This window comes from Protopterus annectens, chromosome 16.part0 (assembly GCF_019279795.1).
Source record: "Protopterus annectens isolate FY-2018-M chromosome 16.part0, PAN1.0, whole genome shotgun sequence".
NCBI lineage: Eukaryota > Metazoa > Chordata > Ceratodontiformes > Protopteridae > Protopterus > Protopterus annectens.
The window spans coordinates 598,136,702-598,208,790 of record NC_056750.1 but is presented as its reverse complement, the minus strand read 5'-3'; positions in this window follow the sequence as shown (position 1 = coordinate 598,208,790).

The window sequence follows — 72,089 nt, the reverse complement described above, 5'->3', positions numbered from 1 at the left end:
TGGGTACAGCTCCAGGGGCATCAGATACAAATCTTATAGCCCTGTCTCAGACCACAGACTGGTAATATTAGAAACTGTGGGGTTAGGAACCAGTAGACACCCATCTCCATGGAATTTGGATTCATTATTCCCTGTGAATCAGGAAAAGCTGGATGCATTCACCAGCATGTCTCAGCATTATCTGAGGCAGGAAGGAAAGAAGAAAGTCCATATGGTGACCAGTTGGGAGACTTTTAGAATGTAAGTTAGACACTCTGACACACAGCCCAAGCTATCAGGAGAAGCAAGGCTGGGGATTAGAATAGCCACGAGTGAGATTTGTGAGTGCAGATAGTGATAATGAATAAGAAATGTAAAACAGGACTTTGTAAAAACCTTGTGCTACTATGTAAATTCAAACAAACTAAGGGGAGAAAAGCTAAACAATATCATTTTCTGTAATATGTACTGCAGATGGGGAAAGGGTGCTGCAAAGGGAATATCATCACCCAAATTATTAGCAAAGCATCCACAAGAAAAGATGGCAGTCTTTGCAATCCTATTTATAAAAAATCAGACAGGAAATCTACATTTTTAGCAGAAAATATTAAAACATTACTGTAAATACTATCATAATCTATATGGATGCAATAATCCCCCAGACGTCTATGAAATTAAGACTTCTTCAGGGATTTGGACCTTAAAGTCATAGAAGGAACCAGATCCTGCTAGGCTAGAACCAGTACCAATACTCCTGAAGCTCTTTCAGGGAGCAAATACTGTGGGAAAACTCTTACACTGTGTTCATCCTATACTGGGTTCAATTTGCCACAATAGTATTCTTACTGAAGAAAAGTAAAGACTTGTCCAACCCAGTAAATTACTTGTCTATACCCCTATTATTTCCAGAAACAAAGATGTTTACAGAAATACTAGCTATAAGAACAGAGAATTAACTCCACAGATTACTCCAGCCACAATGGGGGTTTCATCAAGGACATGGGGAGACTCACTCCAGCTATGGTTAAAATGGATGCAGCTGCCTACAAAGAGTACATCCACACAAGTTACCCTCTTTGCTGATTTTCAAAAGACTTTTGACTTGAACTGGGAGATTTTGTAGGTGACAACAAATGTATTCATATTTCAGGACTCTTTCATAAGCAAGTACAAGCTATTATATGCCCATCCCTAGGTATGCATACATGCAAACAGCCTAATATTACTCTGTTTACATAATGCAAAGTAGAAAGCATAGAGTCCCTTTCTCCAAGTCCCTCTTCTTGGATGCAATCAAAACCATAAATGCTCATTTACACCACCATTATGAGCTCTATATTAAGACAAAGTGCCAGTCACTCACATCCAGTTTGTTTGATTGTACAATATGGGTCATTGACCCTGCTTGCAACATATTCACTGTTGTATATGTCGTGGACTTAGTTCCAAATTATCAGGCCTCATGATAAATTTAGACAGGTCAAAACTGATGCCACTCAAAACATCTGTTAGTATGCAGCACCAATGTTTTTGCCAGAGCACAGTACCCCTAACAAGTATAGCTGCATCTCTGATCTAGCAAAAAGTTAATATATATTTTTTTAATTTGGGTTAGGGAAATTTAAGAATCAGGGATTTTTCAGGAAATCTCTTGTTTCTAGAAAACATTACTACTCTTAAAATGATTTTACCTGGAGATCTGCTTAATCTTGAACACCCTCCAATTCTGACAGACTGGTCCAAAAAATCCAAAATATTGTATTTGACGTCCTATGGGACTCGCATCTTTCTAGGCTCTCAATATAGAAATTGTACAATCTAACTAGTAAAGGTAGCTTGGGACGCCAAGACTCCAGGTATATGACCTTGCACATTATTTAGCATAGGCTATAAGATGCAAAACATGACAATATCCAGTTTGCTGTTACCAGAGTTAGCCCTGATCCACTAAATGACAACAGAAAGCAGCAGTAGAAAGGGACAAACTTTGAAGGGAAGTACTGTAAATATTTCTCAAGTGTTAAAGAGACTGCAGGGCAGTACTGGAATATCCAGGTAGGGAAGTGAGAAAGAGCACCTTTTTGCCATCTCACCCACTCCAGGAGGGAGCCAGGTGTTTCTGCCAATGATCTGAAACATGCTTGGTGCCATAATCATGTAGTAAATTGCTCTTAGCATTTTGGCATGGGAGGGTGCTCAAGTTAACTAACATTACACCTGGTGATGTTCATGACATCAGTAGCTCTGCCTGGTTAGGGCATTCAAAAAAAATCACCTAGAGTACAGGATAACATATATGATGTACCACCTGCCCCACTCTGAACCACTTTCCCTTCCCCACTGACCATGGGTGAGGTCCATGCAACAACAGGGTTGTACCAGAACACTAAAGGTTAAAACGGAGTAACAGTAATCTGCTCAAGTAGTTGATATTCAGCTGGAGGGTGCACAAAGGGAGCAAAAAATTAATAAAAAAAGAAATTACAGGCTGGTGCTTGCTAAGCAAAATTTATTTATTTATTTATTTCCAGTTTGGTGAGTGGGGAGGTCCACTGGGCTCAGGTAGCCATTTTCAGTGGATGCCGGGGAGAAAAGCTCCGCATTACATAGTTTAGTCACATATACAATCATAGAAAAGAAGACACAATTACAATTTCATTTCATGCTAAAGAACAGGAATAAAGTCTTTGGTTACATAGTATTTAAATATTTAGGATGGCAGTGGTAACTTAACTTGAGAGGGAGAATAAAGACTTAGAAGGAAAAGAGAGAAAAAAAAGCTGGGATGGGTTATTTAAAATACGTACGATTATGTTATTTACAATATGTACATTTATGTTAGTTTAGCTTGTACTCACAGTTAGTAAGGAGTTTAAGGGGTGGATTGATTATTAAGCTAGGTGGGGAGCGTGCAGTTGCATTTCCTGTTAGTGGAAATGTATGAATGTAGCTGGGATAAGTCTACAGTTTACTAGCAGCCTTGAGTAAACAATGGTCCAACCTTTTTTTCTGGAGTATGAAGAACCGGGGAGATGTGAAACTGACATCTCTTTATATATATATATATATATATATATATATATATATATATATATATATATCTATGACAATTCCTGCACCTATGAACAGTTATTTTGGAAGTTATGCTATGGCTGAAGATTCTCCCCAGAGTAACATAGTGGCAACATTCACATTGTAATGTGTGGATCTATTAATTTTTTGCTAAGAAATGTAAACCTCTAAAGTGTACAAAGATCTTGCTTGAATAGCCACATCCTTTTTCCCTCTCACAAAGCAGGCCTGGGAACTAAGTCTACAAATCTTGAGGAAATGATGGAATTATCTGTTAATGGCTTGATTCAAATTTTTGATCACTCCCTCTGTGACATTTGGCTACTTTCATAAGTGGCAGTTCCCTCTGTGGCATTGACCTGATTTTTATAAGTGGCAGTTCCCTCTGTGGCATTTACCTACTTTCATAAGTGACAGTTCCCTCTGTGGCACTGACCTGCTTTCATAAGTGACAGTTCCCTCTGTGGCACTGACCTGCTTTCATAAGTGACAGTTCCCTCTGTGGCATTTACCTACTTTCATAAATGGAAGTTCCTCACATTCTTCCCTCCCTGTCCCACCTACATTAGACTTCAGGAACAATGATAAATAAACTTGGATAAATGCAGGAGAGATCAAGCATCTCTTACTATACATTTTCATATAGTTTGAAAGTGTGAAAAAAGTGTAGCTATTCTGGATCAATGTATGGTAATGAGTACCTCCAGTCGGCAAAGTTGGATTTTGGCTTTCATATCTGCACCAGAAATTCTTGCACAGATTGTCATGGTGATGTCATTCTTTATGGATATTGTACTCAGATACAGGGAAAACATACCTGTAAGTAATGAAAAGGATACAGTTACACAAACATCTGAATTCAAAGTACAGCTGCCTTGCTGGAATGTATTTTGTACTCTGTTTCTGCATTTTGAAAAAGGCAATTAAAATCTATGATTAATAGTGTTGCAATTTAAAAATGTGGCTGTAGAGATGTTTATGTAATGCAGGTTAATCCCCAGAAATGCTTAAATCAAATAAAATGTATTACTCATATCCTTGTAAATATGAGATGAAATAAACTGTGTATATCTTTGAAAATGGGGAATATGAGAAGGAATACTAATGGGTACATGAGGAAGAGGAAGAAATAGGAAGGAAGAGACTGCTAAAATAAATGAAAAGTGATGTGCTAAGTGTTATCAGATCTAAGAAGAAAGACAAAAGGTAAGCGGGATGGGAGAAAGTAGCAGAAAATCCACAAAGAAACTAGGTAGAATGCAACTAGAGCAGCAAGGAAGGCCAAAGAGGAAACGGAAAGGAAACTTGGTAAAAGCGCTAATGAGGCACAGCATACATTTTTTCAAATATTGAAGTGAGATATAGGAGGAAAGATGTGCAAGTTTTGCCAATGCTGCAAGAAGGTGGGGGGAGAGTTGTGGAAACAAGTGAGCAGGCTGAAGTACTGAACAGCTTTTTAGTCTCAGTATTCACAAAGAGAAGCAAGGGACAGTTCAAAGCAGGAAATGATTTTGTAGGGATAGATGGAGACAAATGGCCAGGGAGGGGCAGAAAAAAAGAGATGACAGAATTAAGAAAAGCTAAGGACCATGGAAAAGATAAGCTATTACCTACAGGAAGGACCCATTAGGGATTATATGACAATGTGAACAATTTACTAACTATGCAAATTTTCCCAACACACACATACTACTAATAATAAAATTAGTTTTACTGCAAGAATTTTGGTAATTGTTTTAATTTTTGAAAGTGATGCCATTTGGTTTTCCTAAATATCGTGTGGGGAACACTACAGGTGATTGTGTAGTGTTTTGTCACATCACTAAATATCGCAAGAGGAAGACTGTTGGCACTTCATTAGAACTGGCTCAGGTGTCAGTACTGCTCTTTTAGCTTTCATTTTGCAAGACTTGAAAACAAGAGAAAATGAGAGTTTTATGTTCTCTTTCTTACCTTTCCCTTCTCCAGAGTTTCTGCTACTTCTGAACTGGTATACTTAGTAATGGGGTGGGGGTGCTTGCTCCCACATCAGGATGTAAAAAAAAAAAAAAAAACTGTTAAGGCATGCTCTGTTATGTTCTGAGTGTTACCACATGACTGTACCATTTTTTTGTAGATTTAGATGTTTTCACAAGATTAACTGAATGTCATTTAATCATATTAAATCTCAGCACATGTTCATTAAATTTAAGGAAAAGATTCACCCTTTTCCTAAGTGCTTTTGCTAGTTCCTTTCTGCCACATCCCAATTGGTACAGCACCAGATGCGCATTTAATATTTTGCCCACTATATTAACTTCCTTAAATACTAAACATGCTCTTTTAGAAAGAAATACATCTGTGGTTTAGGAAATAAACAGGAATACTACCACGTTTTTGCACTGGGTCAAGCACCTTTCCATGGTGTTGTTATTACAAACACACTCTGTAGCTAACAGAATAACAAACTCAAACTTGCACAGTCCTGAAGTAGGAGGAAATCTTAGTCTTGCTGGAAAATCAATGATTCCATGTTTTTCCAAAGCTGTGAGATATCTGAGTTCAAATATTTAACTAAAGAGATTCTGGAGGGATTTACTTTCTGCAAAAATGAAAACTGAATTTTCTCTTCAAATTTAGTTTTTGAAATAATTAGTTATGACTCTTTCATACATTCATAGGCTGTGAAGAATAGTTTTGATAATAAAGGAAATGGAGTGAGAAAGGAAAGTTTGTTTAGTATGAATCTATTTCTAAGTAAAGTTTGTTTAGTATAAATCCATTTCTAAGTATGTCATATAGTTGTTGTGTCTTTCGGCTTATCCCGGTTAGGGGTCGCCACAGCGAAACTCTGGTCCGCTAATGTTTGGTAGTGAATTTTTACGTGCCGGGTTACCAGCCCTGACGCACAACCTTCAAGGAAGGCATGCCCATTCACGCATTCCTCCACACAGATGACGCTCTAGCTGAGAATCGAACGCGACAACGCTACTGCAGCACCACTACCACGGAGTAAGTATATCATATAGTCTGTTCATATATTCATCTAAGAAATATAGAAAGAGAATATGACTACTTAATTTAAAACATGAGTAGAAATATTTTGAAACTTTTTTTTTTGTGGGGGTATTGTTTTTGTTTTATTTTCTATATTTCGATGTTCTTTAAAAGGGATATGAAGCAAGTGTTCTATTACAGCTTCAAGAGTGCTGTAAGCCAGGTATATAACCAGCTGGTGATCCAGTGGTGGGACTGAATGGTGCTTTTATATGAAGGATTGTTAAAAAAGATCCAAAGAACTATAGGCCTGTAAGCTTCACATCAGTCCTGCAATCCTGGGCAAGGTTATGGAAAAAAATCTCAAAAACAAGCTAGTAAAATTTCTGTTAGAAAACGGGCTGAATGAACACAGCATGAACAACAATCAGGTCAGTTTTTTAAGTAAGTAACAACAGAAATAGATATACAGAGGTTAATAGATGTGATTTTCTTAGACTTTTATTTGACACAGTTCCACCCATAAGGTTAATGGAGATGATATGCAAAAACAGAAAGCAGCTTGAATTCCAAAAGCTGAATGAAAAACTTGTTAGCAAAGGGAAACATTATTTATTTATTTATTCTACATTTGTTTACCGGGAAAGTCCATCTGGACACATGTCCTTTTTCAGTGGCAGTCTGAGGAGAAAAGCTCCATATAAAACATTGCAGTAAAACATTTACTAGTACAAGTTACAACAAGATACTTATGCATCTAACTTAGTATATGATGGGGATTCAGTGAGTGAAGTTACATGAGAAAGAGCTGACCAATGAGTACCTCAAGGGCCAGTGCTTTCCAAAATATTCATGGTAAATGTCAAGAAAGGGATCAAAATATGCAAGTTAGGAAGCACAGAGATTTGGGGCCTAATTATGGACTAGCTTACTTGATTTCAAAGAATATGGGGATGGACTGGAATGAGTGGCTGCCCAACCATGAAGGGGCAGTGAGCAGAGAGTCCCTTCACAGAAGCACCATTTGGGGGAAATCCTGGAAAGGTGGACCCCGCACAGGAAAATCAGCAAGGACAAGGTCTCCAACATGTGCATCATGGGGTCCCCTACAGATGATCAAACTTCCAAAAGGCCGACTTTCATATGGCCAAGACCATATGATCGACTTTTAGAAGTTCGAACGTTCTGAATGGACAGCTCCCTATAGCGCAGAACAGGAAAATTTCCATTTTCTACACTGTAGAGGGATCTCAGAGTTGGTATATTTAAATAGCAGGGGGTGCAGGGGGGGCTTGCCTCCTTGCTAGCAACGTGTAGGTAGGTTTTGGGGGGATTGTTTTTTTTTTTTTACATGTTCGAAATTTCAAAAGTCAAACATATGGTCTCGGCCATATGGGTTTTGGCTTTTTGAAATTTCGATCATGTATAGTAGACCCACATCATGATATCTGAGCATTGTTGTGTGGATCCATGTACCTGCACATGCACTGGCTCAGCAATTCTGGCTGCTGTTTTGCTCTTTCAAATCAACAAAGAAAGAGTGTTAGGGTGATTCAAAATACTTCCAAACTCTCACTGGATGATGGCCATAGCCTTTGGCTGTTGTTTCTCTATCTTACTGTCCTTCAACACTGGGGTATGGAGGAATGAATGAACTAATAGCAGATAGCAGTCTGATAGCTATAAGATACAAGAGACAAATGATTATTTAAAAAGTGTTCAAGAATATGATTCATTTATCAATGAATGACAACAGGACTGGAGCAGATGTGGAGCATAAGGAAAGAGTGGAAAAGAATCTAGTGAAGCGGATAGAGTGAACACACAGATGATTGCTGGGTTACACTGTGTAAATACAAACCTATGCACTTTGGTTACAGTACTAAAGTACAGTACACAACAGATGGAAAGGTGTTTTCATGTACTGAGAAAGAAAAGGACATGGAATTGTTAACACGCCAGAATGACCCAACAAAAGCAAAATGAAACAGCAGTGCCATGGACCAGCAGAAATCTGGGATTCAGTAATATTCTGCACTTAAAAATTCTGAAGAGGTGTAAAATCTGCTGTCACTATAGGAGGTCTAGGAATACTTCCTCCAATAAATGTTACAAAAACATAAAATGGCGTGCATGAAGTAAAAAATCTTTAGTTTTGACCTGTCATGGAAATGTGATTCATGTATTCTAACTAATGTTTATTCTATCCATACACTCAAGGTAGCAAAAAATAAACTTTAGAAGCATCTCTCTGAAACTCAGACAAATAACATGCATGCTTGTGGAAATGTACACAAATGGGCACACAAAGACACGCACACATTCACTTTAAGCAAAACATGTATAATATACTGATAATTATAAAATGTAGTAAAGCATCAGAATATTTGTAAGAGCTGTTTTTTTATGTTATATGTTGTTTTACCTGTTTACATTCTTTCTACTGGCAATTAGGTATCACACATCTCTGTCAAGACGCTGGTGTGCTGTATGGTCTAGCTAACCTTATTCTGCAAGAGAAAACAAAACTGTTTAAACTATATGATATTTTCTTAATGATCTGTCACACAAATAAAATTATCTGAAGAGCCCTGTCTTTGGCCTTTGAAGTATCAACACTATTAGCTAATTTTAGAAAACACACACATACATTTATGCAGCTTCATTCAGGCACCTACAAACACATCCATACAAATATACACACTAACACGTTCCTACTTCCACATCTTCATTGAACTTGCCTTCACCAGGACTACTCCAATAGGAGTGCATGGGTGACTGACGTGTTTTCACTGCAGTCACTTTTTCTTCCAGGAGTAAAATTTTACTTGGCCAGATGATTCTCTGAATTGCACAGCTGAGCAAATCAGGAGCCTCTGACATTTCCAGGGGACATCATATGGCTAATTATCATTAGCCACTCCCCCAGACTGTCACAGTTTCAATCAGCTCTGCCCATGAAACCTCCCTCCACACAGATGCCCTAGAAAGGGAAAAACTTTGGCTATCGGGTCATGTCTGAATTAAAAAGGCTTAAAGCAATGGGGAAAACTGCCAAGCTAAGTCTCCATCATGTTAAGCATTTCTGAATCAGTCTTACAATTACACAAAAGTATATTGTCACAACTCAGACTGCAACATCACTGACACACAAATCATCATCAAAATCTATTGACTATACAGTCAAATTTGCAGGAAAGTACCCAATTTTTTAAAATCCTGTGAGCTTGTAGCCACCCCACCCCTTGATACTTATACATACTAGCTCTAAAGTCACATAACAGAGGGAAAATGTAAAGCTTCCAAAATCCCACTGTCACACATTCTTGCACCAAGTCCACTCCTGTAAAATGAACAAACTGTGAATAAGTTAAAAAACCAACCAATTCACAGTTCAACAAAATAAACATTCAGTCACACAAACAGTTACAGCACGCATGCATATATATACACACACACACACATATACATGCATATATATATATATATTTATATATATATGTGTGTCTGTGCATAAAGAGTTGCATAGAAGAATAAAGCTGTAACTAATGCCCAGGCATAACTTTCCTCCCGGACAGGCACAGGTATATATCCTTCCTTCCCAGCACCTCAGATGCCTGAGCCACTAATCAAACTCGGATCACCTAGACCATAAGCAATGTTTTATCATTCTATATACCAGTGCTGGCTTGTGTGTGTGTGTGTGTGTGTGTGTGTGTAGTGATTAGGGGACAAGAGTTTGGTATAACTTTTATTCATGTTCCAGGGTTATTGTGCAATGTACCTTATGAATGGCAAAGCCATTAGTAATATCTATGAGTGCAAACCCTGGTAGTAAAAGTAAAAGTCATATCCAGTCCATGGACTGTCCTTATTTCATTTATCCATCTTGTTTCCATTTTGGCTGCTTTATTTTATGATAATGCACAATAGCAGACCGTGGGTAATTAATTTTTTATTCAAAATGAGGGCCACTGTCTTGTCATAAAGGTACAGCCCGAGTGACCAAAGCAGTCTTTGACCATAAGTAAAATATGAATTACACACTTTGCCACAGTTTTATGATATTATACAATAATGTTTGTGGGTGTTTTTTTTATTTATTTTTCTGTATCTCTTTTAAAGTCTTAATGTGAAGATGATAATCTTTTGCTCTTCAGGAATAAATTAGTTAATTTATGATTTTAATAAATGTGTCAGTGTTACTAAATTTTATATAGTAATATAAAATGTTATAGAGAAAGGATATCTTTGTCTCCCTGTATATCTATGTCTATCTATCTATAGACAGAGAGCATACATTAATATTTATGCCTGTGCTTGTTAATTATTTAAGAGAAAATGTTGCCTTTGATATAGCAAAATTATATATGACCACACATTAGAGATAATTTGTTAATCTCAATGTGTTATTAGTAATTAAAATGCAGATTAGTTTTCTCTTTTACAACAGTGTTATTTGTAAAAGAGAGTTCTTACCTTTGTAAATAATCACATTGTATTTACCCTTGTAAATAATTACGTATTTTTAAGGAATACACATTTACTTTTGTTGGATGACTTTTGTTAGAATAAATTGTATTGTGAATGCACACATCACTGAACATGGTAACATATTGGCAGGACACTACCATAATGGTGTTTCTGACACTGTGTGCCATCGTTTATATGTACACTGAGTTGGATGCACCGGAATGTAATTTTTAGATTTACCATATAAAACCATAAAATACAATTTTGATTTTAAATTACAACATTCACTTTTTTATTCTGTTTTTACTTCATTTATGATACTTAATGGAGAAAATAATTAACATTTCATTTTTAAAAGCCACCCTGTGCTGTGATTAACTTTAGCAGCTAATTTCATTGAATAAATATAGCAGACTTTACCTCTGGGTAAATTAAATGTGCTTTAATGGGATGTAAAACCTTGCTATTGTATATTGTGTATATTTAATTTTGAAATAATGAGTTGAATTTGTGATAAAAAGCATTCGTGCAAAGTATATGATTCTTTTTCCTGTTTTCTTTCATAACCGAGGAAAAAAGAAAAAAATACATAAAATGGCACTGTAAATGAGAGACCCTTAACTTCTTCACTATCTAGAAGATGAACATTTGTTGTAAGTGTTCCTGCTATCTTCTTCTGTTTTAATTCACAATTTATTTGTTTAAAATATGGGAAATAAACTATGCCATAGTTTTTCAACTTACAGAAAAATATAGCATATCCAAATGCAATGCCATTCATTTTGTAGACAACTACATGTTTTACCTTCTGCATTTGCATATCTTGCAGTATAGTTGTACATACAAGTTTGCAAAAAATAACAGAGACAGTTTGGCACCTTTTCCTCTTAAAACATATAATATTTATATACACAAAACTATTTATTTTATAGTGATTTAAATACTGTACGATATTTATACTCCTATGACCCCATTATTTTGTTTCATTTTAACATTATTCATAATTGTTTCTTAAAACTAAAAAACTTTCCATTTCAAATTACTTATACATAAAAATATCTACAAAAATGTTTTATATCAATTATTTTGTCCTAAATAATGTGGGATTTGCAACTGTATCTTTTAGTTTATAAAAAGGTAGTTTATAAAAAAATGTATTGTCTTACATGTTCTTCCATGAACAAGCAAGACTCCTACAGCAGACTGACAAATCTGGCTGCTAAGAAAGATTATGAAGGAAGGTCAGTTAACTGTTGAAAGACTACAGTTTGATAACCTTCTAATTTAGTTAGTTTGTTTTGATGAGGTTTTAAAATTAACTGTGAAAATATTAGCAAAAGCTCAGTTACCAACGGAAAGCAATGTAAGTCAGGAAACATAAAAAAAACCAAGCAAGCTTGCAGAGGCGATACAAGATGCCTGCGATTATATAAGTGGAGAAAAAAAAAATCTACCTTGCTTCCTTATGTTTAGTGTGAGTCATATAAAGGGAACTTGAAACTGATTCTAGGAGAGAGAGAAACACACTATAAACAAAGATCATACCAGTATGGCAGGCTCCTTAATGGCCATTTTGTCACATAACATATAAAAATACAATAAAAAGCACTTAAAGTAAGTCTGCTGCACTGATATAACATAAAATATCAAGATATGAAAAACTTTTTAGAGTTTGAAAGAGGAGTTTTACTTTAAGTTTCTGACTGAATATATCTAGGACTGCTGCAGTCACTGTGAATATGTTGAGTACTGATTCCATAACCCTGAATACTTCAACAAGTTCTTGCATTTGGATGACACTGGTAAAATATTTACACTTAGTGGTGATGTTATTGGAATATAGATGATTTTATGATGATGTGGTACTTTAACAGGGATATCTGCTTACATTCTATCCTTTTAGGTCTACACATTGAATAAACATATATTATGTTTATGTGCATTCTCTTTGTGTGTGTGTGTGTGTGTGTGTGTGTGTGTGTGTGTTCGTCTGCACACGTGTATATTAAATACACAGAAATAACTCACAGAAACAATAACAGCAAACATGCAAGCCCAAGCTAGTAGCCAAACCAAAACTACACAACATGGATCAGCTTGAAGAACTCAGGAGACAGCAAATACAAACCCAAGGATTTTAATAATCCACACACTAAAAAAACAAACAAACAGCTTAGCACTTTCAGTAACATATAAGACTTCATCAGAACTGGTATCTAAGAAGTTGACAATCCTTATATAACAACACCTCATACACAATGGAGGTTTTAAGCTATAGCATCTATTTAAAACATTCCATAAAAACTCTACTAAAAAATTACCAAAAAAATATCCAAATCATCATACATTCACCTACATTTATAAAAAAATCGATTAAAAAATTGAACGTGATTTTTTCACATGAAAGTCTTAATAAATAGTCACCTTAAAAACATCTAAGTCAACTGTATAATGTTTATAAATATTAATATTGAAAAATACATAAAATTATTGCAATTTAGTACCATGCATATGAAGGAATAAAGTTAATGAAATATGTTAATTTCACCCAGGTGGTGTTGGGTTCCTATTACATGAGCGAATGCTAGAAATAGGGAACACTCATTTGTCGAACCCAAATGCATGAAACCACAGAATATCGAAGAAATGGATCAGCAAATTTTTTCCCAGGGAAAAAATTCACTGGGCTGTTCTCTGGACTTTGTTGTTTTCTTCACTGTGGTGCAATCTTGTAGTTGGTATACTTAAGGTGGGGGGCAAAGCCTCCCAGTTTATGCTGCCTGTACATTTTTTTTTTTTATCAGCAAATTTTTTTCCCTGGGAAAAAAATTCCCTGATCCGTTCCTTCGAAATTTTGTGGTTTTGTGCATTTGGGTTCAATAATAGATCATTCACTATTTCTAGCATTCGATCATATAATATGAACATGGTGGTGTGCAGGCATTTATCCTAAATTGCATTAATAATTCTTTATACTCCAGTTTGTTCTCCCATACATCACCCCTGTCATTAGGAACCACTATTTCTAAAATGGCAAACAGAAACTTTTTAAATCCTTTACACACACTGAAATGTTTAAAAAGTGCATCATTTACATTCTCCTTTTCAATGTCATAAAGGTGTTCGTAAATTATTTATAGGAACATCTTTTCAGTTTTTCCCACGTGATAACTTAAGCAGATGTTACAAATGGCCAGATAGACCAAGCCCTTACTACAACAGTTACCTTTTGATGGAAGAATGACCCTTCCATCTATGTTCTTCAAATGCTCTGCGTAAATAAATGGATACTGTTTGCAACGCCCAGATTTTTGTGTACCTTTCATCTGATTACACACACTCTCCACATGTATTTGCTTTCTTTCCAATAAATTCTTAATATTGTCTGCAGTATTCAATACAAAATGCGTTTTTTCAACCAATTTCTATAGCCATACCATTTTTCCTTAAAATGTTCAAATTCTTAATAACTGTGTTCTTAACTAGTTGACTCCCTGAGTTGTACTGCAAAACAAGTGTCCAAACAAAATTTCTTACACTTTCTGTCATGTACCTAGGTATATTATTCGCAAGCTGTTTCTATAAACCAATACCCAAAATTGGTGGGAAATCAACTTTCTCCTTTCTTTAATTTCATCACTAATGTCAAAAAACAACTTTTTAGAATATTCTGTGTCTAAAAACATTTGTGCTAACTTATCATTCTCCATATTAAAACCCCTCTTGTCAGAAACTATACGTGTCAAAGAAATGAACTGTCCTTTGCATATACCCTTCTTTAACTTATAGGGGTGGAAACTCCCAAAGTGCAAAAAATCTGTTACTAAAGGTGGGCTTACAATGAATGTTGGATGAGACAACAGATAATATTAAGTATTTATTGGAAAAAAAGCAAATGCATGTAGAGAATGGGTGTGATCAAATGAAGGTACACAAAAATGCAGACTTTGCAAATAATGTCCATTTATTTACACAGAACATGAACCGTATTTGAAGAACATAGACGGAAGGGTCATTCTTCCACAGAAGGGTAATTGTTTAATAAGGGTATGGTCTATCTGTCCACTTGTAATACCTGCTGAAGTTATTATGTGGGAAAAACTGTTGCATAAAAGAATTTATGAAAACCTTTATGACACTGAAAAGGAGAATGTAAGCAATACACTTTTTAAACATTCCACTGTATGTAGGATTTGAAAAGTTTCTATTTGCCATTTTAGAAATAGTAGTTTCTAATGCCAGGGATGGTGCATAGGAGAAGAAATTGGAATATAAAGAATTATTATGGCAATTTAAGTTAGATGTCTGCACACCACCCGGGTTAAATGAACATATTTCAGTAACTTCAGTCCTTCATATGCATGCTGCTAAATTGTAAGAATATTATATATATATATATATATATATATATAAATATATATATATATATAATAGTGAAGGTAGTACCTCTTTGCTTTTAACTCAACAAACCACTGGACATGTGGACAAGTTGGCTGATAAGGTTCATCTTATCAAAGGTGAGCTTACACAATTGGTTGACATGGTAAGACTGATTCAAGTGGGGATATTGATGATTGTAGTAAAGTGGAGGTAATACAGACCAGTGAAATAATCATGCTGTTTAGACTTGACAACGAATCTACAAGGGACAACTTGACTATTGTTTTACAGTAGGCAACAGAATCAGAGCAGGTACAGTTACTTCTCATTCATCACATCACAATAACGAGAGACTCATCCAGAATGCTGGAAATGTGATTGGAGGTCCCTATTAAAAGACATTCGATTTTTTTCAGGTTGACTGAGAAAAATGTTTGATTTTGAGCAGACTGCTGAGAACATTGAGGGTTCCTGCAGTTCTGATTTTATTTTACTGGACAATGTTGTATAGTCTTTTAAAAAGAGACTTATAAAGTTATATGATTTACAAATTGAGAATGCTTATTTATCTGAATGCCTTAAATTAAAACTTGTTCCACAACGGCTGCAATATTACAAATTCCCTAGCTGTGTTGAATCTCACATAGTATTTTACAGGGAACTTTTTAGACTTATTTGACAAGCATGGGTTTGAGTTGATGCATGTGATTATTAGGTGCAATCAAAGTAAAATTATGGACTTAATTTCAGAAGTCAGTGATTTAAATAGGAGAATAACGTCTGATTTGTTATTTTGCACACGCAAATCTAAGTATCACCAGTGAATCAACGAAGTAGATAGACATTGTGAGATTGTGAGAAATAAGAAGAAAACAAAATTAGTCTGTGACAGACAGCAATACAGCTTATCGTATCTTGAAGGTAGGACACAATTATTTAATTACTAGGATCAACATTAACAGTTACAATGTTCTTTCTGATAATGGTGGGGGGAAGTATTGGAACAAGAAACAGAACATCCTGATTCCAATACATATTCCAGATGCCAGAAAGATATTGAAGAAATTGCCCCTTTAGACAGTCTTCCTTCCCACAGATCCAAGACATTAACAAACCAGAAGGTTTTAAAGAGAAAGAACAACTATTCATCCTTCACTGTTCACTCACCTATGGGGGAGCAACAGTAACCCTGCAATAGTTCCAACAGGGAAGGGGAGGAAGAAGAGGAAGGAGAAGGGACTGTACACATCAAATGGAGTTAATGAAAATACTAGTGGTTTGGTGACAGAGCATGAGGGTATTGCAGTTTCGCACAAAGGTGTTAACATCTTCAGTTTCAACAACGTTGAAATTACACTTGAATACTTTTCTTTGTTTCAAAAAGGGTTTACCTTTGCATCCAGTAAAATTATTATATTGTTGAGTCTATTATTGAATTTAAGGTATTTACTAGGAAGATAAGTTTAGCTGTCTACTTTAAGGAACAGGCAGGGCAAGAACATGTTACCACAGGTCTATGTAAAAAGAAAACACTTTTAACTTGCCCATGCATGCAATAGTTCAGTCTTTTGAAGCAGCATGTATTTCTGAAATTTACAAAATTAAAGGCCCAAATAAAGTACATGCAGGCATCAACTTGGAACATGAGGAATTTATGTTAATGAAAATTTGATAGGTGAGAAACCAGTTATAATAGTGAAACTAGACAAAGGTGGAGGTGTGGTGATTTTTGACTCTATTTATTTCAAAGGTTGACATATGCAGGGGTGGTAGTGGGGATAAGCTACTATCTATAAAATGTTCCCATGGCATGTGTCTCTAATAGCCTCTGACAACTCAAGTCCAGCTTCTGGCCTTCATGTGTGGCTTAGTTTATAAGTCTGGTGAAACCATTTGTACTGACAGGAGAAGGAGTGAAGGCAGGTGACTGGTGCCTTAAAACCAGTTGCTTCGGGCAATCCTGCTAGGAGAAGGTAAACTCCGATTTAAAACTCCAGCTGCCTTGTGACAATACCTAGTAATGGTGAGGGCTTTGGGTGTAAACCCTGAGGAAAATTCTGGAGATGGAGCCCCTAAGGCAGTCTGAGGATGCACTAGACCTCTCTCTCTCTCTGGCAGCTCCTGCAATGACACTGATGACACGTTGTACTTATCTTGCCTTTCCCCTTGGATTACATCAGTGTCATGGAGAGGGGTATCCTGCTGCTAGGTATCAGCTGTTTTCTTAAATTCACTTGCCAGGCTTGCACCCTGGAGAGGACACTCCAGCTTCCCTCTGTGAGTGGTGACACAACACGGGAAGTAGCAGTTATAGGCAATTAGCCAATGCACTCAAGTATTGTAGAGTGAGGCACCAGGGGCTGCTTCTGAGGGTGGAATAGATCTTTTGATCTCATTGGGCAGCTACCACCCACCTTAAGCTGGCAGCTCCCAGCCAAATAGGTGCTGCCTCACCATGGTTCAATTGGGTGTGTGAGGCTTATGGAACCCCTAACAGGTGGATCATTAACCATACACCTGGAAAAACAATAACAGCAACAAAATAAATAAGCCTTTAGGTTAGGCACATGGAACATAAGGATGATGACTCCAGGCTTTACAAAAGATCTACAGAATATCAGTGATGCCCAGAAAACAGCAGTCATTAACAATGAGCTGAGCAGATCGCAGATGGACATTGTGGCTCTCCAGGAAATGAGGCTGCCATCCATTGGATGTCTCGGGGAGAAAGACTCTACTTTTTTCTTGCATGGGAAGCTTCCAGAACAGACCAGGGAACATGGTATTGCTTTCACAATCAGAAACATTCTTGTTGGCTCAGTCATACCACCAAATATGGGAAATGAAAGATTGCTGAAAATTTAGCTACAAACACCAGCGGCCATGGTCAACATCTTCAGCATCTATGCTCCTACTTTAACTTCTACCCAGGAAGTCAAGGAGAAATTCTATGATGAGCTTAGTGCTGCCAGTGAGATCCCTTCCCATGAGCCATTATTCATTCTTGGCGATTTTAATACCAGAGTTGGCAATGACCATCACAGCTGGCCATCTTGTCTGGGACAGTTTGGAACAGGAAAGCTGAATGAAAAAGGACAGTGTCTCCTTGAACTTTGTTTCCAATATGACCTCTGCATAACCAGCACCTTCTTCAATGTCAAGCCCCAGCACAAAGTTTCATGGCGGCACCCAAGATCGAAACACTGACACAACTTGACCTTGTCCTCACCAAACGCAGCAGTTTAGATAGTATCAGGGTAACATGCAGTTACCACAGAGCAGACTGTGATACCTACCACTTGCTCATGTGTCGTAAGGTGAACATCCAGTCATTGAGGTTCTTTCACTCTACAAAGGAAGGGAGGCCACACATTGACATAGGCAAGACTTGTGACCCTTCAAAACTACACACATTTGTTCAAGCACTTGAAGAGGCTTTGCCCTGCCTGGATGACACTGACACCAACAAGATACTGGAAAAACTATGGGATGCTATCTGTAACACTGCAACATCTATATCTGGGAAGAAGTCAGTCAAGTATGCTTATTGGTGTGAAGTCCACACTGAAGTGCTGACACCCCTGATTGAGAAGAAGAGACAGGTGCTGGCTGCATACAGGTTCTCGCCCAATGAGGAGAACTTGCAGGCAGTGCAGTGTACTCACAGTCAAGTGCAGCAGGTAGCCCAGTGTTCTGCAAATGATTACTGGCTCCAGCTTTGCTTCAAGATTCAGCAGGCCATGGATATTGGTAACATGCAGAGAATATATGATGGGATCAAGCAAGCCATTGGCCCATCACAAAGGAAGATAGCCTCACTTAAGTCGGCTACAAGTGAGGTCTTGAAGGACAGAATCAAGCAGATGGAAAGTTGGGTGGAACTCTACTCTCAGCTGTATGCCAGAGAGACCATAGTTAGGGAGAGAGCACTAAATGCCATCAAGCCTCTGATAACTATGACTGAACTCGCTGCTGAGCCCACCTTGGAGGAACTCAATGATATACTAAAAGCACTCACTTTCAGAAAAGCCCTCAGGAAAGATGATATTCCCTCAGAAATCCATAAATGTACCAGCAGTACCCTAATCTCAGAGCTGCAAGGAATATTTTGCCAATGCTGGAATAAGGTATTGTAGTGCAAAATATGAGGGATGCTAACATAGTTATTATCTGTAAGAATAAGGATGACAAATGTGATTGTGACAACTATTTTGGCATCTTCCTCTTCTGTACTATGGGAAAAGTGTTTGCACTTGTTGTCCTGAAGAGACTCCACATTCTTGCAGGCAGAGTTTATCTTAAATCTCATTGTGGGTTCAGAGCTGGATGGTCTACTATAGACATGGTTTTCTCTCTTAGGCAACTACAAGAAAAGTGCAGGAAGCAGAACAAACCTCTGTATACTGCCTTCATTGATCTGACCAAGGCATTCACCTTCATCAGAAGGAAAGGTCTGTTTGTAATTCAACAAAGATCGTCTGTCCTCCAATACTGCTTAGCATTATCAGGGCCTTCCATGAAGGTATGAAGGGGACCATCGTGTACAACAGATCCACATCTGAACATTTTTAGATTATCATTGGAGTAAAGCAGGGGTGTGAACTGCCTCCAACATTGCTTGGTATCTTCTTTTCAGTTCTGTTGAAATTTGCTTTTGCAACTGCTACAGAGTATCTTTCTCTGAACCAGAATGGACGTCAGCCTCTTCAAATTGTTGAGGCTTAGACCAAAGACCGGGGTGCTTAGGAAGTGTCTACGGGAGTTCCTGCCCACTGATGACACAGCTATTGTGGCTCACACTCAGCAAGAACTTCCGTCACTCATGACTTGCTCTGTGGATGCATGAATGGAATTTGGCCTCATGATCATTTTAAAGAAAAATATGAACAATGAGTCATCAATCATGGTGAGCGAATATGAGCTGGAGGTTGTTCATAAGTTCATGTTCATAGGTTCATAGGTAAGTACTAGGCTATCTGCCCGAGGGCATCTATAAGCCTAGCCAGAATGTGTTGGCTTTTGCCGCCCCCTTAGATTAGTTCCCTGTGCCTCTGTCCAGCAGAGCCATTAGTTCCCTGTGCTTATGTCCAGCAGAGCCACTGCAGTGATCCCGGGGTAATCTACCTAGGCTGTACAATCTCTGACAACTTGTCACATGATAGCGAGATCAAAAAGCATACTGGAATAAGCGACACAACATTATCCAGGCTGGCAAAGTGTATGGGTTAATAATAAGTGTATGGGCTAATAATAAGTGTATGGGCTAATAATAAGTGTATGGGTTAATAATAAGAGTATGGGTTAATAATAAGAGTATGGGTTAATAATAAGTGTATGGGTTAATAATAAGAGTTTGGGTTAATAATAAGTGTATGGGTTAATAATAAGTGTATGGGTTAATAATAAGAGTATGGGTTAATAATAAGTGTATGGGTTAATAATAAGAGTATGGGTTAATAATAAGTGTTTGGGTTAATAATAAGAGTATGGGTTAATAATAAGTGTATGGGTTAATAATAAGAGTATGGGTTAATAATAAGCTCACTGTGCACACCAAGGTGCAGGTTTACACAGCCTGTGTTTTGAGCACATTACTGGATGCCAGTGAAACATGGATTCTGCACTCAAAACAGGAGCAGCGGTTCAATGTATTCATATGCGCTACCTTAGGAGTATACTTGGTAACTCATGGCAGGACAAGATTTCCAACAGTACAATGTGTGAGAGGATGGGCACCACCTCCATGTTTACCCTCCTGAAACAGAGACGTATGCATTGGTTGGGTCATGTCTCACACAGGACGGATGGCAGAATACTGAAAGATCACATTTTTGGAGAGCTGGAATCTGGGAAGAGGCTGAAAGGGTGACCCAAATTGTGCTACAAGGGCATATGCAAGCATGACCTCAGCACTCTTCATCAGTGTGAAAACTTGGCATTCTCTCACTTCAGACAAGATTGCCTGCAAACAGGAAGTGAAGGAAGCTCTCTCTATGTATGAAACCACCTTAGCAAGGACAATAGAAGATAAGAAAGCCCTCAGGAAGATCTGTGTCCATGATACCAGACTGACATCTGTCTACTGCTGCTCAGAGTGTGGAAAGGACTGCCACTCCCAGATTGAATTGCACAGCCACAGAGGACGCTGCTAAGATCAGTCCAGTAGAGGCAGAAACTCATGATCTTTTGGGATTGAAGGATGTCTACTTCTGATTACATTAGTGCTATTTTTAATATTTTACATGACAGAACTTATCTTGTGGTTTCAAGGAACAAAATAAATATAAGGTAGAAGAAGATTAATTTGTTGCTTGATGATTGGTTAGGTCAGAGATTTGTAGATGGACCCATTTACAGTTTTTTGAGGAACCCACATCCAGTGATCCCAACTATATTTGGAATACTTAAGATAAATATTAAATATAAGTATTTAATAAAAATTTAAAAAATATAAGTATTTAATAAATATAAGTATTTACAATCCTCAGTTTCGACCTATCATAGCAGCACCTAGCTCCAAAACATAACCCTTTGCAGTGTATATTGATAGACTGTTTAAACCAATTTTTAACAAGCTAAATCACATTCTTAAGGACTCCTGTGATTTATTAGGCAGACTGACTAATGATTTATACAGCAAAGATGTTGAATTTCTTACTCTTGATGTGATTAATCTTTTCACTTGTATCTGTCAAGATGAGTTTATTTCTAGAAACAATCTTTAGTTGTGATTTTCTGGCTGGAAATGACATTAAAGTTATTATGAAATGTGTTGAAGTGGTTGTAGGGAACAATTTTATATATTTTGAGGGGGAGACATTTAAGCAAATTAAGGGTGCTGCAATAGGTGTTGCTTGCAGCCATATGTTCGCAAATAATTTAGTGATGTCCTGGGAGAGGAAATACATTTTTCCACCTGATTACTACAAACACTATATATTGTATTTAAGATATTTTGAGGACATCTTTATACTTTGGAATGGTCTGCATGAGAGTATTGAGGGTTTTATGAATTTCATCAATAAGACAACATTTTTAAAAATCACCTGCCATTACACTAAACATTTATTTATTTATTTATTGCATTTGTTAACTGGGAAAGTCCACTGGGCCTGTAAAGAGCCTGTTTTCAGTGGAGGCCTGGGGAGAAAAGCTCCACAATAGTAACATACAAAAAACACATTTATAAACATGATAAAGAATTATGAGCATTGAGCAGTACTATTACACTGAGAGAGAAAAATAAAAACAGTAGTGGAGAAATAATTTAAATCAAGGAAAAATAGAAATAATGAAGAGGCATATATTCTAATTTCACATGAATGTAATCTATCTACTAGGATAAATGTGGTAGGGAAGTTAAGTACAGTGTAAGAATAGGAGGAGTTAGAAAGGCTAAGGAGGGAAAAGTCAGGCTAGAGTGACAGGGAAGGCAGTAAGTAGGCAGAGTGAAGGGAAAGAGGTGATAGTTATAGCAGCGTTGTAGTACCAGGGAGAGAGGTCAGGAGTTGGGATTGTGTGTTGGGTAACAGGAGCATACAGTTAATTAGTTGGATACAAGTATTTATCTGGTTGATGGGAATATATTGTCCAACATTTATCACAAGCCCACCTTTAGTAACAGTTATTTACACTTTGCGAGTTTGAAGAAGGGTATACTCAAAGGACAATTCATTCATTCATTTAGCACATATGGTGTCTGATGATAGTGTTTTTAACATCAGGAATGATAAGTTAGCATAGATGTTTTCAGACAGAGGATACCCTAAAAAGTTTTTTGATATTAGTGATGACATTAAAGAAAGACGGAAATTTAATTTTCTACCAATTTTGGGTGTTGGTTGACAGAAACAGCTTGTCAATGATGCACCTAGGGACATGAGAGAAAGTGTAACAAATGTTGTTAGGGCCCTCATTTTGCAGACAACTCAGGGAGCCAACTAGTTAAGAACATAGTTACTAAGAATTTGAACATTTTTAAGGCAAACAGTATGGTGTTAGAAATTGTGGGCGAAAAATCAAATTTTGTATTTAAGACTACAGACAATATTAAGAATAAGCAAATACATATGGAGAATGGGTGCAATTAGATGCACATTGCACAAAAATCTGAGTGTTACAAACAATATCCATTTATTTACACAGAACATGAACTGCATTTGTACAACATAGATGGAAGGATCATTCTTCCACAAAAGAGTAACTGTTTTAGTAAGCGTTTGGTCTATCTGGCCATTTCCAACACCTGCTCAAGTTATTAAGTGGGAAAACTGAAAATATATTCCATAAAGAATTTATGAACACCTTTATGGCAGTGAAAAGAAGAATGAAAACAATGCACTTTTTAAACATCCCATTGAGTGTGAAACATTTAAAATGTTTCTGCTTGCTATTTTAGAAATAGTGGCTCCTAATACCGGGGGTGGTGCATGGGAGAACAAATTGGAGGATAAAGAATTATTATGGCAATTTAGGTTAAACTCCTACACAGCACCTGGGTTAAATTAACATATTTCAATAACTTCAGTCATTTGTATGCATGCTGCTAAATTGTATATACTTTTCAATATTAATATTTATAAACATGATACAGTTGATGTAGATGTTTTTAAGGTGACTTTATTAAGACTTTCAAGTGAGAAATCAAGTTCAATTTTTTAATCATTTTTATTGTAAATGGTGGTGGCTGGATGATAATTTTTGGTGATTTTTACTATGAGTTTTCACAGAGTATTTTAAACAGAAGCTGCAGTTTTAAAACCATCATTTTGTTATAAGATGAGATTATATAAGGATTGTCAAATTGTTACTTACCACTTCTGATGAAGTGCTGTATGTTAGAAAGGGTTTGTATTTGCCGTCGTCTGAGTTCTTCAAGCTGGTCCAGTTTTATGTCATTTGATTATATTATATACATATACAATCATGTGTATGTATAATTAATTAAGTAATTTAATTAATTAATTAATTTATGTTTACCAGGACAGTCCGACTGGGTTCTGAGAACAAATTTTCAGTGTAGGCCCAGGGAGAAAAGCTCTGAGTACATGAAATTTATAGTAATGTGCAATGATACAATGTTCTACGATATATAATGAAAATAAAAAAAAAAGAATAGTAATACGGATGAAAGACTGATCAGTCATAGTTATACATATAAAATATTGAGAATGAGTTGAAAACTGTATATAGACAGATAGACCTGTGAACATATGATTCAAGAGAGAGAGAGAGAGAGATGGATGAAAGTTGAAAAAAGAGCAAGACAGAGAGAGAGGGGGGGGGTAGAGTTGTTTAGATAACAGTGTGGAGGTTGGGAGTAGAGAAGAGAGAAGCAGAGTTATTTAGATGGTGAGTAGATTAGCAAAGTTGGTATAGCTGAGCTATAAAACAAGTATCAACATAGTAAATGTATAGGGGCGATATTTGTGAGTTAAAGGAGCTAGCGAATAGGAAACCAAAGGTCTAGTAATTTTTTTAACCTGGGTAGACACAAGGGCAGATCCAAGCTATACTTTAACAAATTCTTTTAATGCCTGTTTGAAGGACAGGAGGTTGGTGTATTTGTAGGTAGGTTGTTCCATGCTTTGGCAACAGAATAAGAGTAAAGACTTTTTCCAGCACAAATGTTTTGTTTGTGCAATGACATGAGGAGTTGTATGTTTTTCTCTTCTTAGGGATCTTGTGGGAATAGAGCTATGTAGGACATAACCGAAGACAGGGCAGGCAGTAGGTTTATAAATAATGGTATGGGCTGTTAAGAGCTGCAGATAGGTATGGTATTGTGGTAGTGCAAACCATTTGAGGGATTGCAGGGAAGTGCAGTTATAAATATATTATGTGGAATGTGGTACATTTAGCTATTTTATTATAACAACATTACAGTTTTGATTTGAGTGAGATCTGGAGATTGGTAAGAATAGACACTCCATATAGGAGAGAAGGTAATAAGAAGGTGTTAGCTAGAGTGATTCTATTGGATGTATTTAGCTATAGTTTATGCCTATAGAGCACTCCTAGTTTCTGATTTTTCTTATGTCATTCTGGATATGAAGATCAAATTTGAGATTTTCATCAATGGTCACACCTAGGAGCTTAGTATGTGGGACTACATCAATTTTAGTATTATTTAGGGAGAGGATGTTAAAATCTGATTTGTCAATAGAATGAGTTTTGGGGGTAAAGAGGACAAGCTTATTTTTTTAAGGGTTGAATAACAATAAGGGATTATTAAGCTAGGTTTCAAGGGAGGAAACAGGTTCTTGAGTTATATGTTTATACAATTTATATTATAATACATATAATATATATAATACATATAACATATATGTGTGTAATGTGTTAATGTATGTGTGTGGGGGTACAGTTTTTTGACTGCAGGTTGTTGACAGCTATTTCTGGTATCGGAAGTTGTCATATGTATGCTTGGTTGAGAGTGTGTGGGAACGCCCATCACGCATGTTCGTCACACAGTAGACGCTTTGCAGCACAGGAAGAAATAAAATGTGCAACATCAAATGTTGCTTTCTGTGTGGATGATCACTTAAGATTCTGGTTGGGAGTGGGGAATGTACAAAGCGTTAAGTGGGAGGGGGTAGTAATGTTAAAACTTCTTGATATACTGAATGTTTCAGCACTAGGAGTGAGTGTGCATGTGGGAGAGTTCACAGGTTAGACTACGATTATGACTAGGGAAGGGAATGGGTTTGTTACATTTGAGTACTGGGAGTGCATGTATGTGTGAAGTCTGTCTGAATTGTTTATAGTACTGTTAGGGGAAGATGTTTTGTAACCTAATATGTAAGCCTGGTTTTGGAGCAGAGTTAGTATTTGCAGATATGAGTAAAGTGATACAGGGGGCATATAAAAAAAGTTTTACAGCCAGGACAAAATCTGTATTGCTTTTCATAAATTAGAGCATTAGTTACCAGATGGATTCTCTTTTACTACAGACTTGGATAGGCTTTCCCATGGAAGCTAAGGAATTGTGGCGTATGATGCGTGTAAAAATGGAACTCATTTTCCTTTCCCCTTTTGAAAATGGGGATGCTACTCCAGTTTGCCAAACCAGATGTGCTGTCGCCATATTCTACAGGACTGCAACAGTAGCCAGTACCGGCAGCATGCCTGGCCCGATCACAACCACTAAAATCAAAACTTCAATTACAATTATTTAAAGTAATAAAATAATTACAAAGGAAGCACCACAGTCATATATATTTCATATATTCTCCAGGTTCCTCTGAATCTTACCTTCAGGAGGTGGTCAAAAGATACATTTATTTTAAACATGTTAAATAATGAAAGCTGAATCTTAAGTGATACAACAGTTAACAAGATAAAATCTTAAAGGCAACAGAGTGACACTGAAATATATACACAGATACATAATTCCTTATTATAATAAAGATGACAAAATCATTTCTGTATTCAGACCTTCTGGAGTAAGTGTTTTATACTTCAATATTAATTGAGCTTTCAAAAGTCAAATTTCTAAATTTTTCTCTCTGTGTAAGATTGGACATGCTAATACATTAGCTCTGATAGCTTTTATCTTTTTTCATGTATTTTCTTACAATGCAATGCTACACTTAGTCTAACTTTACTGATAATGTTCAATAATTTGAACTTTGCATTTTCAAAGTGTCTGTGTTGTGTATCTCTTTCTTGTATCACATTCACAATAGACGACAAACTACAAACTGGGAATCACACATAAACCTATCATTACAAAAAATTCTAATGTGTCTAAGTCCCATATAGATTTTTAATGCAAGGGCATACAGCATATTTTCATGGAAGAAGTTCCCCCTACCAGAATCAGTTGCCCTATGCTTAAAACTAAAAGACTGAACTTTAACATATATCCAGTATTCTGCCCACTTCTGTATAAAAAATTGTTTGGTGACAAATTCCAGCTATCAGTGAGCAGTGTCACTTGTAAGTGGACAGTGTATTAAAATGAACTTAAGCAATACTGGTGAAAAGCCACTATATGTTCTGACAAACTACAGACTATCCTTCTCCTAAGATGTTTGTATCCTTTGAGGGAATTATACATAGCCAACCTTGTAAACCTTTTAATGTTACCCTTTTATAATTACCTAACACAGGACACAAATTGCTGATGAGTATGCAGCCTGTTTAGAAATCTTCCCTTCAAATCCACCTTAACGTTCTCAAAATCTACCCCAGTGTATTGTTCGTACATGCCCTATGGAATTCCTTATAACCAATGAGTTAGTTAAATTGAGGTGGATGGTTCCTAGATACATATAACAAACTGTTCTGAGAAGTATATGAAAGAGATTACACCCACTCTCATACCCTTACTACCTCAGAACTGTTTAATTACTGCAGCAACCACATCCACAGAAATGGACCCCCCTCTCATCAGGTCTTTACTTTCAAACTGCTGTAGCTGCTACTTTATTGGCCTGTTGGTACCTATCAGTTAAATTTAGCAGCCCTCTGCCTGCACTGCCTTAAAGAGGAGCCTTTTTTTCATTTATTAAAATGTGTTGTAGATTATTATCAAACTCAAAATACCGAGTCTCATTTCTTTGCATATAGAGTATGTATGTCAGAGTGTTTTATTTTTGGGGGTGGAGAAGTATTCTCTTACATCCAAGGTTGAATGACTTTAGAGGTAGTACATATCATTATACAGAAAAACATTGGTGATAGGAGCACAGAGAGGAGGCTTGCCTTATTTAAAATCACTTTTTTTGTGATTTTTGTTTAACTCAACTATTTTATTTTACTCTGCTAGTGTAAAGTTTCCCTGGAAAAGCAAATAAAACCCATAACAATAAAATTAAATGCTGTGACTAATTTCAAATAGTGAGAGTTCAAAGACCTTGTCTTTGTATCCATAAATATCCTACCTCATTCACTATTTTTGGTGGAAAATCATCTATGGTAGAAGTAACTGCAGTCCACTGAAGTACCTGATTGGCCTTCCCCTCATCTCAGCTGTTCTCCAGCTACTTAGTCTTTGTGGCTCAAATTCAAAATCACTTTTCTGCCCCATGACCCAATTGAACTTGACCCCATCCAGCTGTTTCACTCAGCAGTAAGGTACGCTGTATTTTTTTGAATTTCTTAACAGAACCTGTCTATTATTTCATTCTAATTCAACCTTGTACTAAAGCAATTACAAATAAGCTTCTACTGTGTTACAAACTGGCTAAGTGTTGTTGTCTTTCTGCTATTAATGTCTAGCAAATATATTAGCAAGTTTCTATGTGGCATTTTGCTCTAGGATTCAGTGAAAGCAAAAAGCACCTAACGTTTTGCTTTATGAACTACACAGCTACAGAAAGTAAGTTTCTAGTGTGTTGCCATCTGGTTAAGTGTTATTTTTTCTCTGCTGCTAGTCTCTAGCATATATATATATATATATATATATATATATATATATATATATATATATATATATATATTCATTTTTTTTTCTGCTGAAAGGGTTCACTTTTAGTACCCAATTTTATGATTCATGAACAGCACAATTACTGGCTAGTCTAGTCAATTGTTAATAATATGAGATTGTTCTGTTTGTGAAAAGAGTTGGGTCATTGCCTAGTTTTTTCATACCTGTTAAAATTCAAGCTGCTTTCTAAAGTAGCAAAGTGCATGAATTAACTAAGACAGGCATTCTACCTGTCCTTCCAAAATCTGTAAACCTCCAGTTCAGTAATCCCAGACTTGCAAACCAACACATATATCTTGTTAGCTGCTATATTTTACATCTGTCCTTCTAAAATCTGTTAGCCTCCATTTCAGTAATACCAAACTTGCATACCTAGCCATATCTCCTGTTAGCTGCCTTATTTTCCTGTTTAAAGGCTATAAAGCAGAAACACACAACTGTGAAATATAGTGCACTACTTATGCTGTCAAAACAGCAGAGTAAAAACAAATAGTGTGGTACCTACCCAGCTCAACCACTAATTGATCCTAATTATTGTAATCTGTCTATCTCTTTCTCTCTCCCAGAGTACTGAACATATAGTATCTCTGACAATTCCTGCTGCAAAGGTTAACACAATCTTACTTCCAGGGGAACTTCTACAGCGGAATTTCGCTCCATTTGCAAAAGCATAAAAGGAGAAATACCTTCAGTTAAAACCTGTGTAAGGCAGTTTGTAAGAATCAAATTAAACTTGAAATATCTTGTTTTCCCTCACTTCTGCATCAATGTGTTCTGTACTACAGTGTTCTATCTGCTGGATGGGCACCCCCACCCACACCCACATCCACAGGCCTTATACTACTGAAGGTGAAGCCAAATTAACACTTAAGTGTATTTAAATATTAAATATTAGTATATTTAGTAGATTTAAAATGAGCACTTTCTGGACCAGTTGGACTTTTCTGGTAAACAAATGTAAAAAAAAAATAATAACTAAATTTGGGTAGTTGTCTCTGTTGTTTACCACTACAGATCTCAGTTAAGTAATGCTCAATGAATTACAATGTGTCTATAAGGAAGATCTCTTTCTTTAACTTGACAGCTTCCTTCACTGCTACACTCCAGTATGGTGCTCGGGTTACTGCCATGGAAAGTGCCTGCTAACACTCACACACAGCTCCTTCTTGGCACATCAACTACTGAGGTCTTGATCAGTGCCTTTTCAGGCTGCATATTCACAACCTCCAACAATATATGAGGAAAGTTCTTTCAGTGGTGGGAGATGAACTCATGTCACACAGGAACATATACTAGGACTTCTAAGAACACCTTTACTGCATGTTCCAGATCTGTTCGGGTGTTGCACCAGCCGGCTAACAGCTCAGTGTCTCCCTGGACCAGAGTGCCTAGTACATATAGCCTCAGGTCTGATGGGGTCTATATTAGTTCACCGAAAGTTATTTTCAGTGAACACCTTTCCTGTCGACCCCCATTCAGTGAAAATCACTTCTGTGATTCTCTGAATTTACCAAGGGCAAGAAAGTAGTTGGCCAACTACACAACTTTGCCCTTTTCCCCACTGTAGAGCAAACTTGGAGATGGTACATTGGATATATATATATATATATATATATATATATATATATATATATATACGGGTCTACTTCTTTTAGTCGAATTACACTTGGTCGAAAATGATTTCAGGCTGCCCACTTAATCGAAAATACATTTCACTGAAAACACCATTTGATCAAATCCCATTTGGTTGAAAATGGAATATAGCCCCTGCTCCACTGCAGTGCAACCCTGAAGTGCGAATATAAAGTAAGGGTGGGTGTGAGGGGGTGTAGCCCCCCACATAATTGCAGTAGATTCACTATTATATACATGTTAATACATTAAATATACATTGATACATATAATATCAGTAAAAATTACTTGCAAAATGTGGGGGGCATACCCCCCAATGTGGGGGGCTGTGCTCCTCACACCCACCCCTTACTTTATATTCTCACTCCAGGGTCGCACTGCAGTGGGGCAGGGGCTATATTCAATTTTCGACCAAATGGGATTCGACCAAATGAGGTTTCAGTCAAATTAGCTTTCAGTGAAGTGGGCAGCCTGAAATAATTTTCGACCAAGTGTAATTCGACTAAAAGCAGTAGACCCATATATATATATATATATATATATATATATATATATAGAGAGAGAGAGAGAGAGAGAGTTACGGGGTGTGGGGAGGTGAAGCTCCCTACTTGGGTGGGTTTGGTTTAGTTAGTTGTGGGTTCCATTGTGCTGTGGGGCAATTGTTTACTTGCCCTTGGAAAATTTAGCAAATAGTGGAAAAGATTTTCGCTGAATGGGGGTCGACAAAATGGTGTTCACTGAAAATAATTTCTGCGAACTAATGTAGACCTGGTCTGATGACACAAATTCAAAGTCAGACATTGGGAATACAGTTTGCTAATGATAATCCATGACTTATGCAGATGTCCAGTCGTCCAGTAAAAGTTTAGCATTAAGGTTCAGATTTGGCAAGCTGTTCCACTGAATCTTATCTCTCAGAGTATCTCCACCATTTCCTAAATGAATACTGGAGTTCCCTAGGAAGTTTATGGCACTAGTGGATGGTTAAGTTTCAAACAATGCACCCATAATCTTCAAGAATGATGACTATAATGAATAGCTCTTAGTTGTGTATATAAAGGCAACACACACACACACACACACACACACACACACATATATATATATATATATATATATATATATATATATGTGTGTGTGTGTGAGTGAGTATTTGTGTGTGTGTGTGTGTGTTCCTTGGCATATATCAATTTTAAGTTAAATCAACCTCTGCCTTGCCAACACAGTTTAGTTGACAATACAGATGGTCAACAGATATGACATCAACAGTCCATGGTGTACTGGAATATGCCCTTTCCCCCAGTGACTGGATGATCTTGGATTAGTAAATATAATTAGCAGGGGGTATCGGGGGTGCACCCCCCCTGCAAAAACATTCTGTTCTTCTTTGCATTTTCCTATTATTAGCCTCAGAACATGTGCAGTAGCATGTTGATGATTGTTTGTCAATGGAAGTGTGTCAATGTTAGCCAGCATGATATTTGTACCGATTGAATAGTAGTAGCTGTAGTTCTAGATATATACGCACACATACACACACACATATATATATATATATATATATATATATATATATATATATGCAACTATCTATCTATACACATATATATATATATATATATATATATATACACACACACGAGCACACACACACACACACACACATATATATATATATATATATATATATATATATATATAATAGATATATATGTAACTATATATGCATGAGCACACACACACACACACACACACACACACACACACACACACACACACACACACACACACACACACACACACCATATATTTGTATAACAACATACACTTTTGTATACCCACACATATCTCTCTCTCACACATACACAGTCACACACATTTTGCAACCACACAAGCATCACATACATTTAAAAACTATTAAAAATTTCACTCACTTGACAAACAAGAGCATATACAATGTTTTGTTCTTTCTCTAATTCTTAAGATACATAATGTCATTTTACTTAAACTTTAATTATTTCAAAATGCTAAAAAAATAATCTAGTAAAATCCTAGCTCTAGAAGTTGCCCACTGTCTTAAAACTACCTTCATTACTTATCCACAAGGCAATGCAATCACAGAAACTAGTTTCTACAAAGATGAGACAGAACAATGGGCGCGTGGTGGGCACTGATTGACAGAATATTAAGCTGAAGGCTAGCATTTTACATTTATTAGTTGACTGAGCACAAACACCTGTTTTCATGGGTGACCTTGGAGCAAGTTCAGGTTAATTAAGGAGGAGCCAAAGCTGTAGGCAAAGAACACTATTGGCTACATCTGTGCTGAACCGGCAGATTCATGCAGGCCATGACTAAATAAATGCAGACATTTTCTTTGAGACAGATATGCTAAGAGTCAAATGATTTTCAATAAAGATTTAAGGCAACACATTGCAAATGTTCATATGATGTTGACTCTATCTGGCTGTCAAACTAATATGAACCATAGCTAAACCTCTAACCCATTCTTAATTTTAAGGAAATCCATGACTTGTAAAATGTTTGGCTGTCACATTGGGGAGTAAATCACAGAATAATAGAAAGCTTACTATGTAACAGTTCATTTTCTGCAGGAAAAGCATTTTAATATAAATTCAATTATTCCGTCTCCTTACGCATTTCATTCATTTTTGAGTCTGTGTAGTTCCTTATAGAAAGTTAAATTTCTTCTCACAAGACAAACACAGGGGCATGTAACTATTCAGGGAGCATACTAAAATTTGACAGTTACATAATTAATGTAGCATGTAGGGAAAAGAGGAAAAATGCATATATGTTGAAATACACAGACTAACATTACATAGTGCAGTCCTAAACAGTTTAGACTATAATCAGGTCTTTGGTCTTAACTAACTTGTACTGCAAAGAGTGCTGCAGTTATGGTCTAAAATCAGGAAAAAGATAAACTTGTTAAGCACTTCCCTAGAGTGAGACCTAGTTCTAACGGCACTTGAGGGTGCTTAAAAAGCCTGTCAAGGACACCTAAGTGCTGTTAAAGTTTTCTCACACTATGGACTCAAAGTGGACAATGTTGGCTGGCAAAGGTAGAGCAGATTTTGATAGCTGTTAGAACTTCACTCTGCCACATTTACAAAAAAAAAACTGTAGCAGAATGAAACATCAAACAACTTTTAAATTCATTACTTTATTTATTTATTTATTTATTTGCAGTTGGTTTACCAGGATAGTCCATTGGGCCAAAGTGAACCCGTTTTCAATGGAGTCCTGGGGAGAAAAGCTCCATAAAAAATTACTTCTAGAGGGGAGCACTTTGTTTCTGCCTAATGTGCTTTCTGTTTTATATTTCTAATTGCTTTACTATCTTTCAAAGCTGGCAAAACACGATGTACTCCCACAGTTTCTCTTTTTTTCTTTCATTGGACAAAAATATGAATACAGATACCGAGAGGTGTAAAAAAAAAAGAACACAAAAAAGGTTACAGGGAGAGAGAGAAAAAGAGAGAAAGAAATGAAGTGCCTACCACACCTCAAAATGCAATGTAATCACAGGCCCTGTCACCCTTTTTGCATCTTCATGTGAACCCCAGTCATGCTGAATGGCACATGCTTCCATCTCCTCACCCTGAGAACAGCAAATAGTTTTTGCCTTATTCCTTTTTTTTCCCTGTCAGCTCCAACAGGTGCCAGGGACACTAATCAAACTGAGGTCAGCTAGGTTGCAGTAAGGACTTTATCCCTCTGTGCCAACAGAACTAGTTGTTGTTGTTGTTTATCTTTCGGCTTTTCCTGGTTAGGGGTCGCCACAGCGGAACTCTGGTCCGCTAATGATTGGCAGTTGGTTTTTATGGTGTCGAGTTGCCAGCCCAACGTCCAGCCTTCAACGAAGGCACGCCCATTCAACACATGCCAACAGAACTAGTGTATACTTCAAAGTTTCAACTGCTAAGTAGCACAGAAATACACAACTTCCTGATATAAACTGTCTGAGATATGCTGCACATCTCAAACACCTACATAACAAAGAACTGCATTAAGGTCTTAAAAGGGGGGGGGGGGTCCACCGCCACTCCCAACTTAAACATAGAAACCTCACAATTTCACACTATTGGCAATACTTAAAAAACATACTTCTGATGCCACAGATGATAACAGAGCAGTTGACTACAGTAATATCAACAAAAGCAGACAGTGATGAAAACTATGTACAGAACCACTTCCTGATAAACTCCATGTCTCAAAGAGTAAAGGTGAGCTGTAGATATATATGTAAAATCATACTTTTCAAGCTTATAACTTAAAATTTCTTATGGGAAAGTAAACTCTGGAGAAAATAGTGACAGTTGGAACTTAAACTGTGTGACCCACTAAACAACAAAATAATGATCTCACAGCACAAAGGGGCAGTTCAAAATGAAAAGTAAAAAAAAAGTTTTCCTTTCTAGTCTGGTAGGGCTCAGTAATGCAAATTAGTCAATGGTCACTTTAGTGGTAAGATTTTATGACTACTAACAATTCTCTCACCAGATCTAATTAAGGAACAGTTCTCTGTTGCAGTATGGATAACAGACCTAACAGCATAAAATACACGGTCTTTCTTCTCTGCAGTGGTTTGAACAGGTAACATTTCAAAACTGTTTGCTCTATGTTTCTTTCCACTGCCAAGGCTTTGGCAGGGAAAAGTTTTCCCTCCTTTTGACTCTCTCACAGGTAAGCATCAGCAGTTCAATGGACAATAGTAGAGTCACTCTGGTTTCCCCCGACAGGAGAAGGAGACAAGTAAGAGTTTCTTTTACAAAGTCTTCCCACAGATGAACAGGAAGCTTTGGCAAAGTAAACGTTCTTACTTTAAACATCAGGTGCAACAACAGTGCTAAGTTTTAAGTCATCTGGACTTTTTTTAGGTATAAAAATTCAAAAGAATGAAACAGTCTTATTACTGATATAGGCAGGCAGCACTGTAAAACAACTGAAGCAAACAAAGGTTTCTTGCCACTGACTTGAATACATACAAGAGAAAGTATTTCCCCAAAACAACTCCAGTGCAAACCAATCATCCTGGTAGGTTACGTTGAGGCCAACAACTTATTTTCTTCACCGTTCTACTTTGATATGAGGTTTTATTCATTTCATTCTGTCAAGGTAACACCTCCGGAATGACATATACCTTTCTCTTCTTCCAGGTTCTCCAGACTCTTAAAGAGCTCAGTCAGTGAGTTTCTTTAACTCTACAACATACTGTCTTTGGTGACTGATTGTACAGGTAGCTGCCCCCATATCAGCATACCTGCCTAACAGGTCATCATCATCATCACCATTAACCCCCTTTTTCCCACTTTTTACATAGGATTGTGGTATCACTTCAACTGTTGCCATCTCTCTCGATTCAATGTCACTTTTCTTCCTTCCTCAACAGTCATGCCTGACTGTTGTAGGTCTTCTCTCACACAGTCTCTTCATCTCTTTGCTGGATGTCATCATTTCCTTTTGCCTTCTTCTTGACACTCCCAAATCTTCTTCACCAGACTGTAATCTGCTTTCTTGCACAAGAGCTGGAACCACCATAATCTGTTCCCTTTGACTTTCTCTGCTCTGATGTCCTCATGTCTTCATCCGTCTCGCAGTGTGCATCCTACTACCCATTTCAGCCTCTTCATCTCCCTCACCTCTAGGTTCCCAAGTAGTCTGCCTTCATTGTTTTATTTATATATTGACATCTGACTACTGGGAAAGTCTGACTGGAGAGGTGCCTATTTTCGGAGGAGGCCCAGGGAGAAAAGCTCCAAAGTATTATAAAAACATTTTAAGAACTAAAATTTTACAGGCTTCAAAAATAATACAAAAATATCTACAGTTTAAATAATTACACCAAATTATACACAGTGGGAAAATACTGATTAAAATAACTACAATTTAAATGATAATAATTTAATATTTAGAGAAATTTTAGCTAGTCTAGAGAAATTAAAGGTAAGTTAGTATAATATGAAAAGGAACTGCAATATGAAGTGACAGAAAAAAATAGAGGTAAGGCATAATTTGACAGAGTCAGGGGAGAGAAACTGACTGAAATTATGAAGTAAGTAAAGACATGAAAGGTATAAACAGGTACATGTTCATATTTAGGGATTTAGTTTATCCTGGGGTTGAGACAGATTTTGGCCAGCAAATCATTCAGAATGTTTTTTAAGGACAGGAGGTAGGGTAGTGACCTGATGAATACAGATTAAGATTTCCTGGCCATAGCAAAATGATATGATACATACCATGCCCAACAGACACTAGAAGTCTTAATAAGAACCTCCACTCCCTGCAAGCCTGGAGAATGTAGACATCTGTGTAGCAATGAAGACATGGTTTAAAGTAATACAGAGTACCCTAGCAGTGCAAGGTTATAATGCCTTTCACACCTTGTGACCAGCTACTTTACAGGAGGGAACTAAAAGTGAAGGAGTCTCAGTCTTTATTAAAACCAACCTCACATCCAGACTAGTTAAAGTGTATGACATGGTTGAAATTCTTGGCTAACCTTATAAGGGCCTCCGGACCAATAGCCTAGTATCATCCTATGAACCTATGAACAGATTTGATAGGTTTGTGGACAGAGAGAGAGAGAGAGAGAGACAGACAGAATATTTTGGTTTCTGAATTGTAATGACTGAGTGGGAACATAGCTGTGTAGAAACACATTTAGTGCTGGACATGCAGATGGATGTTGGATAACTTTATAGGTGGTAAGAAACTGTGTATGTGTTAGTTGATGGGGTAGTTCTAACAAATTTAGGCTTTTTATTGTTATACAATGATGGGTTCTAAAAGAAGTATTTACTGCATTTTTAGGAACATTATTATAGCATTGTACAAGTTTTGTTTTTTCTGACTCCTAGAAGTTAGTAAAGGTGGGAGTGTCATAAATTTGTGAGGGAAGGAGATAAGTTTTGGCAAGTATAGTTTTAGTTGAATTGGTGAGAACGTTTTTCATTCTATAAATCATCCCTAGTTTTTGGTGATTTTTTTATGCACATATTTATATGCAAGTAAAATTTAAGATTAGCATCCATTGTCATCCCTAATAATTTTATATGAGAATTGACTTCAATGCTTGTATTATTAAGAGAGAGTATTTTAAATTTTGTTTTTTCATGAAGGGGAAAAAAAGAAATAGTTTGTTTTTTGGAGGGGTTTATTGTGAGTTGTGAGTTACATTGCCATGTTTCAGTGGCTGTTAAAGCTTCCTGAGTATTTTTTGGAGATGTATCAGGTTATCTGATATGCATATGAGTGTGTAGTCATCTGGATATTGTATTAGGAAAGAGTGGTGCATGGATGTGTGGAGAGTGTTAGTGAGAATGTTAAAGAGAAGAAGACTAAGGATAGAACCTTGTGGTATACCAGTGGTGACTGGAAGGTATGGAGAGAGGGTAGAATGCCATTTTTCTGACTGATACTTATTGGACAAGTAGTTTTTGGATCATAGAAAGGTGAGAAGAGATAGACCTATTGAGGAAGTTTGTAGTAAAAGTTTGCTGTAACAAACTGTGTTGAAGGCCATAGACATGTCTAGAAACAAAGAAGGGACTAGTTTTGCATTATCTCTAGCTTTACTGATAGTATCTAGAAGTGTAGTGTTAGTACTATGGGAAGGGTGGAAGTTGTATGGTGCGAGGGCATACCTCTTAGAGCAAGAAATCTAGACAAAGCCACAAATAATGGGGGACAAAGTCCCCAAAATAGGGACAATTTTTAAATATTGCTCTTACAAACTTAGAAAGTTGATAGAATAACAGGATTTGCATTAGCATGAATTTTCTGAAGGATATGAAGTCTGAAACTCAAATGTCTGCCATTATTTTCTGACTTCAGTTGTCAATGATTTGCCATTGATTTCCCAGAAAACCACAATTTTATGAGAAACAGACCAAAAATATGAGGCAAAAATCTGAACAGTTGAGAGGTATGTGTTGGGGATAGGAGTTCTTCCTGCAGGATATAGTTTAGAAATTGTTTTTGAAAAAAAAATATCAAGTATTTTGGGGGGATAAGATTAAATGTCTAAAGTCAGTAATGTCCATTGAATTTCCTTTTTTTAGAGGGATAATGTGCAAGTTTTTTCTAGTGAGGGAATGTGAGATTCCTCAGTTGACTTATTTATAAGGATTGTGACAGGGTATGCAATGCTATTGGCTGCTATTGTAAGGTATTCACTTAGAAGGTCATCAGCTGAAGTAGATCATGGATGGTTTTAGTCTCAGAGTAGTTTTATATAGGATGTGCTTACAGTTCAATTATTACAGAAAGCAGTCTTTACAGATAGCTTTAGTTTATAGCCATACAGAGCAATTAACAAGAAGGCCCAAAGCAGATCAGGTTTTCTTTCATTTACTGAATGTGGACACCAAGAAACTACGGAAACTTAGTAATTGAAATATAAATTGTAATCTATTGGTCAAGAAAAATGAGAATGGCCAACTTAGTAAGTAGTCCTTAGAGTGCAAGGACTACTCCTTGGGGGGAATAAAGCAACAACATTACAGCAGAAGGCAGGCACATATTTTATCAGTTAAAGTTAATACTCAGTTAGGCTCTTCATCTTAAACTTGCTTACGTTGTACAATGATAACATTCTCAATGAATACTTTTGCAGAGGAAGGCCTTGTGGCAGAGCTCCTGTGGTTTTGGGGTCAGGAATGGATGAAGTCACCACAGGTTCTAAAATGAAAGAAAAGAGATACTCTGTGCCAACTGGCTGCAGACCCTTTGGCTCTAGCTTTGACATCCTCATTCAGACTTCTAATATCCTCAGTCATTCATCCTAGATAACTGAAGCAGTTAACCTGTTCCTGTGTTTTCCCTTCTATCTCAGTTTTCAGCTTCTTCTGATCCCTCCCAATTTGCTGCAGTGACAGCTGTCTTGTCTGTACTCAGTTTCATCCCACATGCTTTCAGTTTTGCCTTCCATTTCCCTATTACTTACTGAAGTTCTTGTTCACAGTCCACTTGTAATGTCACATTGTCAACATTACAGCAGCTTTGTTGATCTTTCCCCCTCTAAACTGTTTGTTAATGTAGTCCATCAGCAGTATGACCAATACTAAGCTCAGAGCAGAACCCAGATGCACACCCACTGGGAACACCTCTGTGGGTCCAAACACTGCTTGTACTTGTGTCACTGGATCTTTATACATAGCCTGCACTAATTCTACCAATGTTTCTAGGACTTGGAAACATCAATGGACTGTCGAAATCAGCTTTATTGGGACCTTGTCATATGATTTCTCCAAGTCTAGGAATGTCTGGTTGGAGTCTTTCCTCATCTCTATTTTTTTCTCAACTATTTGTCTCACTACTGCATCCTAATCTGAATCAGAATTGCTCATTTCCCATCTTACTTTCTACTTCTTTGCATATTTATCATTCATCCTCTCCGAAACTTTCATGCAGAGTGACAGAAGTTTGATACTTCTGTTCTGTCCAAAGTTGTGAATGTCTCGTTTGTTTTTGTACACTGTCACTAGAATTCTTATTCTCCACTCAGCTGGGATATGCATTTATCTCCATACTGCTATGAGTACCCCCTGGAACCATTTCTTCCTTAACTCACCTAACATCTTGATCATACCTGCTGTAGCCTCATCTGATGTCCTGCTTTCCCTGACTTCATTTACCATAGTGCTATTCTGACATCTTCTGCAGTGGGCTGCTCTCCCTCCTTCATGTTTGGCTGGGTCTGGAGCCGCATAGCTTCTGTGGGCTTTACTTAATTCAGAGGCTGCTGTCAGCGTTCCCTCCATCTGCCCTTCATGTCCTGTGGACTAGTATGCAGGTTGTTGCTGTCATCTCATATGAAGGGGGTCTGACGATTATCCTCTTTATGTTTCTGTCTTTGCCTCGCAACCATCTGCTGAGTCACTTCCAGAAGCTGGTAGAGTGCCTCTGATGCCTTGTTCTTTGCCATCATGACTGCTGTCTTAGCCTCTTTGTTAGCTAATTAATATCCCTTCTTATCATGATCCATCTTTTGTATCTCTCTCTTTTTCCTGCACTCCTTTCTTTAGATAACTTCCTGCACTTCTGCATTCCACCATCATGTTTCTTTTGTACCTTATTTACACATCTGTCTTGATAACATATTTCTTCTATAGTCCTTACACATGCTGTTTTGAGAGACTGCCATTCTTCTTCACCTCCAACTATTTCCTCATTTTCCTGAGGTGGTAGAATTATGAGTATTCTCTTGAACTCATGAGCTTTTGATCCAATAAATTCCAGGTCTTCAGCGTAGTCTGTGTTGACTTTTCACCTTCTCTGACAACTGCTTACAGCTAATTGTGGCCACCAGAGGTTCATGCTGTGGGTCAACTGTTTCACTGCGAAGACTTTGCAGTCACTAACGATACCCCACTACATGTTCCTTACTAGGAGAAAGTCTACCCTAGTTAAATGTTGGAACCTGTTGTATGTGATCTTGTGACTACCTCTCTTTCTGACCCATGTCACCATCAAGCCATTTACCTGACAGAAGTCAAGAATGGCCTCTCCTTTTTATTCCTGTTGCCCTACTCATTTAGTCCCAGGCAGTCCTCATATCCTTTTCTGTCTGTCCTGATATGAACATTTAGGTCGCCTGTTTAACAGGTAATGGCTTAAAAAAGCCCACTACCCTCCATACCCCATCCACATCCTAACACCTGTAAAGGTTTTTAAAAGAAAGTGCTAGGCTGTTTTCAGAACTTGTATGTCTAGTAGCTATACATTCCCCTGGTGGTAGTGCCTATATTGTAGCATGTGATTTTGCTAATCACAGGAGTTAACTTTCCAGTCTGAAGTTTACATTTATTTCACAGAAATTTCAGCACAAAAGTAAAGTGTGCTTTACACAAGAAATTTAGTTTTGAACAGTCAGTCAATTTAAGTCTCCAACAAAATTCTTTCTTTGGTAAATATCTTCATTTTGCAGGCTTTACATAACTCAGACTGTCAGTGAAAATGAGGTCATGCAGATTTTTGAGTAAGACTTCATGCTGGCAGTCCATTTAGAAACTGGCTTGTGAAAAAGGCAGAATACATTAAAATACCTTCTCTTTATACACAAAGTGCCTTTTCCTTGCACTTCCTCACAGGCAGGGATAAATCTAAATATTTTCTCCTCTAAAAAGTTTCTGCTCCTATCCCCCACAGGAACATTCTCTAGACTTCTTCTTCTTCTTTCGGCTTGTCCCGGTTAGGGGTCGCCACAGCGGATCACCTGTCCGCTCATGATTGGCAGTGGAGTTTTATGGTGTCGAGTTGCCAGCCCAGCACCCAACCTTCCACAGAAGGCACATGCATGCACTCATGCCTAGGGCCTTTCTAGTGTGTCCAATCCACCTACAGCATGTCTTTGGGATGTGGGAGGAAACCGGAGCACCCGGAGGAAACCCATTCTCTAGACTACATTTCTGTTTTCTTCTGGAATACAAAACTTCTTCTAGAGTCTTCACTGGAACCCCTTCAGTCCAAATGTCACGAAAATTACTGGACATTGGGCTTAAGTAAACTTATTTGCAGTTGTCCCTCATTAACTCTATCTGCTTGTCTGCCTCTAAGATGCAATCTTTAAAGGGTCCAGACACCACTTTGCTGCAACATGTATTATAGAACGTTCAGGCAGAAAATTCACCAAAGTTCTTATGAAAATAGTGGATTTATTTAAATAAATGTAAAGTCAGGTAGATTTCACTCTAACAAGAGTTTCCATATTACTTTTTACTTCTTTGCATATTTATCAATCATCCTCTCCAGCACTTTCACACAGTGTGACAGGAGTTTGATACTTCTGTAACAAGATAGCAACAAGTAGAAACATAAAATAGTTTACTTAGTAGATCAGTTTTTGTCATGAAAAGAATGCTTTGGTTTAACAGCTGCTCATTCTGCAACTATTCAAACAGATGTTATAAAACACAGAGCTGACAGTCTCAAATGCACCTTTACCAGTAGCAATGCTCAGATATCTTCTATCAAACAATGCACATGGGGTTACAGTAGAGGTATGCAAAATTCTTTAGTTAGTGTCTTCCAAACAAGCAAATCAATGTCTCAGACGCATAAACCCTACTCTCTGGTTATAGTATCATATTCCCTGAGTGAAATCCAAAGTCTCTGGTATGCAGATAAAGTCTCTGGCACACAAACAAAATTTCCGGCATACAAATAAAGTTTCTGGTACAGAGAGAAAGCTTCTTAAATGATACATTTTTAGTTAAATAAACCAAAAGTCTCTTTCTCGCAAACCTTTATGATAAAAATAACTCTCATTTCCAACCACTAGGACTTCCACTCGCAGTGTCAACACTCCATATCAGGACTCATGTCTTGGAGCTGACCACTCTGGCCTCAATGTAACTCTTGTTTACAGAAAACTCTCCAGGCTCTACAGGACTCTCAGTGTCTTCTGCCATAGTGTGAATTTACCAGCCTTATAAAGACACCAGCATCCAACTGCTTCTTGTTACTTGAGACTACAGGTAATGGCCTTCAATGGAACTAGTTTCTAATTCCTGCTTCTGTGCACATCCCATTATTTAAGCCTGTTCTCTTTCATATACTCCACTTAACTTATGCATAGTGCAATTAAGTGACCCTACTTTTGCCTACTGGTACCTTACTTTGAAAATTAATTAATTGAATGGCCATAGTTGGCCAGCATCGTGAACATAACCAACCAAGGAGGGGGGGCTTGCTGTGTACCCCACACCCCCCTGACTATATATATATATATATATATATATATATATATATATATATATATACCAACTCCAAAATTGCACTACAGTGGGGAATAGGGCAAATTTAAAAGATTTTCTTCACTTACTTTATGCATTGCGATACTTCCTGGTTGCTGGCTAGCTGGCTAGCTATGGACATTCAGTGAACTTATTTTCAAATAAGTCATGTTCAGTAATTTACTGTTTAGATGTTTTAAGTACAACAGATAGCCATTCTAGGATATGTTTTTTTGGATAGCCGAACATAGACCCATCCTCCCTCACTATCTTGGATATATTCTCTGTGGCCTGATTTAATACTTCTATTCCCACTGATTCCTCTTTAAGGTTAAATTACTTACTTGGAACCCTGGACAGGCTGGTTCTATGTCAAGAGATAGAAGATGGGTGAGATAGAACACCATGACCACTAGGTGTGTATGACTTCCCAACCAGGGACAGGAACTCCACCTCGGTGACCAAGTAGAGCCCTATCTCCCCATGCATGCACACAGCTCCAGTGGACTTCAGGTAGTGTGCTGTGTTTTTGCACATATAGTGGGTTTATACTAAGGTAATCATGCTACTGTAATACACCAGACAATGAAGTTCTTGCCCATCTACTTTTTTTGCAAACGTCATTAGAATGTGGTCTCACCCACTCATTTGTGATTTAATTACATTCCATAGCTTCTTCATGTCCTATATCCTTAGTGGCTTGAATGGGAGTGTCTTGCTTACCTTCACCATGGTATTTGGCAATATGCCTTCTCCTTTCATACCCGAAGCACAGGATAGAAGACATTGTCCCTTTCATCTTGTTTTTTAGTTTTATCAGTTAACTGAATAAATAACTCTTTAAACACATTCCCATTCTCATAACACAGTAGTCTTTCCAGCAAAGTCATAAAGCTTTCAGCATTTTGTGGGTTCAATTGATGTAGCCTCCATTTAACAGCTGTCAGTAAAACTCTCTTAAACTTGCTGATTACTGGTATTTCCTTACTATTAAGACCTAATGAGTCTAATCAAAACTTTACTACGTGCTTCAGCTCAAACAGTTCTGCTGTTACCACTTTAGATCTGCAAAAAGACCATTCATGAAACCGATGAGCTTAGGTCTCCAAAGTAACCCCACTCCCATTTGGAAACTCTTTCTTACTTTGTCCAAATCACCACAGTCAGTACACAGAATGTCTATATAAGCACAAAGGCATCCCTCCATGAGATGCTTTGCCAAAATTCTGGCTTAGCTAGACTGTTCCAAGCCCTCCTGAGTGGCAGTTCTTTCAAAAGTTAGTAGGTAGGCACTGAGGTCTTCATCCTGGCTGAGTAGCATGAGAGGAGATGTGGACCTAGGCTGGGACATAGACTTAACTACAGCTACCATTCCTTCAGAAGTGGCTTCAGTTGTTTCAGTCAGCTATACCAAGGTAGTCATCCTTGGTTTCAGCAACTCCACAGAGAGGACACCAACACTTCACTGAATAATCACTTTGCTTCCTGTGAGGAATTAGCCCTCACTTATTCAGCAGTGAGAGGTGGAAAAAGGAACTTCAGTTTTCATGCAAATTTCAGCTGCCCACTGCATCCACCAGTTGTAAAATGTACAGTAAGCAAACACACAAAAGATCTTATAAAAATAAATTAATTTATGTAAAGAAACATAAAGTCAGGCAGATTTTACCAGAACAAGACCCAAAAAGGTAGTGACAATTGGAAAACAAAATTATTTACTCAGTAACATTTTCTGTCATGAAAACAATGATTCAGTTTAACAGCCACAACTGTTGTAACTATTCATAAAAGTGCTATCATAAACACAGCTGCCAGTATCACATGCACCTTTATCAGTAGTGATGGCCAATTAATAGAGAGGTTTATAAAACAAAACAGTATAATTTAACTGTATGTAAAGCTCTGTCCTTGCCTTCAGCAAATCAATATCTCATGTACAAAAATAAATAAAATAAAGCTCTTAAACAATACCTTATTGGTTAAATAAATCAAAGTCTTTGGCTTATTAATCCTTTGTGATAAAAGTAACTATGAATTTCCACCACTAGGATTTCCATTGGCAGCTTCAACACTCCAAATCTGGACTCCCATCTTGGAACTGAGCTCTCTGACCTCAGCAAATCTTTTGTTTACAGAATACCCACCAGACTCCTTTGGATATTTAATCAGTGACTTCTGCTATACTGTGCGTTTACTAACCTTAGAAAGACAACAGCATCTTGCAGTCTTTTATTACCTAGGACATCAGGTAATTCACTTAAAGGGGCAGCCGTCTCTAATCGCTGTTATATGCAGTCCCATTAGCCAGAATCATTCTCCTCACTGAGATACATCACTTAACCAAGTGTACCTAAGTGACCCTGCCTCTGACTACCAGTATCATCTGCTGGGTATTTCCAGCTGGAGCATCACATTATATATATTTGGCTAGTGACCTGTTCTTACAAATTTCAAATGATGGTTATGTGACAGTTCTGAAACTTATTTCATGTGATTGCTGTAGCGATAAATTGACTCGCTTGAAATAAAATTGCTTATATTTTTTGTTTCTTCAAACATGTTTACTCAAAGTTCAGTTTGTTCATTATCTGACCATTTACTACTCCATCTAGCAGTGTATTTAGGTTTAAAATGTGTGCATTACGTAGATTCTAAAGTTGAAGGGTCCTGGAAAAGAACAGCTTTTTTTTTTCATTTTTCTTCTGAATAACTGCTCTTTTTCTGAGCTGAAGTTGCTCAGAGTGAAAATGTTTATGTATTAGGGGGTATATGCATAAATCCCCTCCTGCAAAAATGTTTGTGTTAATTGAACTTGCTTATTTGCATGAAAACCAATTATTCACTTTCTTATTCTTTCTTGCTCTCTCTTTTTCTTTTTATCTCACTCTGATGGGCTAATTTCTCTGTGATATGCAGAAGTACAGCAATTTGCATATTTTAGTTTTCTCTGGTGTGCTGTTTAGAGTTAGGAATACATAGAATGTCTGCCTACGTTTGGTGATCTCTGCCTAACATACAAAGCTATGTCAAACCCAGAGTTGTTGGATATGCTGCACCTAAAGAAATCCCAATCCCTCTGAGCTACACGCTCTAGGGACCTAAACCTTGTCACCACAATAAACAGGACATGCTGGAAGGATAGATTCCTGTCCCAGAGACTTCCCATACTCTGGAACGAGCTACCCATCTATGTCAAGCAAAGTTCCTCATTAGCACTCTTCAAGAAAAATCTTGATGAGTGGATGGGAAATAGGAAATACACCCCAGGGATCACTTCTGTCGCTCTGCTCGACAGGGGCACAGGAAAATAACTCTCTTGGGTGACGTAAGCCAGGGATCCTTGTTGGCTAGGCTTACTTAGGCCCTTGGGCCAATAGCCTAGTACCCACCTATAAACCTATACTAATTTCCAATTCTTAGAGACAATAATCTACAATGAGAGATTTCATGGAAGCTGTAGCTGCACCATTTCATAAATGAAAAGATTTTATGGCAGTACAGTGTTTATTTAGTTTAGTATGCAATGCTGTATTTTTAAAACCTTGTTATTAACAACACATATTCCATAGTAACCTCATAAAGGAAATATTAAACAACGTGTTTGTGATTAAGTTTGATACTATATGGCATTTGACATTTGAAAATATGAAAAACAAGTTAAGACTTGCAAATCTGTGCTACCAGTTCCATCAACTTTATGTTTGGCCTGTCTAGGAAACCATATGACTATATATAACATTGAATAAGGTTAAATGTGCTAATATTTTAAAGACATTTAAAATATATACATATTTCTTAAAATTTCCATCAGGAATATAGCACATTTACTGCCTTACTCCTGATTACTAATTTTATATACTAAGGTATAATATGGATATGAAAACTTTACAGAAGCTGCGTTTGTTGACAAAAACAGATACATTGAGCCAGTCAGTCATACTCTCCTTATAAACAACTAAGAAAAATTCCTTGTTTTAGCACCACATTAAATGTGTTTTTTCTTTTTTTTACTAACTAGTAAACATTTTTGGTACATGTTCAAATAAATCATTCATCTTCACACCTTTAGAGCATGCAAACTGGATCAGTGCAAGGTTTTACTTTTGCAATGCACTTATTTTTCTTTACGTCAATGATCTTAACATACATTTAAAGGATTTTTAAAAATACCTTTATTAAAATATCACTTATGACATGGGCACACATACAGTATCAGAAAAGAAAGCAAACATTGTAACAGTTTTTTGCATTTACACACATTATACATTACATGTTGTCTTTCTTTATAACAACTGTTTTTCATTCCAACATTACATAAATCATTCAGTTCCTGCCTTCCCTTAAACCTTAGTCCTCCTCCTGAACATTATTCTGCATGGATTGTTCATGCAAATTCCATTTGTTTCTATGCAATTTGCTCCTTCCCTTTTCTAAATACCCCTCTTCCATTATTTTATCTCTTTTTCAATATTCAGTACTTTGGATACAGTTGGTTTAGATTTTGATTTTATAATAATTCTTTTTTTTTGGCAGTCAACAGAATTAAACTTAGCAAGGCCGTAGTATGTCTAGACAGTTCAGATTCTGTGTTTGAGCTCAGAAGACTCATTTAATTGGCTACTGCCATTTGCTTCCCCGTTATTTCAGACAAAGAACTCTGAAGGGATTTTTTTTAATCAGCCAACACATTATATTCCCCAAAAACATGTTCACAGTTATCTCTTGCTTCCCTATAACACCTCCAACATTTGCTGTCTACCTGAGGAAATATTCTTTGAAGTCTAGTCCGGGCATAAAAACACCTATGCATACACTTCAAGCAAAAATCCAAAAACTTTCTGGACTTTGTTTCATACTTAGGAACCCTTATACACATGATAACATTAAAAGGAAGTTTTGCAACACACCTTCTGCTTCTATCCAAATTCAAGAATCTTAACAAGTCATAATAAACACTGCAATTCCACTTTATTAAATTTTGGAGCTGGTTAGTTCAATGGAACTCTGTCTCGGTTCTTTAAAAACTCAGATATCCTTATCTGGAAAAATACTAACTCCTTTGGCTCCACTGATAATAATTCACCAAATAGCTATAAAATTATGAAAGAATAATGATTAAATATTGGTAGTATGGCTGGACAAAAGTTTTAATTTTCAACTCACAGCCAAAATAACATCCAGTGTAAAAAGCCAATTAAATGTAGCATACAAACAACAAGAATTTTTGCAGCAGAAGCCAAATGGGAAACAATAGAAACATTGTCTGTTCCACCTAATCATGATTATGTCCTCCCCTTCTTGTGTGCATATCTATGGACAATCTGAATTGCCTCCAAAATCTCGCCAATAAAACATCCAGATTCACAACAGTAGCAAACCCTAGGGAACACCAGTGTATCTCATTAGACATAACTATATTGCTACTCAATGCTAGAAGTCTAAACCTCAAAATGCACTCTCTCGAGGCACTCCTTAAAATGGAGAACATCGACATCTGTGCAGTGACAGAGACCTGGTTCAAGGCTCCAGAGAGTACCCCTGCATTACCAGGCTATAATTCATACCACACCTTTCGGCCACCTAACCTGGACCGAAACACTAAAGGCGGAGGCGTGTCCATATTCATTAAGAATATCCACACCTCCAGGCTAGTTGCTCAGCATAATGCATCTGAGATTATCCAAGTGCAACTAACTCTGGGCAAGACCACAATCCAAATTGTAGCTTGCTACAGATCCCCCACCATGCCCCAGGATTCCCACTCCTCATTTCTTAATACACTGGAAAATATTAGGGTACAACCTAACACCCTAATAATGGGCGATTTCAACTACCCTACCATTAACTGGGAGAACTATTCATGTACCAACTCTTGTGCTCAACGTTTTCTGGAATTCATAAATTCCAATGCCATGGATCAACTTATCCACACCCCCACCAGGGGCAGCAATATCCTAGACCTGGTTATTACCAACATGGGCAACCGGTGCTCCACACCAGAGGTCAATTCCTTGTTGGTCAGATCTGACCATAAGCTAATCACCCTAGACATCCACATCCCTCCCCCACCCCCCATTAGGGAAACCACAGTAAAAAAATTCTCCAAAGCCAACTTCACGCTTCTTAAGACAGAAGTGGCAAACTTCACAACACCTATGCTGACGGACAACAGAGGTATGACTGCTGAATCCTACACAAATGCACTTTATAAGCACTTACATGAGTGCATGGATTGTGCAATCCCTAACAGAACCAAGATGCTATCCTCCAAAAAAAGGAAGAAAATCTGGTGGTCCCCTGCCATAAACAAACTCTACAACAGAAGAAAGAAACTGTTGCAAAAAAGAGTAAAATCCCATGATTGGAGAAACTCCCTGGTCAGCTTCAGTAAGAAGCTGAGATCCCTCATAAAATCCTCCAAAGCTAGTTATGAAAACAAAATTGCCACTGACTCTAAAGGCAACCGCAAAGCATTCTATAGCTATGTCAAGAATCTCAATGGCAACACTCAGATCTGCTCTGAGTTACAGCACAATGGCACTAAATATACAGAACCAACGGATATTGCCAACATCCTGGCAGATAGGTTCAGTGCTAACTTTACCACTCTGTCATCCCCTAAAGGGCCCATCTCTATACCAGAAGAATGCAAAGTTCCTGTAATCACGGCTGCACAGGTAAAAAACACACTATCCAAAGCCAAGAACACAGCATCCATGGGAACTGACGACATCCCAGGCTGTGTTCTACATGAACTACAGAATGAACTGGCACCCCACCTAAGTACCATGTTCAATCATAGCCTCACCTCAGGCTATGTGCCCACTGAATGGCGCACAGTGACAGTTATCCCACTCCACAAAGGGGGAGCCACCACAGACCCCAGAAACTACCGGCCCATTAGCCTAACGAGCCTGGTCTGCAAGGCTATGGAGCGTATCATCATGGAACTTATAAACAATGACATTGGTAATCTCCAAACTCAGGACCCCACCCAGTTCGGGTTTGTAAAAGGCAGATCATGTCTCCTAAACCTGATAGACTTCTTTGAAGCAGTCACCAAAGCCGTAGATGAGGGTAAGGTGGTTCACACAGCCTATCTAGATCTCGCCAAGGCTTTTGACACCATCCCCCACTCAGGAATTATAGATAAACTCACTAAACTAGGTATAAATCCCTATGTCATAAGATGGGTTGCCAACTGGCTCACTGACAGAACCCACACTGTGAAAGTAGCAGACTCCAAATCCAGCTTCAGACCAGTGACAAGTGGAGTACCACAGGGTTCAGTCCTGGGTCCTCTCCTGTTTGGTATCTACTTCTCTGAAGTACAGGCCAACACAGAAGGTCTTTGGCTAATGAAGTTCGCAGATGACTGCAAAGTAGGAGCCATAATCAAAACTCCAAAAGATGTGGACATCCTACAAAAGGGCCTTGCTGAGACAGATGCCTGGTGTCAAAGCCATGGCCTCAAGCTCAATGCCAAAAAGTGCATTGTCTTTCCTTTTGGTAAAAACTCAGTACCCATGAACTACCACATAGGTGGTAGTCTACTTAACACCGAAAGTGTGATAAGAGACCTTGGGACACAGGTGGACAGTAGTCTCTCCTTTGATAATCACATCACCACAGTAGTCAGGAAATCCTTCTATGTGGCACACCTCATCACAAAAGGTTTCTCATCCAGGAAAAAAGAGGTCATTGTTCCCCTCTACTCGTCACTCATTAGACCCATTATAGAGTACAATGCCCCTTTTGGTATGTACCTCACAAGACATCTACAACAACTGGAAAGGCCACAGAAATACCTCACAAAGAGGATTACCGGCCTCAAACAGATTCCCTATGCAGACCGTCTCAAAAAACTGCAGCTATACTCCGTTTGCATATCGCCTACTCAGAGGCGATCTCTGCCTAACACACAAAGCTATGTCAAACCCAGAGCTTTTAGACTTGCTCCACTTAAAGAAATCCCAATCCCTATGAGCTACACGCTCTAGTGACCTAAACCTCGTCACCACAATAAACAGAACATGCTGGAGGGATAGATTCCTGTCCCAGAGACTTCCCATACTCTGGAACAAACTACCTATCTATATCAAACAAAGCTCCTCATTAGCACTGTTCAAGAAAAATCTTGATGATTGGATGGGAGATAGGAAATTCACCCTGGGGATCACTTCTGTGGCTCTGCTCGACAGTGGCACAGGAAAATAATTTTCTTGGGTGGCGAAAGCCAGGGTACCTTTGGCTAGGCTTATATAGGCCCTAGGGCCAATAGCCTAGTACCTACCTATGAACTAACTGGTTTACTAGTTATGAAAGGCTAACCTATCTTCTAACTGTCTATCTTCTAAACACTCTTGCTCATAATTTCATACATGAAAGACACTGTTCTTTACTGCTCAAATTGATTAAATCCAACTTTATTCCAACTCCACTAAATCTAAAATGGAAATCTAAAACTAAAGAAAATGGATTATCTAATCAGGCAACAAAATTATGGAACAATCTGCTGTAAAATTAGAAACACCCAAACCAAACTTCTCAGGTATGTAAAAAAATTGTTTAATGTAGCTGCTATAGAGACAATAGATAAATATGGTAGATCCAGGTTGCTTATCTTTATAGATCAGATGGTCAGTAGCTAAAACAGTTATATTTTCCTCCTTAGAAAAAAATGAACAATGAGTTTCATTTAATTTTATTTACTTATGCTTAGATCATCATCATCATCATGATTATGCTTAGATATATACTGGTATTCTGCTTGGTTTCAGAGCACCATTTATAGAGATAATATACAAAATATGACCACCTGTTTTGCAGCATGAGGAAGGTTAAGGAAAGGTATTAGAAGGTGCTACAACAGAAATTGTGTGGATTATTTGATAGTGTAATAGTATAGGGTTGTGAGGGATGCACTGGGGTGGGGTGTAGAAGGGCTTGCATCCATGCCAAATTGTTTACCTTTGTTATTTCCCTACTCATTGAAGACTTGCTAGTAATGTTAGTTGAGGCATCTCAGCTTAATGGCTTATCAAAACAGGTTCATCTTGATGAAATGGTATTTAATGATTTGAGCACCCCAGTTTTAGATGAGATCTGACCAAAACACTTACACAGTTAACAGATAAATTGCTTTAAATTAATCCACTAATAGGGACACCATCAAGGAACTATGGTATTTCAAGGAATGCAGGAGAGAAAAAAATGTGCTAACATTTTGTCTGTTTCTGCACAATTTTTACTCCTGCAGTATATGACTATTGGGTACTTACGTATTATCGCAACCAGATTTTCGCGGTTGCGAAATTTGCATGCTGGAGTGAAATTGAGTGCGGGAAACCCAGTGAAATGTTATTTGACAGCCTTACTAAAGAAATGTAATTTTGGATTACATTCAGGAAGACAAACAAATGTGCAGTTCTTCTTCCGATTTTGTGTGCATTACACATGCACGCTTCAAACTGTCAGGGGTGCTGTGTTACTGACAAAAGGTATACTTTCACTGTAAGGAAGGAATGCTGAGAAGAAAAACACAGACACTCATGGAAATGCTTTCGGTAAACCACCTTTCTTTGTAAAACTTTGTAAACACGCTTTACAAAGAAAGAGTTTACCGAAAGCATTTCCATGACCATGAGTATCTGTGTTTTTCATCTCAGCATTCCTTCCTTTTACACAAACCAGCAGTGAGTTGGTTTTGTGTTATTGGTGGCATCCTATAGTTCGGGGATGAAAACACTTACAGCAAAATGCAAGCAGCTTGCCTGCAAGTCTGTTGACATTTCCCATCACTTTTACAGTCAGTTTTTTCTGTTTCTTCGAAGTCCTGTGAATGACGGTCGACATAGAAATATGAATGAAAAAGTACAAGAAAGAAGTAAAACACATAAATTTGCTTTCACACTGGTTAGGTTATCTGGCTAATTTTAGGACACACCATGATTCAACGGTGTCTGTTGTACAACATGCACTTGATGCCAGATGTCCGTTTTCAGTTGGTGGACAACATCCTTCTTGCCTTGCTTATTCCTGTATGTCTTTCACAAACCATTGAGAAAAAAAAACAATAATTGGGAGTTTGCACACCCCCATTTTACTTACACATAAACTGTTTTCTCGGAAACTATATGATTTACAGAAGGTTAAAAATCTGGTTGCGATAATACGTAAGTACCGACTATTGTATATATTGATGTAGTTTATATCAATCAGTGCTGTTAAGTTGGGGTTATTCATGTTCAGCTTACATGTCTTTAACAGTATAAATCTAATTGTACTGCTTCTGGTCTAGTCTGTGGCTAAGAGGGGTCCAAGCATCAGTACATTTAACAAACAAATAAATAAAAAATTAACAGTAATCACCACAAACACACCTCCTCACAGAGAGGAATGAATGTGAGTTGTATGACAACATGGTGTTAAAAACAGTTACAAAATTTAAAGCACTTGAAAGAAGCAGACACTAGTCTGGATAACTTCCAACCTAAAAAACTGCTTTTGCAACAAAACAAATTATAAAATTAAATGTTGATTTCTATTTCCATCAGCGTAATCAGCAGCAGAAAGCTCAGTTATCCTGTTGGGCTTAACCTCCTCAAAAAACCCTTAAAATATATCATTAAGAATCTAAGAGGAGGAGATTTTACACTATGTATAAACTTGTTTAAAATTATGACAGTTTGGGCAAAGGTTTAAATTTTGCAAGCCAGGTAGCGTTGTCGCCTCACAGTAAGACGTTGTCCTGTTCGATTCTCAGCTAGAGCATCTTCTGAGTGGAGACATGCGTGAATGGGCGTACCTTCGTTGAAGGTTGTGTGTCAGGGCCGGCAACTCGGCATGTAAAAATCTACTGCCATTCAATAGCGGACCAGAGTTCTGCTGTGGCGACCCCTAATTGGGAAAAGCCGAAAGACACAACAACAACCAAGCCACAATAGTTCACTAGATCCATGATCTATGACTGAAGATCGTTCAGAATTATAGAGATGGGCACCAGATATCCTTAGCGACCACATATTTAAACGCACTAAACAAAGACATCATCTAATTTATTGTTTGTAATTCTACAAAGAATATAGTGCCATTAAGAGTATTCTCTGCTACACTGTATGAATTTCAGCTGTGTCTTCAGTATTTAGAGAAACAAACTGGATCTAGAGGAAACTGCAAAAAAAATATGAAACACAGCAATATGGATTACAAATCTGGAGTGATATCATTATTGCTGGCAATTTGCTGCTGGGGTAGAAATACAGAATGCATATAAATGTAATATTTTCTGTGCTGTAACCACAGTAGAGCATTTAAAAAGACTCAATCATAAAACATGCTTTTACAGAGTGGTAACGATCCTACTTAAAAAGAGCAAAGTATCTAGACTTTGATTACAAACATTTAAATTATCAAACCACTGTTATTTGTTTATTTATTTGAAGTGGATATGCCTTAGTATAATTCTGAGACAAAGTTGAGTAAAGGTACTTGTGAGATGCATAGTGTTAACATAGCACATTGCCAATGAACATTTTAGTTTAGCATTGTAATGACAAGACTGTAAACCAATATTGCATTATGCGCAGCCTTTAATCTGCTGAGAAAAAGTAATGTAACCAAGCAAAGCGGGGGCTATTTAACAGACGACTTTTTAGTTTGTTTGCTTGTTTGCTATATTCCTATTGTCAATGTGGCAACGTCCTATATGTACCCCATTTTTTTAATTCCATTTATTATTTTCAGTTTTATTTAATTTCATTTTCTTTAAAGTTTTTGTCTGAAACTTATTTTTGAATATAAAATGTGAGTAATATCAAGTTTGGAATTATACACAAAAAAGAAATTCTAAACTTACCAGTGTACCTGCTGAGCTGTTTACTGAATTACCTACCCTCAAACTGTATAATTTAAAGCCTGCACCTGAGAGCCTCCAAATTACATATGATTCATATATGCCCACTGGTCTCATGACTAGTGGTTAAGCAAATGCAAAACAGATGGGGAAACTGGCTTATTTGTTCCTTGTTCGTTAGGCTGTATTTAAAGTTGGCAGAAAATGGGAGTCATTTTAGAAGTGGAGTAAAGACATTAAAAGGAACACATTCTAACATCTGTTTTGATGAGGGCTGGTAGGTATGTGATATTCATTGGCAGAGAATTGTTTAACAAATATATGGGCAACAAGGAATGTGACTATGGTAACGTGGGCATATACATAAGCTTGCAAACACTCCTGCATGCAATTACTGTATAATATTTTAAGATATGAGTTAAGGTTCTGAGGGTGAGAGTACAGGCTTTGATGCTGATGAATGGATTGGTGCACTTTAAAATCTGTGGCTTTTCTGCAGACAATTCCGAGAATTCTTTTGATGACAAAAGCATTATTTGTTCACTTGGGCTGAAATCTTCAAAAATCACGCAAACAGTAACGCGCTGGTTTTAAGAAAAATATACCACATCATAGATTACTGTCATATTAACTATCTTTTTCATTTTTTCCTGGGTTTATCAGCTAGTTAGAGACAGGTGTCTGAAATATAGAGGTGAAGTGAACAAAACATCCTAGGACTCTTTAAACAGTTTATACTCAAAGCTTAAAATCAAAGGAAGTAACTGAAAGGCTCCAGAACCTGAAATGGGAAAACCATGGTATTGTACAGTCTGGATCCAGAGATCACTACCATACCTCTCAACTGTTCAGATTTTCGCAGAATTTACAGATTTTGGCCTTATCTTTTTGATCTGTTTTTCATAAAATTGTGATTTCCAGGCAAATTAGTGGTAAATTATTAAAGATTGAAGTTATAAATTAATGACATACATTTGAATTTCAGACTTCATATCCCTCAGAAAATCCATGCTAATGCAAATCCTGTTATTCTATCAACTTTATAAGTTTGTAAGAGCAATAATTAAAAATTGGTCCTATTTTTGGGCCCTTGTCCCACTTTTATTTATGGCTTTGTCCAGATGTCTTGCTCTAAGAGGTTGAGAGATATGTTACTACCTGAACTTATTGGAGAATGGCTGAGAGAGAGAGAGAAAAGGTGCTAACACAAAGATGAAGAGCGAGAGCAAGAGAGAGAGAGAAAAAGTGCAGTTGTGTAAAATCTTACCATAATGGTAGATGTCCTTCCCTTCACTGTTGCAATACTCCTTTCAGTAGGGGATCCCCTGCCAAAGGTGGCAAAATGTCCGGCCAGTATACCAAAACCTTTAGGTTACTAAGGGTACACTGTATGTCACAAGTATGTTCCCCGTGTGTAGCGTACGGCATAAAGGTGAAATGGGACATACCATCCTCAGAACAGAGGGCCCCAGTAGGAATGCCAGTCCAAGGAGTAGAGAGGTAACAAGCATCCATAAAGGAAAGGAACCAGGGGGAGGAGAGAGGGAATAATGCAACAGTGTAGAGAAAGACATCTACCTTTATGGTAAGATTTTACATAACTGTATTATGTCCTTTCATTTCATTGTTGCAGTATTTCTTACAATAGGGAGAGTGCAAAGGCTCAGGAAGAAGAAAGGGAGGAGGAAGGACCAGTAGAGCCCTCTAGGAACCCATGAAGAATGGACCTAGCAAAGCCAGCTCTAGCTCTGGATATCAAACCCAACTTACAGTGCTTGGTAAACGTATGCACAGAAGTCATATTTAACACTTGAAAAAAAGCATTAGAAGAAGCCACAGCCCTAGTACAATGTGCCTTAACAGAAGAAGGAAGGCTCTTGCCATGAAAAGAATAACAAAAAGAAATGGCTTTAGAAATCCAAGAAGAAACGGTTTGCTTGGAAACGGCCAATCCTAAAGATCTAGGATGAAAGGAAACAAAAAGCTGATCAGATTTGTGAAAAGCTTTGGTCTTATCCAAATAAAATCTGAGTTGTCTATGCACATCCAAAGCATGTAAAACCTTCTGGCTAGCAGATTGCTGAGAAGGGAAAAAAGAGGGCAAATGAATAGACTGATTAACAGACCACTTTGGGCATAAAGGAGGAATTAATACAAAAGGATATCCTGTCCTTATGGAAAACTAAAAAAGGAGGAACAGCCATAAGGGCTTGAATCTCAGATACCTGGCTGGCACACGTAAGGGTCAACAGAAGAACAGTTTTCCAAAAACAATGCTGCAAGGAAACTGAAGCCACAGGCTCAAAAGGAACTTAGGTCAATTTCTCCAAAACAAAATTAAGATCCCAGGAAGGAGGGACAGGCTTCCTGGTAGGTGTAATATGAAGGACGCCTTTAAGAAACTGTTTAGCCTCAAATCTACAGGGTAAAGGGGGTGTTAATGGCAGACAAGCAGAAATAGCTGACAAGTGGGCCTTAACAAAAGAATATGCCAACCCAGCATTGAGCAGTTCACACAGATAAGAGAGAACCAAAGGAACATCCACAGAAAGTGGAGCTAGGTTACAAGAAAGACACCAAACAGAAACCCTCTTCCATTTGGATAAGTAGGATTTCCTAGTAGTGGGTTTCCTGGCCTCTTGCAGGACCCTAAGCACATCCTTAGAAAAAAGTTGTCTATATGGAATGAAAATCCTATCACTCACAGTGTCAGTTGAAGAGTGAACAGGTGGGGATGGATGAGAGATCCTTTGTCTTGTGTGATTAGGTCCACCTGTGGGGTAACTTGTGATGATTGCCCTTGGCTAAATGCAGAAGAAGAGGGAACCAATGCTGTCTGGGCTGAAAGAGAGTCACCAGCAATATTTTGGGGGCATCCAATTTTATCTTGAACGGGACTTTTGAAATGAGAGGAAGGGGAAGGAAGGTATAAAGAGACATCCCCTTCCAGGAAAAAGAGAGGGTGTCCACCTTTCAGGCCAGAGATCATAGGGCACTGGCACAAAAAAAGAGGAAGCTGCCTGTTCAAAAGGGAGGCAAAAAGATCTACTTGAGGAGTACCCCAAAAGTGGACCAGAAACACATCCCTGTGAAGTATCGACTCTTGGGGTTATGATATGGATCTGCTCAGAGTGTCTGCCACTATTTTCTGACCTGAGGGAATGTAAACTGCTTGAAGCACCAGTTGATACTGAATAGCTAGCTCCCACACTTGAAGTGCTAGCCTGCGAAGGAGATAAGATCTTGTACTCCCTTGCTTGTTGACATACCACATCACTGTGGTATTATCTGTAAGTGCCTTGATGGGCCATGGAGTGAAAAGAGAATGAAATGCTTGAAGGGCCAGCAGAAGAGCTCTCATCTCTTTGACTCTGATGTGGTCTTTCTTTTGTTGAATTGACCAGAGACTCTGCACTTTTAGAGCGCTGAAGGAGGCCCCCATCCCACATCTGAAGCATCTGTGAACAGCTCCTGAGAGGGGAGTGGAGGTTGAAAAGGAAGCCCTGGATTGAGTGACAACTGCCGAATCCACTACTGATATTCCAGCTTGAGGCATGAAGAAGAGGGACCATGAAATCTGGAGGATGAGAGTGCTGAAACCAAACTGACTTCAGAAACCACCAAAGCTTTCTCATGTGGAGTTTGGCTTGATGAAGACTAGAAATGGTGGAGGCCATGAAACCCAGAGCTCTCAGAGATTCCCTCCCTGGCTGTAACTGAGGCCAGAGGAATAAGGGATTGGAAGAAGGCAATGACAGTTAAGGCCTTGGGAGGAGGCAGGGATGCTAGCATTGGAACAGTCTGGATCCTGCAACCCAGAAAAACATGATCCTGTGAAGATGTCAGGAAGGACTTTTGGAAATTGATAGTAAACCCCAGGCTTTGCAGGAGAGAAATGCAAAGTGAAGATGCTGCAGTATAATCTCTGGAGAGAAGGCCTAAAAACAAGGTTGTCTAGTTATAGAAAGACATGTAACCCCTTAACCTGTGAAAAGCAATCATAGGAGCAGGGCATTTAGTGAATACCCTTGGGGAGGAGAGAGGCCAAAGGGCAAAGCAGAGAACTGAAAATGCTAGGAAGCAACAGAGAAATGTAAAAACTTCCTGAAAAAGGGATGAATAGGGATATGAACATAAGCATCCTTAAGGTCCAGAGAAACTAGAAAAGCCTGAGGAAGCAGCAGAAGAAACAAAGTCTGAAGGGACAACATCCAAAAGGAAAGGACCTTCAGAAAGGTGTTTAGGTGAGAGAGATCCAGAATGGGTCTCCAAGTGCCCTCTTTCCTGGGGACCAAGAACATTCTGGAATAAAACCCCTTCCCCCTTTCAGAAACTAGAACTTCCTGAATAGTTCCCTGAGTCAACAGACCCTGTAACACCTTCGGAATAAAAAAGTCTAACTGTTCCTGAGGCGCTGAGGAATGCCCATGAAAGGGGAAGAGATTTCCAGACCATGCAGTACCCTTGGTGAATAATGGAAAGAACACAGGAATCTTGAGTACTATTTAACCAAACAGAAAGGGACAGGGAAAGATGAAGAGAAAGAGGAATGTGGCTGAGAAGAACAGGATAGTCAGACAACAGCTGGTTTGTCAGGAAAAGGAGATTTCTGAGCTAAAGGGGTCTAGGTAGCTTTATCATGAGGAGCTCTTCTACTACCCTTCTTACCTTTGGGGGAGGGTGAGACTGCCTACAAACAAATGCCTTCTTTTTAGGGTAATTTCTTTGGAATTTAGATACAGGAGAAACAAAAATATTTTTTAAATCCTGTAAAGGGTTGAACAATTCTGCAGTAGCAACACCAAACAAATGCTTGTTGTCCAGAAAACCATCCATCAACTTAGCCTTAATATCATCAGGCAAAGGTTGAATTTGAAGCCAGGAATATCTCCTCAGTCCAAAAGTAAAAGCAGCAGCCCTAGATGCATGTGCAACATCATAACTGCATTTACTAGAATGGCAAGCCACCTAGGAAGAAGTCCTTAATAAGGAGAGAGCAGAAGTCTTTCCTTCAGTTTCAGGAAAGTCAGAAATAACCTGACAGACCTGAGATGAAGAGCCAAAATATACCTTGTCATATGGGTCTCATAATTTACAGCCCTAAAATAAAGGGCAGTTGTGGTATATAGCTTCTTACCCAGTCGTTCCATAGTTCTGCTGTCATTATTAAAAGGAAGAAACTTTGTAGAAGGTGGTAACTTTGATGGCTTGTCCAATGCCACAGACACCACAGAAGGGTCGTGAGAGAGGGGCACTTATAAAGGAACTTGCAATCATAAGGCATCTTATAAAACCTATCAGGCTTTTTGAGAGCAGGGGGCTGGGAATTAGGAGCCTGAGATGCAGTAGAAAAGGCATCCAACAAGGCAGCCAGAACACGAGGAACAGCAAAAGGCCTAGGAGAGTCCATTTGCAAAGCTTGTAATGCCCTTTTGAACCTCAGACACCTGGGCACAATCCCATTTGAAAAATTAAATCATGCTGGAAACTGTGTCCACAAGGAATTCTCCTCAAAAGGAGTCAGGAACAGTGGACTCCTCTTCCTCAGAGCCATAGTCTAAGGGAGAAGGAATCTGGAAAGAATAGGTAAGCGATTCCTTCTCCTCTTCCTCTGTGGAATCTTGCTTCTTAGGCCTCTTAAGAGGAGTAGAAGACCAAGGGGGAGCTGGAAGAAGGCACCATAAGGGCATTAAACAAACTTTGAATGACATTCTGATATTCACTCTTAGTGTCCTTAAGAGCAGGAGAAACATGTTTAGTTTTTTGTTTCTTCCTTAAAGGGACATCAGTCTTGTAAAACTTAGAAGTTTCAGACCCTGTGAGACACTCTATAATGGTAGTCAGTACTTCCTCCCTAACCAAAATCTAAGGAAAACCCCTAGCCCTTTCAGTAATAATCAGCTGCAGTTCCCCTTGAACATCAGAAGCAGACATCTGCAAGGCCTCCAGGGACATATCTGAAGCCGGATCCATGCTGGCCTCTGAAGTGGTCGAGTCAGAGGAATCCAACAAAGGAGCCAGGTGGTCATCTGGGCTTTCGTTAGCCTCAAGAGAGATGTGCAGCAGAGGTGGCACAGCTGAAGAATCAGATCTAGCTTTCTTGGCCTTCTTCTTCGTGGACGGCTGACCCTCTTAGTGGGAAGTTCCTTCAATGTTGCCTTTTGCCAATAGTTTAAGATGTTGGTTTTCTAAATATGTGGCCAAAGAAGAAAGTCAACTATGCAGAGTCTTCTGGATGAAAGCCTAGCAAACAGAACAGGATGTATGGTCATGGGAAGAACCTAGACAAAATAAACACTGCTTGTGACAATCTTAATAGGGAATCTATGTCCCACTTTGGCATTTACCTTTCCGGATGACATGAATCCCACAAACAACAAAAACAAAGGAAAAAAGATAAGAACAGAACCCCAATGGGGCACTTATCTGAAAAACAGGTTGGTGAACCACAAATGAAGCGAGCGTTCAGACTGATGATCGAAGATGGCATTCAGACTGGCAGCAAAGCAGTTCTGTGGATGGTATGTCCGGACGTCACCTTTTTGCCCTATGCTGCACACAGGGAGAACACGTGTGACATACAGTGTACCCTTAGCAACCTAAAGGCTTTGGTATACTGGCCGGACGTCAGGCCACCCTTGGCAGAGGATCCCCTATTGTAAGGAATAATGTAACAGTGAAATGGAAGAACATCATATAACACACACATACTGTGTGTATGCTTGTGTATGTATATAAGGGAGAGAAGACAGAGCCACAAAGAGACAAACAAAATAAATAAGCAAAGTTTGGGGGTAATAAGGGGATAAAGAAAGAAAAAACATACAGGAAGAGGTTTAAGAGAGAGTGACAGCCTTGGTGAGGGAACCATGTGAGCTACTGACACACAGAGAATGACATATGAATACACACACACAGATGCATATAATTCTGAATATAAGTATGCCTGTGTATGTGTAACAAAATGACAGTTGTATTGAATTCATGCCAGTCAAATCATATTGATGAAACAGCATGCACATTGACACAGGAGTAGTTTAGCCAAGACCTGTCAGCAGTGAGGTCACGGAATACTATATTAATGGAGTTTCAACTTTTCCCCAGTATTATGCGATTTTGTACTATCTGTATATATTGTTGTAGGAGTGTGGGGAATAAGGGGGGGGCATGCCTTTCTGTAAAAGCATTTACCATTGCTGCACTTTGTTTAATCAGTCTGTTTGCTGAGCATTTGGCTTTGGCTAGAGTACCATAAACATATAGATTAACACACACAAACAAGCACACGCTTGTAACATACATAAGAGAGAGAGAATAAAAAAGTAACAAGAGGATGAGAAAGATGATACCTAATACAGCTTGAGCTATAGATGCTAAACTACTGCCATAACACACAAGTGGCAATAGATGAACCTAGACAGGACAATGCATTCCAAATCAGCAGTTAAACCTGCAGAATCCAGGGGATTCCAGCTACCCCTGTTGATCACAGGAACAGCTTGTGTCCCACTGCCTTTCCCAAAGAAAGTAATGAGTATTGCAAAGTTAATATAGCCCTAAAATGTGACATGAGTTAACAGCAGACGCTCTCTAAGCTGAAAAGAATGAAAAAAATACCTAAAACTAAACTATGTGTGGGGTGATTATAAGCACACTCAATATAACACGTTAAATGCACTTCTGCAGTAGACTTTGGTTTGCTCAGCAGAGCTGAAAGCATACTTGTCAATCTGTTTCCTCAGGAATCAAGGACAAACCCAAAGTGATGAGAGACATTTCTGAAAAATGAGTAATATTTAATTGGAACATTAAGAAAATAATGGGATGTATATTAGCATGCATTTCAGGAACAAAATAACTCGGAATGTGTTATCTGGCACTATTTGCTTATTGTAATAATCACTAGTATTCAAAAAATCTGATATTTTATAAAGTCCAGAGTAAAATGTGAAACCAATATAAGGGACATCCATGAAATTGAGGTATGAAAGTCCAGTTAAGGAACTGTACTTTAAAAATGGACCTGGAGACTGATGGCCCACTGAGAAGGAGTTGGGTACATTATGCAGTGCAGAAAGGAAAAAGCATACCATCTGGGCAGTCGGCATCACAAGTGAATCTCTAGAGAGCAGGCAGGCATAGGTCACAGAGGAACATTATGCATAACAAAGGAACTAACTGACACAATTTGCATACAATCTGATCTTATTGCCAGATGGTGTCCTGAAAAGAAAACGATAGGAAATAAATATATTTTTTCTTTATCCTTGAAAGCAGTACTGTGAGGAAGCATGTATGCATAGTAACTCTGAATAGCACACAGATCATAGGTTAAAGGTCATAAGCAAGCCTTCTTTTGGTGTAATATTTGGCTGATCCTGGACAGCTTATTAAGATCAGTTTATGGCAGTACAGAAAGTTGATTGCTTGTTACTACTGACTTAAACTGTCTTAGCCAGAAAGATAATTTTGCCATTATTGTCATTCTAAGTAGCAACCCCTAAAAGACGGTTCACAAATATTCATGCTGGAAAAGCACATTTCCAGTCCTCAGTCTCTCTAGAAAATGCCTGTGGAAAACCCCAAGACACTTTTTTCCATTTATGTTTTTTGACATAGATAACTGTAAAGGGGTGAAGGAAAGTATCCACATGATACCTAAAGGAACCACAGTATAATATTATAAACAAGGAATCCAGTTGTTAAAGGCTGGGAATGTCAGAGACCCATCATGCTCTAGCACTGTAGCCAAGTATTTTAATTTAAGATTTAAAAGGAAGTGTAAATGTTTTGCACTTGATGAAAATCCATCTTAGAGCAATTAAGTAACTGGTAGGTGTTGCTAGAGAGATGGGAAGTGGCTGATTCTGTGGCTTGAGCTGGGATGATGACAGCTGTATTCCCAGAATGCAGTGCAGAAGGTGTGATGACAAGTTGCTTGCCTTTTCTTGGGCCACCATGTACAGTTATTCTGGACTACTAATGGTGTTTCAGTATAGACTTTGGGAAATTGCACATAATTTACATTGACTGCTTTATAACTTCTGTTAGACTAGCTCTGGTCGGAACAACTCCTTTTGCTGTAACAAAGTTGTCTGAATTAGAAAAATCCATTCATTACATTTTGAAATGCGGTTTTCTTGTTCTGAAGTTGCAGAAGAAAGCAAAAAGGAAAATAGTTATTTCTGTAAACAACAAGTATTTGTCACTACTCTAAGCAACGGACACCTTAGAAGTGAATATAAAAATGAAATATTCATTTAAAAGAAGTTTCCATTCACAATTTTCTGATCACACTTGTATGCATATGCAGCAAAAACAATTTCAGTATGGCTTTGGGAGACATTCTTTGCTTTATTCATAAGATAAAGGGAAACATTTCACCAGTGTTACAGAGATAAGAAAAGCCTGTAGAAAAAGAAAAAAAAGTATTCAAACTCCTTCAAACATGGTATAGAAAGTCCTGCAGTTTACATTTGTTATGAAACCATGTATTCCAAAAAGAGGCTTATTTTAACAGTGGTGAGTTATTCTGGATGGCATTCCAGAGACAATCACTCTTTTTATAAGGATTCTTCCCTGTGTTTTGGTCTCATTAGAGTTTTTTAGTAGTCATGGCTTTTCATTCAGATCAGATCCTGTGAAGTACTGAATGCGTTTGCATCAGTGCAATAATGTACATACCTTATCCCAACAGGCTTCTTTAAACATTTAATCTGCCGCTTTCATAAATGGTTCAAATGTTTATGAATCAATGAGGCCTGAGAATACTATCTTCTTCGTCTGTTGCTGCATACCGGAATTTAGCCAAGAAATCAGTGTTTTCCATAGTTGCACATCTTCCAAACAACAGTGCTTTAAATAATCATCTTCAAGATCACTGCAATATCTGCAAAGAAAATATTTATTTTTTTTTCAATGATAGCAGACACAATGGGCTGTTTTAATGTATATGCAACACAACAGCCTTTTTACACGTTCTAGAAAAAAGCCCTTTGGCTATATATTCTTTTGGCAAGCTAATCAGAGATGTGTAATCCTGCAGTAATATGACAAAGAACTGCTATACGGTAGTGTAATCATTTAATTTAATAATGCATTTAATGAACAAGAGCAAAATATCATGGTAGTGTACTTGTGGGTTGGAGTCACATTAAATCTGACATTTTCTAATGCTGCTCTATTAGCTTTGATTTTTTTTTAATATGGTAAGCACTTGAATGGTCTTGTTTACTAGGTAAGCTTATCTTTATTACACCTGTATGAACCATTTATTTTACTTAGTTTTTTACTTGTGTATGTACCTTCATTCCTGGAATACTTCAAGAACTACTTTTAGCACACTGAATTCTGAAGACATATTTATGCAATATAGAACTATAACATGATGTCCAGTATGACGTAGAGAGGATATCAAATTCCCATAACTCTTCCTGTCAATTTGTGGAAAATAAGAAAAGCTGCCAGTTTCATAAGATGCAATGCTGGATACGAATAAGAATCATAGAGAAGAGTGGCTGTACTATATTGAGAAGAAAAGGACAAAAAAGAAGCATAATACTGGCCCAAAGGGAGCAGAAAGTAATGGAGAAGCTTGATGATATGGCCAGCTTAGTGGCGTCCAGCTCGGCACAAATGGATAAGGAGAGAGAATTCAAAGATGCGTTCACAGAGAGAAAAAAATAATATGTCATCTGAAAAACTATATTTCTGAGAATGATTGGGCACTTACTGAAATTACAGAAGTAGTTAATAAGCACCCCCAATATGCTGTAAAACCTCATCCAGGAGAATAAGGTTTTAATGTCTGGAGTAGCGGTATCAGAAGCTGGGCTATATCGAAGTGGCCCAAGCTGACCAGGAAGATGGGGCAAGAAGAAAAAAATGATTAGACTTGGTGGAATACCAGAAAGTTTGAAGGGAAAAGACTGCATGGCCTTCATTCAGAAGTAGTTGGCAATGTACAGAGCTTCCAGAGGAGGACATGATAAATGAGTGCTCACACAGAATGGCATGGGTGCAGGCCAGAGTTTCTCAAAGGAATCCCCGTCCAATACTAGTTTAGTTCTTTTTTTACTTGCAAAAGAAAAAAGGTTCTGTCAGGAGTATGGAAACCTGAATTAAGGCTGTCCTGTAGGGAGGCTCAGGTCTATACTGACCAGGACTACTAAGCTGTCACAAAAAGGAAAAGTGAAGCCTTTACTTCCATCTGGATATTATGTAAAATTAAGGGATTCCACTTTAGACTGATGTACCCTGCACAGATCAAGATGTTTTTTTTCTTAAAGGATGTAAGACTTTTTGAATGCAGGTGATGCTCTGGAAGAACCAGATAATTAACCGGTGCAGGACTGACAGTTGCCATGTCGGAAGATTGTCATGAAGGGCAGAAGAATGAGCAGGAGGTTCCTAAATCACAGAAGTGCAGTAGCAAGGACTTTTTTCCTGTGTTTAAAATTACATATCAATGAGGGACTGAGCAGAAACTGTGCAAGTGTTGTTTGAACAAAGGGGTAAAAGGATAATGATGCAAGAGTCTGCAAATGCTTGCTTGGATAGGTCTTACGTTTTGATATGTTGATGGACAAAACCAGGGTAGAGATGAATCATGAAGTGGGGGATTGTGCTTGCAATAAATCATTAAAGAAGGCTAATTAAAGGGGGAGAGGTTTTAAATATGAATATATATTCATAGAGAGTACTGGAAAGGGGCAAAATGTTTTTACAAATGACAAATTTACCTTACTTGCTGGGATGGTAATATTTTGGTAGGCTAATTAAAAGTGACACACTCAAATAGTTACTAGGGGATTAGTATATTAGCAAGTGCATGCAAGCATTGGTTCAGCCTTGGAGAGGGAGTGAGAGGAACTAGCATTATAGAAAAAGGAGTGGTTTATTGATTGGTTTATTTATTTATTTGACATTTGCCCGACTGAGCTTGAGCCCTTTTTTAGAGGAGGCCTGGGGAGAAAAGCTCCACAACACAAAGTATACAATAGAGTAATCACAGCACAAATGTAAACACAGTGCAGGTTAAACTAGTAAAATGAAAAATAGCAGGCAAGTAATTAATACTCAGCACAGATTATGCTAAAAATATTTAAAAAACACAATAAAAGTTAATATAAAATAAAGTCAAATAGATGAACATAGTTGTTCAAGTAAGTGAAACTTTGGGAAAAGAAGCAATTTGAATGGGAGGTGAGTAATAGCAGACTTAGAAAAGAAGGAGATTTTAAGGTATATGTCTAGAAAGGTAGTTATAGGAGTTAGTTTGGTGAGTTACAGTGTGATGGGAAATAAGAGTAGGAGGTGGAAAAAAGAAGAGGTGATAGTGGCAGATGTCTAGGAGCAAGAGATTAGGAGGGGAAAGAAGAGAAGTAGGTGATAGCTGAAATAGGAAAGAGAAGGATATCAAGTGGGATGACTGCAGTGACAAATCCAGGCACTTTTTAAGTAATTTATAAGAGCTGTCTTGAAGTCATAAAAATGGATAATATGTCTGAGGGCCAGGGGAAGCTTATTCCAAGACAGAGCAGGAAGATAGCTGTAGAGATTTTGTCCTAAGGATTTTTTTTGGCTTGTGGATCTCTAGGAGAAATTGTTCAGAGCTTCTGAGGGAGCAAGGTGGGTGATAGAGGGAGACAAGTGAGGAGATGCTAGTGCAGGAGGGGGGTTTATTTAGGATGGTGAGGATGATGAGAAGCTTTGTATATAAGAGCTGATTCGGAAACTCTAACCAGCTGAGAGTACAGAGTGTGAGACAGTGGTGAGATTTTGGTGGCAGACTGGCTGTGAATCTGGCAACTTTGTTGTATGTGGTTTCAAGTTTGGATGGAAGAGAGGACTGTAAGTTAGTAAGGATTGTAAAAGAGTAGAAGAGATTAGAAAGAAGATAAGCCTGGGTAAGTGAGATTCTGGAGTTGGGGGTAAGGAACTTTTTGTTCCTATATAGTAGGCCAAGTTTTTGGAGGGTTTTCTTTATACAGTGGTGTACATGAAGGTCAAATTTAAGTTGGCCATCAACAATTACACCAAGGAGCTTAGTGTGCGGTTCTGATGAAATAGGAGTGATGTTAAGGGAGGAGATGGTGAAGGAGGATTTAAGATGATAGAGAGATTTAGGTACAAAAAGGAGGAGTTTTGTCTTTTTTAGGGCTAAGAATGAGTTGGTTGTTAATAAGCCAAGTTTCAGTGAGGTTGAAGGAGGTATGAGTTAGGGTGAGTAGGTCTGAGGGGTTGAAAGCAATGGTGATAATAGTAGAGTCATCCGCGTACTGTATGAGGGATGACTGAGGGCAGAATGTGTGGAGTTGATTAGTAAAAATGTTAAAAAGAAGGGGGCTGAGAACTGGGGTCTATATTATAACATCAACGTTTTTAAACATCAAATGTTATAATATCGAACCCCAAACACCGAAATCTGAAAACATTGAACAGTCAGAATACCGAATTTTTTCCCAGGGAAAAAAAATCACTATTCTGAGAAACATACACACAACACAAACACACACATACACTTAAATTCCTGCACCTAAACCTAAACTAAACTTTACATACACTACTAGCTATCCACTTACCTTAACCCAACCCTAACCCTAAGGTCCATCACTATCACACACTCACCTCACCAGCGCCCTAACCCTAACTCACCTAACCCGCACCCTAACCCTAACTCACCTAACCTGCCCACTAACCCTAACATACACACAATCGCACACTTACCTGACCCGTGCCCTAACCCTAACTCACCTAACCCGCTCCCAAACCCTAACGTCCACACAACTGCACACTTACCTGACCCGCTCCCTAACCCTAACTCATCTAACCCGCCCCCCTAACCCTAACCTACACACAATCGCACACTTACCTGAACTCAACCCATAACGTTCCAACATATCGAACGCTGAAAACAGCGAAGCCACAGCAACGGCCCACTGAATTCTTTCCCTGAGAAAGAATTTGGTATGCTGCACCTTCGCTGTTTTCAGCGTTCAACATTATGGGTTCGATATTATAACATTCGATGTTTAAAAACTTCGATGTTATAATATAGACCTGAGAACTGAGTCTTGTGGGACTCCCATTTTTATAGGGAGGAAGGGAGAAAGAGATGAGAGCCATTTGACGGCTTGCTGTCTATTAGTGAGGTAGCTGGAAAACTATGAGATAGTAGTAGGGGAGAGACTGAGATGACAAAGTTTAGAGAGAAGGATGGCGTGGAGGACAGTGTCAAAGACTTTTGAGAGATCTGAGAAGAGGCAGGGGACCAGTTTATTATTGTCTCTAGCTACAGAGATGGAGTTAGTAAAGGAAAGGAGAGCAGTGGTGGTGCTGTGATGGGGCGGAAGCCATGCTATGTAGGGGTGATAAGGTTTTCTTGAGTGAGATAAGACACAAGTTGCTTTTGCCCACAGTGCTCAAGAAGTTTGGAGAGAGGAGAGAGTATAGCAATTGGGCGATATTTAGAGAGTTCTACTGAGTCTCCACCTTTGTGAATAGGGTATGGTGTGGAATTTCTTCCAGAGAGTAGGGACAGTGGATTCACAGATAGAGCAGTTGATAAGTATAGAGACTGGGTATGCTATGGAGTACACGGCAGCCTTTAGGAAGAAAGATGGCAAGTTGTCTGCAGAAGGGGAGGATGGTTTAAGTTTGAGGAGACAATGTTTAATGTAGCTGATATGGATGGGATTTAGTGAGAAAGAGCAGTTTTGTAGTTCAGGGGTGGTAGAAGGTGGGGGATTGTTTGGGATGGATTCATAGGTTCATAGGTGTGTACTAGGCTAATGGCCCTGGAGCCTATATAAGCTTAGCCCAAGAAGATTCCCCTGCATCATGCCGCCCAAAGTTAGTTCCCAGTGGCCCTGTCAAGCAAGGCCCCTGAAGCGATCCCCAGGATGAACTCCCTATTGCCCACCCACTTGTCAAGATTTCTCATAATTTTACTGATGGTATCTATAAAGTAGGTATTGAAGATGGAGACAGTTTCTTGGGGTGAGGTGTTTGGGCAGGGGTTTGGTGCTGAGAGGTTACCATGGTAGAGAATTTGGTTGATGGTGTTCCAGAATTTTTTTTGATTTTTAGGTTATGCTGTCAGGGGTGTGTGGTAGAAGTGTTTTTGTCAAATGTATCTGTTGTTTGGCCAGGTTAGGGAGTTCCCTATATTTTTGGAAGTGTGTGAGTGATTTTGTTTTTATCCAGAGTTTTCATGTGGAGTCTCTGTTTTGTATGAGGGATAGGGTTGATTTGGAAAGTCATGGGGAAGAACGTGATTTCACTCTAACAGTCCTGGGAGGGGCTAGGGAGTTTAGAGTGTTTAAGAAGATAGTGTTGAATTGAAGAACTGCATTGTCAAGTGAGAGGTGGTAGAGGAAGGACCAGTCAATGGAAGACAGGTAGTTGTTAAAAGTCTCAGGGTTGAAGTTGGTTAGTTTACTGCAGTCCTTAAATTTATGAGGATGATGAAGGTGGGGAGAATCTTGCAACGTGCATAGGGCAATGGTCACTAATTGAATCTGGGAGGGATTCAGGGTGGTAGTAGAGGCTGGGATGAGAGACTAGAATCCAGTCAAGGAAAGAACTGGTGTTTGTAGGTTTGTGAAGAAAAGTGGGAGAGGAGATAAGTTGGGTACAGCCATAAAGTTGTATGCTAGTGGTTGAGGAGTTAGAGGTGAGGGCCAGCCAATTAATACTGACATCACCAAGTAGAGTGAAAGGGAAGGTCTACAAGAGGGTAGTGAGACCAGCTATGTTATATGGGTTGGAGACAGTGGCACTGACAAAAAGGCAGGAGTTTGAGCTGGATGTGGCAGAGTTAAAGATGTTAAGATTTGCACTGGGTGTGACGAGGGTGGACAGGATTAGGAATAAGTATATTAGAGGGTCAGCCCAGGTTGGAAGGTTTGGAGACAAAGCCAGAGAGGCAAGATTATGTTGGTTTGGACATGTGCTGAGGAGGGATGCTGAGTATATTGGGAAAAAGAGGCTAAGGATGAAGCTACCAGGTAACAGGAAAAGAGGAAGGCCTAAGATAAGGTTTATGGATGTGGTGAGATGATATGCAGGTGGTTGGTGTGACATAGCAAGATGCAGAGGTCAGGAAGAAATGGAAACAGGTGATCCACTGTGGCAACCCCTAATGGGAACAGCCGAAAGAAGATGATGTTGGTGATCACCAAGTATGATAGTTTCATTAGATATAATGTCAGCTGTCCAGTGAAGAATCTGTTCAAGTAAGGGAATGTTATCTCCAGGGGGTATATAGATAGCAGCAATTGTTAGGGTTTTGTGATTGTTTAGTTTACAATTAGCCATGATAAGTTCAGCTGGGTGGAAAGAGGGGGGTGGGTTAGGTAGGGGGGAATAAGGTTAGGTGGTCAGAGCACATAATGGCTACACCTCCTCCTTTTTTGTGTGACCTGTCATGGCGTAAGATGTTGTAGCCAAGGGGGAGGAATTGTATGTCAGTGTTATGAGGTTTCAACCTCGTTTCTGAGATAGAGATTAGGTCTGGGGAGTATTGAGCTATCCAAGAGTGAAATTCAGTTGTTTTGTTAAGAATACTGTGTATGTTGATTGAATAGAAAGTGAGATGTTTCATAGTAGGGTATAGTTTCTGTAGGGGTATATGAGTTGTGTTGGTGAGAGTTAATGAGTTGTTGAATGGGCCACGGTTGGGATGAATGTCACCTGCAAGTCTGAGAGCATTGCAGAGGTGAAGTATAAGTGATGTAATGGGGTAAGGTGGGTGAGGTTTTAGTTTGTATTTGTACTGAGGAAGGGTATTGGGAGGGAGTCTTATTTTGGGGAGAGTATGTTCAGTGCAGGAAAACAGAGTGTGTGATATGGGATAGGAGTAGGGTTTAACAGTTGTTTTAGTGAAGGAGGATGTGGGGGAGTTAGAGTGAAGGTGAGGTTGAGAGTGATAAGAAGTGAGGTGAGAAAGAAAATGTAACAGAAAGGATAAGGAAAAAATGGAGGAGCATTGTGATGGGTGTAGAGTAAGAGATGTGGAATATAGTATGTGAATAGGATGTAGCAGTTGAATGGGTTTAATATGTGAAGGGGATGACACAGGTGAGTGTGGAAGGTGTCTGATAGTGTGTAGGATGGTGGGAGAGGTTTGGGTAGGAAAGAAAGGATCTGATTGGTTGAGGTAGGGGATGTAGGAGGATAGAGGAGGTGGGGTAAAGGATGGTTAGCTATAAAGGAAATTGAAGCAGAGGTGTGTGGGAAGGGGGTAGGGTAGGGGAGCAGAGTGATCCCGAGCAGAGCAAGGGTGAATGCAGTGGGTTGGACCATTTTCTATTTGTGACTGAAGATACAAGAAGAAGAAAAAAAAGAAAAACAATCTGCAAAAAGCTTTAAATTGTCCTATGTTGTAGGAGATGGAGGCAAAGGAGAGCAATAGTGTTTGTGTGTGGTATGCTTTTTAGTTTTTTGTTTTTAAATATGTAGTTTTATTACATTATTGTTGGAAGTAAGAGTAAACTATGAATTAGAAATTGAATAGGATATAAAT